Genomic DNA, 71,430 nt, shown 5'->3' on the forward strand with positions numbered 1-71,430 from the left:
TCAAAATATATTTTATTTTTATCTTAACTTATTAAATATATTTTATTATATATTTTTAGTATAATCATTTATGTATTTTAGTATATTTTATTATCAAATTAAATTAAAATTAATTTAATCTTCGAATTTAATCAATTTGGTCACTTTTTTATAATACTTGTCAAGGTGGAATGATAATGTCGATGCAAACGTCTAATGTCGAGGCAAAATTAAAATTAAAATTTAGATATTTTTATACAAATAACAATTGAGTTTATAATTCTTGTCGATGTTTGGGTGTTGTGGAATTATAATGTCGAGGTAGACGTGTAATGCGTTGTAGCCGTTGCGGTTGCTCAGGAGTATAATACTCATCCTCCCATTCATTGGGGGCATATCAGCTGGTGTTGTAAATATATGCCCACTACTATGCTCTCCCATTCTACCACTTTGCTCTTTCATCCCTCCTGGAAACGTAGACTTTCATTTGCTCAAAGTCATACGTCGATTCAAACATGAGAGAGTTGATGGGTGCATGATGATACATCAACTCCGGTATGTATGCCGAAAGACAAGAATCATCAAACGTTTATGTTGCTTCCTCTTTATGTTGTTGAGATGAGCTCTCACTTCCACTCGATATAAATTTATCAACTATACCAAATTTTTTTCTTATATTTTTTAAATTGTTGCCTTCCTCCCAACGTCGTCAGGTACGACTTTCCATGATCCCAATAATATTGAAGGTAAGCCAAAGTCTCAAAATTAAATTCATCATCTTGCATTGGATCAAGAGGTGGCATGTATGAAACTATGTTGTTCCAAGCATTAATGTAGTCTGCATGCTTCGCAACCTAATTCAAGTTGTGCTTACCCTGTCCATCTAATCTGTGCAAGGGGTAATGATCCCGTGAAATGGATAAAATAGGTTGGTCGCACTCGAACTGCCTCAACACTCGATCTGCAAACAATATCTCAACAAAAGAAAAATGAATCAATGGTGTAACAACACCCCAATTTTGACAACCCTCCAAATGCTCTGGCGACACACACGCTAAAACTTTTAGCTCCATGTACGGCCTCCAATTAAACTGTAAAATTAACATTTATAAAAATTAATTAGACGTGAAATTATAAAATTATAAATAAATAAATAAATATTATTTTATATTTATATTATAAAATTAAGCATCCTAAAATTAATTCATTAGGCAAACTTATAAAATTATAAATAAAGAAATAATTATAAATAAATAACTTAATTTAAATAAATTTAATTTAATTTAATAGTAGTATTATTATATTATATTATATTATATATTATAAAATATACTTTCTTTTTGCTATAAATATCAATCTTCAACCGAAACTCTTTAACATTATCATTCACTAGCCCCGTCCTTTCTATTTCATGCCTCCATCTGCAAATCAAAAAAATATTTGTTACTTCTTTTTAATCACAATAAATAAATTCTAATTAAAATAGAGAAAAGAAATATTACCTTCCGACAAGAGGAAAGTCAATCGTTGTTCGACAAATCAGTGTTAAAAATGGAAGTCTGTGCCAAGCCCAAGATTGTAGCAACATCAGACATCCAACAATTTCTGATGTATTAATATTATTGACGATTTCTGACGCCTTGCACATCTCACGGTACAAGAACGCCAATATTACAGATCCCCAACTATACTGGCGTGTATACTCAAAATTTCTCAAAAACGGGAGATACTACGTGTGAACCACATTACCTGATTTATCCGGCATCAAAACTCCCCCAATCAACTGCAAGATATATGCTCGAGTTGCATATACAATTTCTTCTTGGGTTTTATTTTCTTGGAGTTTAAATTGATTCTCCAACCATGACAGCCTCAAACGCCACCCTTTTAAATTTAGGCTTACTGTCTGCCCAAGAAACTCATTGCAAAGTGCTTCCACGATATTATAATCATTTCTCATCACCACCGACATTCCATTTGTTGGAAACCCGAGTTGGAAGGATACATCTTTTAGGGTTATCGTGCATTCTTCGCATGAAAAATAAAATGTATGTGTTTATGGCCTCCAACGTTTAATTAATGCACTTATCAAACCCGGGACCAACTTATACTCTTGAACAAATGTAACATAATAAAATCCAGCCTCTTCCAGGTGATCTTCAATCAAAGGGTGTGGCTTAGCGGGAATATTGATCCGATTACGGAGGACTCACTGCTCATCTTCCTACAATTATAATATTCATGAAATTAATCAATTAATCATAAAACAAACATTAATATTTATGATATTTAATAGACAATTATAATATTTTATTAAATAATAATAATATCATCGCTCCTAAATGACTAGAAATATGTTGAGCGTCAAGATGGAGTAGTTGATTTATTCTGTCATTTGAATTAATCTGTAGAAAAAATTTAATAACATTAATAATTTAATAACACATAAAGTTGATGCTGCTTGGAGGGAAATGCTACATAAAAAAACAAATACTACTAACTACATCTAAGTATTCAACACAAATAAGAAACACATACAAGTTACATACAAAAGCAATATTTATCCATGCATCTAATTTAAAAGAATTGGTTTAGTAAAAAACAACAACGACGACTACAAAAAATTACCTTGTTTGAATCTTCTCCTTCAAACCTAATCTGCATTATATTTTTAAGTTAAATTCAAGATAATTTATTTTTTTAAACTAAATTCCATTCGAACTCAAAAATATTAATTAATTAAATAATCAATTTAATAAATCGAACAAATTAAAATTTATCGTCTATATTATTCATATTATTTTATAAATAATGTAAATTTTATAAAAGAAAAGTAACATAGTTAAATTTGTCGAATAATGTAACACGGACCGACTTTAACTGTCTTCTCTTCTTCTTCTTTCTTTCTCTTTTCTCTTCTTTCTTCACCCCTTATTTATTTCACTCCCGATGTAACCCTCCCTCCCTGCACCAAATATATATATTTAAGACTCAACCTCAATGGCCCCAACCCCAACCCCCAACTGTCCCTCCCTTCCTCCCACCATTATTGCTCCATTATTGTTGTCCCATGCAAGACCTAGTTTGCATGCATGGCAGCCTTCACGCGGTTCGTTCACGGGCGTATGCATGGTTCACAGGTGTAGGGAGAGTCGCATGGTTCATAGGTGTAGGGAGAGTCGCATGGATTTCCATGCTTCTTCGGGGAGTGGGGTGAGTCACATGGATTTCCATGCGTCTTCCAGGGGTTTTTGCTCAACGTGACAGTAGCGCATGGGGTGGCAGCAGTTACATGGGGGAGACGCCGGGAAGGCACGGCGACTCCGGCGAGGGAGATGCTGGAAAGGCATGGCCTCCAATTAAATTGTTCGGGGGGAGACGCGTCGACCACAGTGCTTCTCCGCTCAACACTGTAGCATTCACCACATTCGAGCAAATAAGATCTCAAGTACATTATTCAAACAATTATTTTCCTCCACCGCATTATTTGAAAATTTGAGCCTCTTGAATATGTTGCGACGGGTTGAGAGGAAGAGTTGGACCGGTACTGTTTTCGTTTACAAACTGATGGTATGATGTGATGTATATATAATTTTATACTGTTATCTGTTTTCGTTTAATTGTTTATTAATGCACTTTGAATGTTTGCATCAATAATAATAGTAACGGTGTTAACAGTTAAAAAGATTTTTTTTTTAAAAAAAATGTTTGATTTTGAATAATTATATTTATAAAGTATGTATTATCAACAAATACAAATACAAAAATATAAATATATATATATATATTATTTAATGATTATCGCAAACTATTCAACAACAATAATAATAAATAAAAGTTAATTATTCAATATATTATTTTTTTCATTAATTGTTTAACCTTAAATTTGGAGATTTAAGGGTAATTTGCATGTACAACCTTAAATTGCAACCTTGTTCATCGTCGAAATCCATTGTCATTTGCCTTCACCAACCAAATTTATTTAATCCAATCATCAACTAGTTTACCAGCAACACAAACCCCGCTGTCAAACATTCCTAAAAACATTGTATACATTTTATTTTAAAAAAGAATCGATTGAGACCTGAAAATGGTGGAATATATTTGACTAAATAGAAAGATTGTCTTGAGTAATATCGAATATAGACGAGAGGAGAAATCTTTAAAGCCTGGTGGTAGTTATTTAGTGTTGTTATAGAAATTGTCCTTTGTTTGACATAGGATCGTTGGCAGCTTCAATTTATAGTTTTATTTGTGAAAATGTTGGATGTTGTTTTGATTTTGTAATGTTTCGATGTACTAGTTGTGATGTACTCTTTTCCTTTATTTAGGCTTAGAATTTTTTTTAACAATGATCACAATTCATGAATTGGTCGTTATTATTAAATAAGTCTTTGTTTAAAAAGAAGAATTTAAATAATAATTTTATTCTCATGATTATTCTAAATGAATATTGTGCCATTCTATTTTAATTGTATTTTTTTATACAATTTTATTTTAATTGTATTAATTTAATCTTTAAACATTATGAATCGTGTTAATGTTATCTTTTAATTGATAAAATTGTTGACTATTACATTATTAATATAACAATTTATTATATTGATATGGTGATATATAATAACGATGTGAGAGAAAATTTTAATTGATTTTTAACTGAATCTGAAAATATAATAAAAATTTTAAAACTTATTTAATATTCAAACAACTTAAATAAAAAAAACATTGAAATTTGATGAATAAAATTCCAGTGAATCTACTTTTACACCACGCTATAACATTCAGGCTTGGTAGCACAGCAAAATGCCTATACAAACACTAGTTTTAGATCATCATTTGCATTTTATATTTTTTTTTCTTAAAGGAGAAAAATATATATGTTTTTTAAAAAAGTACAAGGAGAAAATTCTTAACAAATTAACAAACATTTTCCCATTAAATAAAAAAATTGTCATAAAAAGGGAGACCAGGCTGGCTTTATAGAAAGGTTGGGCATAAGGTTCTGTCCACCTCTAGCTTTATTTCTTTCGAAACTCTCACGTGCGACAACCTTAATATACAGTTAAGGAAAAATGTTATCGGTTTTTTTATTATATTTTTTAATAAAATCGATAAAAAAATTACCTGAAACATTATTATTTCTACCGGTTTTGTTATTATTTGGCGTTTTACCGATTTTGTTAACATATCCGGTAAAACTATACCGGTTTTGTTATTATTGAACATTTTACCGGAAATGTTAAAAAATATTAATATTTTTTACTCTTATTTACTCTTATCCCCGTAGAGAGTTTATATTGAAGGTAACTATTTCTTCTTGGAAGATCACAACCAAAGAAAATCTTAAAGGTTTTATCAATTAATTTAGGTATGTTTTCATAAATCTAATATTTATAGTTCTTGATGATTTGATCTTAATTTGTTTGCATGATTATTATGGTTTGGTTCTAACATAAAAAAATAAAAAAATAAATTCATAAGTTTTGTTATTAAAATTATCAGACTACAAAATTAATATATAGAAAAGAAATTCAAAGACTAAATTGAAATGATTATAAAATTTATATATTAAATATGGTTTTATCTCGTTCTATTTTCTAGTTATTTTAGTTTAATCTTAGCACAACAAGGACCAACCATTTTCTTCCGATTCCCACTTGCTTGCACCGAAAGATCAAAAAAGGACATCAATGAAAAATAGCCACTTACTTGCTTTATAAATTCACTTTTTTTTGTGTAAAAAATTATAGTTTGTTAATGGATTCTTTAAAATAACAATATTATAGTTTATAAATTCAATTTTTTGTGTAAAAAATTATTTTTTTTGTGTAAAAAAATATAGTTTGTTAATGGATTCTTTAAAATAGCCTCTTACTTGCTTTATAAATTCACTTACATTACATGTGCGAAAAACATTTCTTATAGGATAAATTATAACATGTGTCGTTGAATTATGTTCAAATGTTCATTTTTATTGGACTTTTAAAAGTTATTAAATGATTACTACAATATGATAATATATTTATGAAATTTTGATAAATTTATTGATCATTTTATAATATTTTAATAAAAATAAATGGTTATTTATAACACTTTAATCAATTTATTGTTCTTTAAATAACAATTCAAATAAAATTTTGATGATCAAAATAATTATTGAAACATAATTCTATAATCTCTTATATTTTTTTTTATCTCTTATTATAATAGTTCAAACAAATCTAAACTTATTTTTCTCATAATATGTGTTTAATACAATGTTTTATCGAACTTCTCATAACCCTATAAAACACATATTCTTGACTTAGATTCCATAATAATTATCTTTTTAAAAAAATTAAAGATGCAAACTTGCTTTGTATATATAAAATTTTATCACTTAATCACCGAAAAATAATTTTCTCCAGCATTTCTCGTCTATTACCAATATACATTTAAAAGCTTAATCACAAAGTTTAAACCAAAATAAATATCCATATTAATGTTATTTATTATAAATTTATTTAATGATTAAAATAGAATAACAATGATTATTTTAATTGATTTTAAAATCCTCTATTCAGAAAAATAATAATTTTGAAACCCCAATCAAGCTTTCCTTATACTTTATACCGATCAACTCTTAGCCGTTACTCAATTTTATTCACCAATTATATAATTTATCTTCTTGGAATTAAACTTACTTTGTAACTAAACTTGTAATTAATAAAATAAATTCTCATATTTAATATTTTTATTTGTTACTTTTGACATTTTTGATTAATTACTCAAATTAGTAACTTTATTATTCCGATAATTAAGTGACATTGATAATCTTTCGTCTAAAGTTCAAATCTTGTTTTCTTTCCTAATTATTAAGAAAATCACTAAAGGATTCATTACTTATGTCCCCTTCGTGCTTAATGCTTAAGTTTCATCTAAGATCAAAGGACAAAGTGCATCTCAATTATTCAAAAGATTAGAATATATGTGTGTGTCTTGAAAATCTATGGGTCGTGGATGAAAATCTTTCCTACCCTACTACAGAAAAGACTATATAGATTTGGTCATAAAGACTGTATAAATTTTAATTAACTTTAAATTTAAAAATTTATTTAAAATAATATATTATCCTTTCTTCTATCTTAAAAAATTATCACTAAATTTCGTCACCGATAACAAGTGAGGTCAAATTGAGTTGGATTTATATTAAAGGTAAAAGAATCTTTGACCATATTCAATTTGATTTGAGAAATAATATAATTTTATTTTTTGTATATAAAAGTAATTACTATAATACTTATATATATATATATATATTGAAAAATTATCAGATCAAATTTAATATTCGTGTATATTTCCATGGGAGAGAAAAGATTTTTCCCAACATGAGTGACTTCCAATATGGTGCCAAAACCCAAAAGGAGAGGAAAAAACGAAAAAAAGTATATATGGCTGCCTTTGCCTTTTGGCTTTTTGCCTTTGCAATTTGCATGCATGGCTTTCCACTTCCTGCAATGATACTGGGAAGCCCAATTCTACGAATGATAAACTGCCACGTTTTCGCACTTAAGAGGGACACGTAAATGGTTGGGTTTATCGTCTGTTGGCCTGAGCGGCTGAGCCAGGGGTTTCGTTCTTGTTCTCTAGGTTCGTGGTCCAATCCTAAGACCCCCTTTTTGGAGCTTAATCTAAGTCGTAAATATAATTCTTTTAGTTTAATTTATTAAATTAAAAACAATGATATTTAAATTCACAATATCATTTAATATTATATTTTTGAAAGTGAGCCATCTTTGTTTAGCCCATCCCTACCTTGGATTTGGTTTGTTTGATGATGAGAGTTGAGACCAGCGTTGGCTATGCCTTTGCCTTTTCTTAATCATGGGTAACGAACCAGAGTAATTGGTGGCCAGCCTAGCAGAATTCCCATCAAATCGTATATTCCAAATAAACCTCAGTATTTTTTATATTATAATTAGATGTAAAAAAATGGTGTTCATATCAAAATTAAATAATATTTACTATACGATAGTATTAAATTTTCAACAGTACCGATAAAATTATATAATATTAAATATTAATATATATCACTTATAAATATGATAATAATATGTAAGAGAAAAATGAACTGTGATTGGATCGATTGTTTGTAATTGTATTACTAGTTCTGTCACTTCCGAGATGCTCTTTTATAATTGTTCTTTTAGAGTTTGGTTATATGTGTCGAACATAGGTAACAGTAGGTACACATGTAATTGTTCTTTGGTCATGCATGAACTTAATCAAAGTGGAATATTCTTGCTTGTTTGTCTAAGAATATCTCTGTTGCTAAGTATATTATACTTAAAATAATTATAATTTTAATTTTAGTAACCAAATCATCATTAGTTTTTTAGACTCATCTTATCCAAACGTAGCATGATTTGACCCTTCGATGGCTCAATTCCAAACCACTCATTAGTTAATGGCGAACTTTATACCAACAAAGCAAGTTTCCGGAATTCGATTTCCAGAACAATGAAAGGCGTAGTAAGCACGAGTGGAAAAAAAAAAAAAAGCCACAGCCTTTGTCCGTTCGACAAGAATCTTTTAGTGCGATCATAAAAATGAGTATCAAAAGAATCAAATAAAATTAATCAGTCGTATATCATTATTATATATTAAATACTTTTTGCCTAGCATCCATGATTACAAAATTCATTGCGTTTGCATTACTATTGTGTATTAGCTTTATCAACAACAACAAAATTATGAACCCTTATCTCTATTATACACAAAAATAAATATTTCAGTATTTAGGATAAATATGGTATTGCTACTACGAATATATAATATATAAATGAAAACATGTCACTGTCAAATCTATGAGAAATCTTTCCAAATATCCCTAACCCATGGCCAGAATGAAAACGTACGTTATCCAAAAGTGCAAAAGACCTGTGGATACAATGATCGAAATGTAGGATTCTTTTTCAGGCTATAGGCGTTATGGATTGTATACACGACCTGAGTTTTTGGGTGGGGATGGTAAGCAGCCGAGGCCGGGTTGGATTCTTGTCCACTCGCCGGCCGGTCATTTTGTACAACTATGAGATTCATTACAAGACATCGTCTGCTCTTTTTGTTGTCGTGTACGGATCGTGTCTTGCATATCAAGTATGTTTGGTGAAAAATTATGTCCCCATGTTCCATTCCTAGATACCTATAATTTGTTTTTAATAAAATGATGCGGCTAAGTGAAAATTTATGCGGTGTATTTTTTCTTTTGGTTTAATATACAAATGTTTAAATTATACTTAAAATTAATTTTTGGCCTCTAGTTTGTTAAAAGTAGATGTCTAATGTTTTATGTATTATACTTTTAGGGTCTAACGTAAAAAAAACTATTAAGTGACACATGTCATATTCAAATTAAAAAACATTTTAAATAGTATTTTATTAAAAAAGTAAAAAAAAATATAAACGTGAAACATGTCATTTAATGAATTTTTTAACGGTATGTACCTAAAAATATAACGGGAAACCATTAGACACATATTTTGTATCAAGCCTTTTCTTTTTGATGTAACAGATCAATTTAATTGGTGGCCCGTTATGGTTAATCTGCATATTGGGTCTAGCACAACCATGGTGCATATATTGGCCCAATTTTATTACTGGCCCAATTTTATTACTGGCATGCAAATACGCCTATTATTGTCTCGTGGCAATCATTCTTTAGGATAAAGAAAATGAAATTTTTATTACAAAAAAAAAGCACATGCATCTATTTGGCGTTGCCATTTTTTTCAATTGAAAAAAAGATAGATTAACATAGACGTGTTTGAATAATCCATTTACGTGTATATGCAAACTCGAACAAATTTGAATTATAGATGGAACTAAACCATAATTAAACCGTAAGTTAAGTCAGAAAAAAAATTAAATCATATAGAGAAAAGTCAGATATCTTACCTTTAATATTAATGAAAGACGGTCTGGCACTTGCATAAAGCCATGAATAAATGATAATAAATAATAATCATGTTGTTACGGTATCAACTCCCAGTGAGCTGGGTAGCCCAAACTTTAAAGTTATTGTTTGATGAAATTTAATGCTATCGAAGAATACAATTACTTCAATTCGTGATATTTGTTATTGGTGGTTTGGACAATAAATAGCAAAAACTAATGTTTGGTATTATAATGGTTTACTGCAAGAAAACCCCTAAAAGCTGATGAAATATTCAAACATACCCTTTTATTTCAATATCATACAAAACTATCTCTACAATATAACAAAAAAAAAAATACAATGATTCAAAAAGTTATTATATCTCTCCAAAATATATAATTCTCTCTCATGTTACCCTAAACGTCGTATATATAACATAATATTTATTTGTATAACTAAATACTTGATTACTAACCATTTTTATTCCACAAGAATTATTGCCTAACATAAATATTTACTTTAGACAACGGAGTTACAATAAAGTCTAACTTAATTATCATTTATAAGTTATATCAAAATATAATAAATTATAATATTTATAAATTTGATTTGTTTGTCTATATTCATCATATAAGTAACCAGATTTAAAAAATAAATAATGGTAAAATATATTGCGTATATTCGTATGGGAATTTATTTAGTGATCAGTGTTGAAAAAATCAACTCGGTTGAACTGAAAACTACAATTTGCATTTGCACTTGTATCGGATTCAATAGAACTTAAAAAAATACAAAAGAAAATTATTCGATTCTTAAAGAATAAAAAGTGCATTAAACTATGCTTGATTATTTAGTGTGTACACATATGACTTTGATTCTTTGGATATAAATGCACATTTATAAATAAATAAAAAGTGCATTAAACCGGAAAAAGTAAATTTTAATTAATATTATTTCTATATAAAATTACTTTGATTAGAAATAAGATTTGAACATTTTGTTAAATAATAAAACTAATGAGCTAATAATTTGAAGATTTCATGTGTTTGACTATGACTTTGTGCTCATTATTTAGAGATGAATGGGAAATCAACAAGATTTATTCCCCTTGTGTTTTGTTTAATTATTTTCATCAACGTGGATTGAAGCAATTGGCTGGAACATAAAGGCACTAAATTGATTAAGGCAGCAAGATTTAGTCAAAACACAGAGCTAAGATGGAGAAAGTCAAAGTCGCATGGATGACCGACGCCTAATTTATCTCTGGGTTTTGTACTCCATGTCGGAGCCTCGGAAATGGTCTTGAGTTAGTTCTTCTCTCTCTTAGCAGTCTGTTGTGTTTTGACATTTTGTTTTCTTTGACTTGAAAGTCGAACAAATTGCCCTTTTTATCATCTCAAGTATATAAGCGTATGTTTCATCACTCAATTGCATTGCATATTCCAGTTTCCGGAAGAGGAAAGAAAAAAGATGGATGGAATTGAGATTTCTACACATTTCCTTTGTCCAATTTCTCTTCAGCCCATGAGAGATCCTGTTACCATCTCAACAGGAATAACATACGATCGAGATAGTATAGAGCAATGGCTATTTTCATGCAAGAATAAGGCGTGTCCGGTTACCAAACAAGCCTTGCAAGATGCTCATCTTACTCCAAATCACACTCTCCGTCGGTTGATCCAAGCGTGGTGCACTCTGAATGCTTCCCATGGAATCGAAAGAATCCCAACACCTAAGTCTCCTGTTGAAAAAACCCAGATCGCCAAGCTCATTAAGGAAGCCAGAAAGCTGCCTGAGATGCGACTCAAGTGCCTTGCAACCCTCAGATCAATCATGCTGGGAGGTGAAAGGAACAGAAGCTGCCTGGAAACGTCTGGCGCTGTTGAATTCTTGGTATCGATCGTCAACAGCTGTGATTGTTCGTTGCTTGAAGTGGAGAGCGAAGAAGGGCCGGGTTTTATAACTGCTAGCGACGAAGCATTGAATATTCTTTACCATATCAAGGTCTCCGGAAGCAGTCTAAAGAGTATTATTAGCAAAGATCTGGCATTTGTAGAGTCTCTATCGCGAGTACTGGAAAATGGTATACACAAATCTCGAGAATACGCGGCGGTGATATTGAAAGATATTTTCCAAGTGGCTGATCCGATCCAATTGATCAACGTTTCATCCGAATTCATTTCGCAACTCGTACGAGCTTTGAGTGATGACATGTCGCAGCAAGCCAAAAAGACCACTTTGAAACTCCTCGCAGAGCTTTGTCCGTGGGGAAGGAACAAGATCAAGGCCGTCGAAGGCTGTGCAGTGTTCGTGTTGATTGAGCTTCTTCTCGGGACCTCGGAAGGGAGAACATCGGAGCTGGCTTTGTTCGTGTTGTGTCATCTTTGTGGTTGTGCCGAAGGGAGAGCCGAGCTTTTGAAGCACGGAGCAGGGCTAGCCATAGTGTCGAAGAAAATATTTACGGTTTCACATGCGGCAAGTGTGACGGCAGTGAGGATTATATCCTCGATTTCTAAGTTCTCGGCAACGTGTAGGGTTCTTCAAGAGATGTTGCAAGTTGGAGTGGTGAAGGAGCTGATAATGGTGGTTCAACTTGATTGCAATAACAAGAGCAAGGAGAAAGCAAGTGAGATATTGAGATTGCACTCTAGGGTTTGGAGGAACCCTTCTTGTTTACCTTCTCATTTGTTGTCTTCTTATCCATCTTGAGATTTATGCCCCTTTTTACATGGATAAGACGATGGAGGCTGTTGATGTTCAAACAAGATGAGATTCATCCCTGCGTGTCTCCGGCGGTGACCTTAGCAAATCGCTTCTGCCCTTTCCATTTGTTGCTGTGGTTATTTGATATGGTAGTTTCATGCCCCTTCAAACTTCACGGTTCAGAAATATGGGGTTTTGTTTTGTTCATTATTATTATTTTTGCTTAGGCTTCTGGTCTTGAAGCCCAACTTCTTGCAATTGATTTTATGAAAAAGATTATAAACCCATACTCATGTTCTAAAAGGACCAAATATTTTGGGTCAAAACAATAAAATGACCCACCAAGCCATCTTTTATTTTTTTATTAATTATTTTAATTACAACTATAATTAAAATTAATGCATTCTCCTTCCAAAAAATAATACATTCCTAACAGTTATAATTACAACCGAATAATGTACGGATCAAGTGGTCTCTATGGTAAAGGAATTGTTGTTATTCATTGAGGATCTGGGTTCAAGCACCATAAATATCATAGGTGTGAGCGTTTAATGTCAAAAAGTTGAAAATATATCTTTAAACATATACTAGCTGATACTTACCTTTAATTAATAAATTAAAAAAGCTACAATCAAACAATATATAGAGGGTGTTAAATGCCGGAAAATTTTATTCAACTAACAGCTAAACTGGTTAAATGATTAATAAAGCGTCCAACAATTGAAATTTAATTATCTTTTTAATAATAAAGATGAAACTTATTTAACCATCAATATTTAACTATCGTTTTAATAAGCAACAACAGTTTTTGTTTATTGAAAATTCATTTTTTCCTACGACTATCCATTTGAAAAATTAAGGGGTTTAGAGTAATTGGACTCCAAGTTTGTATTTTTTTAACTACAATAACTACAACGACGATAAAACGAATAAAAATTTTAATAAGTATAATGTAAATTTTAAATGTTCAATGATCAAATTAGAAGTATCATACAAATTTAGTGACTAAATGTATAATTTATCATAACTTGATTGTCACAAGTGCATGTACATATATATATATATTTCAAAAAGTATTTCGCACGATAAAAAGAGAAACCAAGCTTGGGAAGGTTATTTTCCAAGGTCTTGCACTTTTGTTGATGCATGTTGTCGAGTCTTGAGTTTGATCAGGCCACAAAATCAGGCAACAGTGGCGCCTCAAAACGTTTCCTGTTTTGCACCTCAATACCACTGGGATGAGAAGCTCGCTGTTATGTGTTGATCCCATCGATATCAGATTCGCTCGCTCCTAATTCTAACCTTCTTCCTACCTGGTTAATGTTGTGGTTCGACACTAGGTTTCGTGAGAGCGAAATTTTCTCGCAATGGGGAAGGCCAAGGGTCAGGGACACACCACTGTTTCCATTAAATCCGGCTGCCACCTGTTGCTGGTCACCATCAAACCTCTCAATCTCTCGCATGGAACCGTAAACTCTCTCACACGAGTAACCATCTTTGAATAGCCTTTCGTCACCATCGGCAGGATCCCGATAGGAGAATTCTGCTAGTATTTTCTCGGCCTTTTCAGGCTTGTGTGAGCTGCACCTTCGAGACTGGATAGTCCGAAGAGATTGAATGATGATGCTTGTTGCACAAGGGACCCTCCCATGGGAGAGGTTGAGATTGTGGAGTTGGGGAATGGATCAGTTGGGGAAGTATTATTATTATTATTCTGGTGGAAGGATTTAGGCTTTGAATTTGATTTAGCTTTAACTTGATCCATTGTCTGGACACTAGAACTAGACCCTGATTCCTTTTGCTGATCGCTTTTGTTTGCATTGATGATCTCTAGACTGCCATTAGTCCTCTCTTGTTGTTCCTGCACTTCTTCATTGTACATTTCTTCCACCATCGGCTTCCATAGCCGAACTCGAGCATTTATAAACCAGTTTGACAGCTACATTTCAAGGCAAGCAAGTTCATACATCAATTACATTATCTTTTCTTTTCTTCCATGTGAATAGAATATGAAGAAGAAAGCATTGCAATGGAAGTGAGACCTGGCTTCTTGTAAGCCCTGTTTGTTTAGCAAGCATGTGCTTGTCTGAATCTTGAGGATACCTGATGCCAAAAGGTTAAGGCATTTGGAATGAGATAATTAATATATCTATCATATAGTGTAAGAAGTTAGTGAAAAGAAGCGCTTACTGATGAAGGAAATGTTCGAACAGCCAAGCACGAAGTACGCAAACAGCTCGTTCGGGTAATCCTCTTTGAGGTTTCAAAGCATTGTTGTGTTGGGCCATTCCCAACTGTTGCAGCACCCGCTGTTGTCGAAGCTGATGATCCACATATCGTAGTCTTGAACCCTCTATTTTAGCACCCAAGCAATCCACTTCTCCTAAACTCTTGCTTGTAGCTTTGATTTGCTTAGACATTGCGTCTTCAAGACACCGGAAATGCTTTGAAATGGTCCTCCGCCTGCTCGAATGAAACGACCACCGCATGCATTTGGTGATGGTACTGCCTGTATCTTTGCTCCACTTTAAAGGTCATAATCAAAGGGAAATCAGTACAAATATGCATAAAAGTTCATGTTTACGGTCCCAAACTATAGTGGAAACTTTCAACTGGAGACACCCAAGTTTGTCCCAAGTGAAATATAAATTTTGCAACTAATGGACGCGGTCTACCCGCAGTCATCTGATGTCTTGACCGACCATGCAGGCCTAACGAATGAAAGCAATAGAAACCATGAGATAAAAGGAAAGAGAAAGTGTTTTGGAATGGTTTGATCAGAGGGTCCCAAACTTACCAAATTCGTCATGTATTTATTATGTCAAACATTATATTGTCTGGTGAATGTCAATTACTGTAAGAGTTCCAAATGATCAAATTATTATAATATTTAGTAAAAGATATTTCCATTAGACTAGAGCTAACTAATAATGTAACAGAATGAAAATTCTTTCTCTGCGTGTATTATGAGATTATAATGAATGCATTTTCTCTTTGAATTGAATTAAGAAAAAGTAAACCTCATCAATCATGCTGACAAGTTTCGCCTTCTTCAGCTGAAGTTCTTGTTTATGTACGGTTGTTAGCCATAGTATCAAATTATGGTTGTAGATTTTGTTGCGGATGTGGTTGTGGTGTTGTGATTGTGGATGCTGCGGATATTACGTAACGTGTTGCGGCTGTCGCGGGTGTAATCTTTTTCTAAAAAATCACAATACGTCTAAAATATTATATTTATACATTTTACAGTTATCTTTTAATATACTAATATTAATATATTCTTTTAATATTTTATTTTGAAAATAAAAAAATAATTTCATAAATAAAAATTTATTAAAAACAAATATAAACCATAGAAGTGCTATCATACTGGATAATGGGTAATAAAAATTATAATGTTAATGAATAAAATATAAACAATATCACTAAAATCGTATCAATTTTTTTATATTTTAACATAAAAATGTTCATTTTACATTACTTAGAAAGAAAAAAAAAATACATAACTACACATATAAAATTTTTATATCTTACAATTCACCACCAAAATGAATGACGTGACGAATCTAAATCATTTCTATCTTCATTGTCTTGATTTTGATTCCTTCCTATTCTATGTGAAGAAGACATCACATTATGTGCATCATTGGAAGGAAACATGTTGTATGATAAATGATGACAAAAAAATCCATAACTTGGATTTTGTTCAAGATAACGTGGATAACATGAATTTGGTTGGTAAGAATGAGAACCATGAGATAGTTCACTAATTTCATTATCATTTGTAGCTGAACTATATTATGATGAAACTACAAATGAATCATAAAAGTATTCTCCTATCCTCCTATGAGTTCTATCATCATCATCTCTTCTATTTTGTGATGCATTTGTTCTATACAAACTTAAATTATTATCGTAAGGATATCTGAACATACCTTGATCTCCATGAAAAGTAGTAGAATAAATGTGTCCATATTCTGATTGGTATGTACCTTAATTATCACCACTATGATTATCACAACCACCATCATCATCATCTTCATCATCATCATCATAACTTGATGTCGATAGTTAAACATTTTTTTCATTAGATGGAGTAGGTGAATTGTCCATATTTTCAACTTGAGTTTTTTCATCAGTTTCATTAAGTATCTCCTCCGGCAACCATGAGAAATTTTGTTCACTATTAAGTGTAGCATTCTCTCTTTCTTTAATCCATGCATTTAGTAGGTCATATTCTTCAAAAATATTTTCAAGAATAATTGGATTAAAACCTATTTCAAAAAATATATATATATTCCTTTTTCATTTTTATTTATAATATTATTTATTTATTTGTTCTTTATATTATATATTAGATAAAATTTTATAGTTTCATAATAAATAGATAAAATACATAATATTATTATAGTATTATAAAGTGAATTCCTCTCTTATACAGAATTTATATAATAATAAATAAACATATAATTATAATACTTAATGTTAATATAACAATTTAGTTTAAAATTAATCACACCAATTTTAGATATGAGAAAATTCAATTTAAATTTAAATTAATTTAATTTTAAAATAACATTAATAAATAATTTAATTAATTCAAGTTTAAGTATCTAATTTTAAACATAACTATTACGATATTATTAATTATATATATTTATAATCTACTTTTAAGAATTAAATTAGAATAATTAATCTATGTAATATTATATTTCAGATAATTTAAAATTTGTTGCGACACAATTTATAGCGTGTTGCGGTGTTACGTAACGGTTTTTTATCGCAACAATCGTGATAGGGTTCTCTTATCGCGTTAAGTCGATATTACGTCAAAAAATATTACGATGCGGGCATTGCGGCTGTAATTTAATACTATGCTCTGAACCCTGGAAATCCAATTCGGAACAGCGGTAACCGTCAACGTTGAGCTGCCAGGTTTCTTCGTTTCATCAGCAACCAGTGAAATTGTTGGAACTTCAGGTTGTCCATGGATAATTGTTTCGACGTTACTTAACCTATACGATACCTGTTGAGATGATAGACTCAGGGACAAGCCTTGCCTCGGTGACACCCCGGACCGACGTAACCCCAACTGCGATGCGACATCATGGGGTCTACCAAAGGCATCTCCGACGGACGCCACAGACACTAGATGAGGATTGCTGCTCCTTTCTAGTGGTGAATTCTGTTGATCAATACTCGAGCCCCATAAATTATGGCATACACCAGAGAGTAGGGATAACGGGCAGTTAGAACCATCCAAACTTGAAGGTCCGGTGGAAGGAGTCAGTGATGGGAGAGGCAGACTGAGGAACTGGTCATGGTTAGATGGTGGAGCGTGGGGCAAACCGATGGGGTTCAACGTGCCACCGTGATACATGCACCAGAGTCCATAATGATAGTACATGCTTCTTTGGACTAATGTTTCTACTTGAACCTATTAGAAGAACAAAGTCTCGAAGATTCAAAGTATATATATTAGGCAAGCGTAATGTGAATGAATCATTAAACGATTCTGATGTTGCTCCTTTTAATGTTTTAGATTTGAGGTCTAATTTTTTAAAAGAAAGGGATGATGATACATGCATCACAATGCTCACATCAAAAGAAGAAGTAATAACTCTTCCAAATGATCCACTCATCTAAGTCTTGGAAAAGAAGACCAGAACAACAACAGACTTGCGACGACTTTTTGAATGATATACTGGTCTTATTTAGTCAACATCTCTTCTGGAGATACGATTTTCTTTCTCTTATATTTCCAACGGTTCTTGAATTGCGTCAATCCGATATCGGGAACTCAAGATATGATCATTTTAGTGAAAAAGTGCATGCAGAAAATCCTATACGAGATTAATACAAGATTTTGTAAATATTACGATTTTTTAATATTTTTATTGATTATTTGTAATATAATTTAATATAGGATGATGTATTATCTTTTAGGATTAGATTTATTATTTTATTAGGAATTAAGGTTGAGTTAAAACATTATTCTTAGTTTATTATTATTTTATTAGAAATTAGAGTTTAGACATGTTTAGTTTGTTAATATTTTATTCATTAGTTATTTAGGACCTTTAGAACTCATCCCCTATATAAAGGAGATTTCATTCAACTTTGTAAGACACATTTCTTTGATTAATAATACAACGATAATTCGTTTTTGCAAGTGTTGATTGTTTTGTGCCTTTGAAGCTTCTTCTCATGGAGTTCTTTCAAGTTTTTGTGAGGAAGATTAATCTTCACACTCCAATTTTTTTTTCATCGTGACTAGGAGGGTTGGTTAGAGCAATATTATCGAGTTTGACTTTTCATTGCGACTATGAGGGTTCAATAGGACACTTATCCATCTATTTTCCACAAATCCATCCTAACCATCATCATCTTTACCGTTCACCTTCATAAGGGAGATCTTTTTTATTTCTTGGTTATCATACTTTATTTTTAATTTCTTTATCTTTTGTTTATCTTGTTCTAATCTTGTTTCTTACCTTGTTTCCAGCACTTAAAAGAAACTCTAAAAGACCCTAGCCGCTATCGCCATCTTCCCCTATTCATCCTCCTTTGTTCATAATCGAGTCTATATTCATCCTTCGTTGTTCTTCATCGAGTCTAGAGTTTTCTAAGTTTGATTCGTCAATAAGAGCAACGTTCATTAATCTGGCACCGCTTATTGGTATGTTTGATTACAATTTCCTAATAAATTTAAAATTTGAAACCAACTAAAGTGATAGTCTCCAACTGACCGAATTTGTTGATAATGTCTTTTTTTATGAATATATTTAAATTTTTGAAAAACTTGATTTAGAATATCTTTTAGAAATATATTCTAATAAATTTTATTTTTTTAAAAAAGAGTCTTTTTATAAATAAACTTCGTTAATAATATCTTTCATGGATATATTCAAATTTGAAATCAACTAAAATTCAAGTCTTCAATTTGATTAAGATTTATAAAAAAAATCACTCAAATTTTGATTTAAATTAGATCAAATACCTAAAATAATCTTCTTTGAATTTCTATTGTTTCTCACACTGAGCCGTCGAAACAAAAATTTATAGTATCAGTAGATTGAGGAGTCTCGATTACTTATTCCAGAAATCGAGTGTTCCTTGTTAGGAAAAATAAACCGAGTATAAGTAATTTCCCTATAACCAGATTAGTGAGAATGCGAAATAAAAGCGGAAAAATAATACCCAAAAATTGATAACGGAATTCAGCCAATTGTGCTTACGTCTCCAGGCTGCTGCAGATCTTTTACTAAGAGAGAAAATTTACAGGTGTTTACAAAACACTCACTACTCACAAGAAAGCTCTCTAGTATAGGAAGAAAGAAATGTTTTGGGATGATTTTGAAGCTAAATGGGTAAGGGTATTTATAGTAGAAACTTAGGGACTAATCTTTGAAAATACCCTAAAGTGCAATGACTAAAGCGAATTTACCCATTCCTATTTTCAACAAACATCTACCAAAATTTTACCAAACTTTGAAAAACATTTTTCAAAGAAACATTTACCAAACTTTGAAAAAACATTTTCCAAAGTTGGTTGCCAAACTTTGAAACTTTTAACAATCTCCCACTTGAAGACTGATTTTAATATGTCTTCACACCTCAATCAATGCAGCAGCATGTCTGGTCTTGTTATTCTAGCATGCCAACTGAAGCTGAACACAACTTCAGTTTGTCCGTAGTCACCGTCTTTGTCAACATGTCTACCGGATTTTGAGCTCCACTAATCTTTTCAAGTTTCAAAATCCCATCTTCCAGAAGAGACCAGATAAAATGATATCTCAATTGTATGTGCTTTGTCCTGGAATGAAAAGAAGGATTCTTTGCTAGATGGATAGCACTTTGACTGTCGCAATACAAGATATTATTTTCTTGTTTCTTGCCTAACTCTTCCAAAAAACTTTGGAGCCAAACCATCTCCTTGCTGGCTTCCGTAACAGCGACATATTCTGCTTCAGTTGTGGAGAGAGCAACTATCTTCTGTAGTTGAGAAACCCAACTCACTGCAGTTCCTCCTAGAGTATAGACATACCCTGTAGTGCTCCTTCTGATGTCGACATTTCTGGCTAAGTCAGCATCTACATAGCCTGTCAGTATCATATCTCCACCTTTGAAACAAAGTGCTTTGTTTGTGGTACCCCGAAGATATCTGAGGATCCATTTAACTGCTTCCCAGTGTACCTTGCCCGGATTATTCATGTACCTGCTAACAGCTCCCACTGCATGAGCAATATCTGGTCTGGTACAAACCATGGCATACATCAGACTTCCAATTGCTGAGGCATACGACACCTTCACCATGTGTGCACGTTCTTCCTCCGTCTTTGGTGATTGGTCTTTGGAGAGTTTGAAATGAACACCTAAAGGTGTACTTACTGGTTTAGCATCTTGCATGTTGAACCTGGAGAGTACTTTGTTGATGTACTCAGCCTGTGATAACATCAAAGTCCCTGACTTTGTGTCTCTCTTGATCCTCATCCCAAGAATCTGCTTTGCAGCGCCCAGATCCTTCATAGCAAACTGCTTCGACAATTTTTGCTTCAAGTGTATAATCTCTTGCATGTCTGAGCCTGCAACGAGCATGTCATCAACGTACAATAATAAAATAATGAAGCTGTTGTCGAACCTCTTGATGTAGCAACAATGATCTGCTTGGCATCTGATAAAACCACTGCTACTCATGAAGCTATCGAACTTCTTGTACCATTGTCTAGGAGCTTGTTTTAAACCATACAAGCTCTTCTTCAACCTGCATACCAGGTTTTTCTTGTCTGCCTCTATGAAGCCTTCTGGCTGCCTCATATAGATTTCTTCCTCCAAATCACCACGAAGGAAAGCTGTCTTTATATCTAACTGCTCAAAATGTAAATTCTCTGCAGCTACAATTTTCAACACCAGTCTGATTGTAGACAATTTTACGACTGGAGAGAAAATTTCATTGTACTCAATACCTTCTTTTTGCTGAAAGCCTTTGACAACCAATCTTGCTTTGTAGCGTTTGCTCCCATCGTGCTCTTCTTTGATCCTGTAAATCCACTTGTTGTGGAGCGCTTTCTTGCCTGGTGGTAATTCAGCTAATTCCCATGTCTGATTTGACATAAGCGAGTCCATCTCATCTTTCATGGAAGACTCCCACTTGACTGAATCCTCCACTTGCATTGCTTCATCATAGAACTCTGGTTCACCATTCTCAGTCAACAACAAGTAGTGTAAAGAAGGAGAATACCGTTGGGTTGGTTTAGGAATTCTGGAGGAGCGTCTCAGTTCTGGTGTGCCTGGTTCTTCCTCTTGAACTGTTTCAGGACTGATCTGAACATCATTTCTAGAAATCTCCTCGAACTCAGCAAATTCCTTTGTTTCAGCTTCGGTATTACTTGATTCTGCGGTTGACCTGTCTTTGTACATCACATTTTCATTGAAAATTACGTCTCTGCTTCTGATGATCTTTCGATTTTTGTAGTCCCAAAACCGGTAACCGAACTCATCACCACCGTAACCAACAAAGACGCATTTGTTGGACTTGGCATCGAGTTTACTTCTTTCAGTAGAGTTTATGTGTACATAAGAAATACAACCAAACACTCTTAAGTGTGAAAGGTTTATTTCTTTCTTGCTCCAAGATTCCTCTGGTATTCCGCCATCCAAAGGAACTGAGGGCCCACGGTTGATCAGGTAAGCTGCAGTGTTGATAGCTTCAGCCCATAGAAATTTGGGCAATCCGGCATGTATCCTCATGCTTCTGGCATGTTCATTCAGAGTTTTGTTCATGCGCTCTGCTACGCCATTCTACTGCGGTGTTATGGGAACTGTTGTCTCCATCTTGATCCCATTGTTTGCGCAGAAATCTCTGAAACTATTGTCTCTGTACTCTCCTCCATTGTAAGACCTCAACCGCTTGACTTTCAAACCAGTCTCATTTTCCACCATGGCCTTCCATTTTCTGAAGGTATCAAAGACTTCTGATTTCTTCTTCAGAAAATAAACTCACACCTTCCTTGTTGAATCATCGATGAAGGTGACATAATATAGTGAGCCTGCAAGAGATGGAACTGGGGATGGTCCCCATACATCAGTATGAACCAACTCTAACCTTTCTGCCTTGGGTGTCTTGCCAATCTTTGCAAAACTGACTTTCTTTTGTTTGCCAAAGATGCAATCCTCGCATAGTCCGACATCTACATTCTTTAGATCCGGCAGCTTTCCTTTTGACAGAAGTATCTTCATTCCTTTCTCGCTCATATGGCCAAGCCTTTGGTGCCATAGGTTTGATTTTCCATCAGCATCTGCTATTGCAATGATATTCTCTAAATTTGAGGTTATATAGAGAGTACCAGTCTTCTTACCACGAGCAATGACGAGTGCTCCTTTGGTAATCTTCCATTCACAGCCTGAAAAGGTTGTGCTATATCCTTCTCCATCAAGCTGTCCAACAGAAATCAGATTTCTTTTGAGGCCAGGAATATGTCTCACTCCTGTCAGCTTCCAGGTGGTCTGGTTTGGCAACTTTAGTCGGATGTCTCCTTTTCCGACGATCTTTAAGGTTTCATCATCAGCAAGATGAACCTTCCCAAAATCACCATTGACATAGTTCTCCATGATTTCTTGGTATGGGGTAGAGTGGAAAGATGCCCCTGAATCCAAGATCCATGATTCAATCGGACTGTTGACGCTTAGAATCATGGTATCACCTGTCTCCTCTGTCACGTTGGCAGATTCCTGTGCACCGGTATCTTTCTTCAGTGCTCGGCAATCTCTTTTGAAGTGACCCTTCTTGCCGCAATTATAACAGGTAAAATCTTTATTTCCTGTTCTTGATTTGCCCCTTTTGGATTTTGATCTGCCACGATTTGAATTTCTTTCTGAAGTTCTCCCTCTAGACTCCGTGTGCAAGGCTGAGGAGGTTGATGCTTCACCCGATTCTCTTCGTCGAATTTCTTCACTCAATACCAGATCCCGAACATCGTCGAATTTTAATTTGCTGTTTCCCGACGAACTGCTGACTGTTGTAACAGTAGCATTCCAACTGTCTGGTAGAGATGATAAGAGAATTAAAGCTCGAACTTTATCATCGAACTCAATTTCCACTGAACTCAACTGGGTTGTGATTGTGTTGAGTTCATTTAGGTGTTGTGCCACCGATGCCCCTTCCGCCATCCGCAAATTGAATAATCGCCTCATCAAATGAACTTTGTTTGAGGCCGATGGCTTCTCGTACATACTGGAGAGAGCCGCCATAAGACCCGCCGTGATCTTTTCCTTTGCTATATTAAAAGCAACATTGCGGGATAACGTCAGGCGGATAACTCCGAGGGCTTGTCTGTCGAGAAGAGCCCAATCTTCATCCTTCATGCCCTTTGGTTGTTTTCCTGAGAGAGGTTGATATAGATTTTTCTGGTACAAAAAATCTTAAATCTGCATCTTCCAAAAGCCAAAGTCCGCACCATCGAACTTTTCAATTTTCACCTTCCCTTCGTCTGCAGCCATCGCTCCCACTCGAATCTGGCTTCGTTTGGATCGTTTCTGACAATTCTTGCGAATCACCGTGTATTAGAACACCACCGTCGACAAACTCGTATTGCCGACCGAATTTCACTATTCATGAAATTCACTATTCACGTGAATAGTAATGAATAGTAACCTCACAGAAAATTTGACAAAATTCACAACCAAAAGCTCTGATACCAGTTGTTAGGAAAAATAAACCGAGTATAAGTAATTTCCCTATAACCAGATTAGTGAGAATGCGAAATAAAAGCGGAAAAATAATACCCGGAAATTGATAACGGAATTCAGCCAATTGTGCTTACGTCTCCGGGCTGCTGCAGATCTTTTACTAAGAGAGAAAATTTACAGGTGTTTACAAAACACTCACTACTCACAAGAAAGCTCTCTAGTATAGGAAGAAAGAAATGTTTTGGGATGATTTTGAAGCTAAATGGGTAAGGGTATTTATAGTAGAAACTTAGGGACTAATCTTTGAAAATACCCTAAAGTGCAATGACTAAAGTGAATTTACACATTCCTATTTTCAACAAACAATTACCAAAATTTTACCAAACTTTGAAAAACATTTTTCAAAGAAACATTTACCAAACTTTAAAAAAACATTTTCCAAAGTTGGTTGCCAAACTTTGAAACTTTTAACATTCCTCAATGCAGCAATCAGATGATAGCCTCAATCTCCCATCGGAATTGGATTCCGGAGTTCCACTTGTTATACACATCATTGAAAGATTTGATGCCGCCAAAGTCCACGAATTCTTTTTCTTTTTCGTTGTTCAAAGATTTGATTCCATCGAGATCGAAGAATTCCAATCCTTATTCAAAAGGATTAACGATTAGATCTTCTTGTGAAGTTCCGATTACCAATTTGTTGTTGAAGAAGACTACTTGGGTTTATTTGCAGCCAGTTGAATCAAATTCCGGACAAAGCAACTCCTTTTGCCTTCCTTGGATTAATGATTGTTTCAGGTTTATTGAAAGCAATTTAATTAACAAGATTGTTGCTGCTCTTGACAAGTTGGTGGGTGAAATTCATGTTGCTTCTAGGTTAGATACTTAATTCTTTTTAATAATAGTGTATATTCTTCCGCTACGGGCATATGTCCGTCTTAAAATTCAATTTTTTAAATTAAATATTTATTTTATTGATAATATTTATTTGATATTTTATATATATGTTATTACCTTCAAGATAATTTCTGAATTTGCCTCAAGATGATAAACCTAGGCCGAATAAAATCAAAGGTAAATCTCTCCCATAAAAGGGCATTAAGGTAACTAATTTTTAATCGATGGTGTCATAATGCACGTATTATTTCTCTTAAAAAAAACCTTCAAAATAAACTAACTATAAATGGGAGAAGCCCTCAAAAGCAAAGAAAAAAACAAGAAAAATAGCTTAAGATGCTTATTTTTTTGAGTAGTCCTGGTTAAGAAAATCAAGCAAGACGGTGCTTTTGCATTTGGGGCACTTGGGATCCACCTCCGATAGCATGACATACATGAGGCACCGTGGACATCCCACCAACATCATCGGCGTTCCTTCATAACTATTCGGTCCACCGGGCGGCTCGGAAGACATGCACGAGCCTCCCGAAGACATTTCTGAGGAGGAGACCGATGCATTAGGCGACAGGACAGCTGCCGGTTGGTTAGCTGCCCCTGGAGTAGGTGGTGATAACTCGAGCTTCAGTTCCACCTTCGGACTGCTGGCTTTTCCACTCATCATCACACCTGCTTTGATAATATGAATCATATAGAAACAGATAACATCAGCTGGAGAAACAGACGGCTATAAAAAAAAATCAATCGATGAAACATAAATAAAAATTTGGAGTTGTGTAAAGTGTATGTACCAAATTGAAAAATGAGATCTGTAGAAAGGTGCAGGCCAAAAGAGGTTGATTGGATTATATAAGCAATGATTCTGGGGCAAAAAGTATGATGACCGGAGGGGTTGGTACCTGTAATTGTCATCATTTCCAACTGCTGGGTTTAATTAAAACATAACTTAATGCTCAAATCTCATCTAATTATGCTTTCATTTCACGTGAAAAACTAAATTAAAGTGATGAGTATTTCATATAATATTAGATTGGTTTTTATATTTTAAATCGAATCAAATAAATTACTATTATTCATAGATAAAAGTAGATTTTATTTTTTAATATTATTTTAAACCGAATTGCTATTAGATGGATTTTTATACGCTTGTGCACAAAGCCAATCCGAAAGCTGAAAAATCAACGTTATAAAATTTGACCAGCTTTATGAGGTCAAATATTGCAATTAATTATAATTAATGTACATCTTGCCTTCTTCACAATCCAACTCTCAACCCAGAGGAAACGTCTACAAGCTAAGAAAACCAAAACATTAAATGTTTTGACTCTATGCCATTGCCAGCCACAGTCTTAACAATATTTGAATTATAAAGAAGAAAACCACCTAAAAAAGGTTATATTTAGGTTTAGATTTCCATGTGCATGTAATGAATTGTAGCTAAAAATGTGACAAGAATTAAGACAGTCCGGTTATGGGTGAAAGTAGTAAGATGTGTTACCAATCATGTTTCTCTTCCGGTTCGAGCCTACAAGAAATGTTTAAAATACAAGAATAAAAGTTCCATCTAACATACCTTGTATGATAGATTCATTGGCACAAGTTGCTCAACAAAGTAGCACATATCTGGAGTTTTTAACAGGCTTGGAACCTCCAAAAAATGTCACAAACAAAGCTAGCAAAGTGAGGATGACAAAAGCAGCATAAATGAGCCGGAGATTGGCGGTCGACCACGAAAACAAGTACAGCAGTCGTTTTGACGAGTCCCTCGACTTCGGACAACTTAGTTTCTCGATAGAGATCTCGCCAACACTGCATTCCAACTCCGTTGATGCTTTGGCAGCCAGAAAATCACGTGCTTTAGGCTTCCTCAATTTGATTCTCCGGTTTGCCGTGCCCTGCAAATGGGATGCACGGGGTTCGTTCTCTTGCCTCGGCTGCTGACTTCTCCTCTGATAGCCATTGGAAGTGCTCGCAATCGTAAGTGAGGCATTCGGTCGTGCTGACAATGGTGCTTCATCGAGCTCGATTATATCATCTTTCAGTATCTCAGCAAAGAAATCTTCTTCGGCATCGGAATCCTGGAATTTGAAGCCAAAACATATCAGAATGCCAGGTTTTTAGGCAATCAAAAATACAAATTCAGTTAAACTGCATGAATAATATGTGATACTAGGATAGATTCTTATGAACAAACCTTCTGAGGTGTAGAAGATTCTGTTGGTCCAACATCGTTGGAATGTTTTTGCTCTGATTCAGATGCGGAATCGAATTGCTCAATAGAATGAGAATCATAACTACTAGTACCCTTCTTCAAATAGGCTTTGTCCAGTTCGGAAGCGCCAGTATGGTCAGTAGCACCATCTGAGGTAGCACAGTTGCTGTCATGCATAAATGGTGGAGTCCGAGGAGTCCGGTTTGATGTGTTATTCAGACGAAACTCGTTATTCTTCCTAAGGCGGCAAACAACTAGGGAATCCTACAAATTCAGAAAGCAAATGAAACATGAATAATTCCAATTGAATAGCAATCAAAATAACTCCGGAACTAACCGGATGAATCAGCCTACAACCATTCATCAGGGAAAAAACGGCAGGAAAATATATCAGAATCATTTATTCAAATATTGAGCCCAAATCAGTGAACCGCATCTATTGATATGGCTTGACTACAAACGTGAACAGGCACTGTATATCTCTCTAATAAGAAGCAGGGCAACCAGTCTTCGGATTAATTTAACTTGTATGTTCAATAGTTATGAAGATTTATCACCTGGGACTTTCCGTCCATGCAGTATTCGTGCATGATCCATTCTGTTCTTTCCCCTCTCGGTGCACGACCTGTGTGAAACACAAGAGTCCTCTTGGTACCAATCATATTAGAACCCGACTTGACATTGCGCTCTTTCCCTGTGGCTTTCCAGTAACCCTGTTCAGTTGCACGTCTACTTTGTGAACCATTCGGGTACTTTCTCCCACGAGAGCAGAAGAAGAACCACTCATTATCCGACTTTACAACAGATTTGTCTGGGAAATCAGTGGCAAACACCCAAGAAAAAAAGCATTCGTGAATCAATAACATAACTCTACTGGAACATAAACAATTATCTGCAGCATCAAAAGGAAAATCCAGGTGCTACTTGCAAATTAAGGTTTCATTCTTCCTGCTACATCAATTTTATTTGTGTTTTAATTAATTTGAGAAAATTCGGCATGAAAATATAAAACATAAAAAGAAGAAAATATATTGTGGGGAAGTTAAATGAAAAGTTTGAACTTCTCTGCAGGAAGTGACACAACCTGCGGCAAACAATACAAGTTTTGAACAGATTTATACATGATGATGCCAGCCAAGCATCGATAAATTTCTCAGATCGGAACAACTTGAGATAATTGTTGGGGACAGCTTGCAATTCTACCATTGAAAACATCGATTTCTACATCGAGGGAAGATAAGGCTCATAGTCACAGATTCCATTGCAAATTCTAAACATGTTAACAGTTTTGCAAAGGTTAAATTGCTTGCACACTAGCTTTTTACCTTCTAGATTCCATCAAGCTCATGCATAGTCATAACTTCTAATGGAATAAAACTGAAAGCAAAACTAGAGTAATTGTGGTGCATGTATCAGTAACCCTTAAAACCCACAGAATCCAAGATTTACACTTTTGCTTCTTTTGCATTCTGTTCTGAAAGAAAGTGACAAGTAGCAAAATGACAACAGCCCAAGTATTTCAACATCATCATCATATTTCATATCCAAATTAGAATACCGTAGTTTTCAAACATCCTCGTCATTATCAACATACAAACTCCACCCCAAGTTTTTTACACTTTAAGAGACAAAGCACCGTGTAACACACATAGATGGATGTAAAATAAATAAATAAGCAAACCTGGTAAGTCCCAAGGCTCATATCTACAAATTTCAACCTCGGGAATGACCTCAACACACTTCTCATATCCGTCCATCTTCTTTTTCAAGTAATAAGAAATCAGTTCAACATCAGTTGGAGAAAATCTAAACCCAGGAAACATTGAAGAAGCTTCTATGGTCATCTGGGTTTCTCTTGAAACTCCTTCCCCTGCCATCACCACACCACCAATACAAAACTTGCCCTTCTCCTTTTCTTTTCTTCTCTCCTCTTCTCTTCTCTGTTCTTCGTGTTTGTTGTTATGTTAAAAATAATAATAAAATTTTCTTTTTCCCCCCTCTAAGACTAGTAACTCTTGTTTAGTACGGTACAGGATCTTTTGCTTTTTGCTTTTGGTTAACTTTCGGCTTGGCGGAAACGGGGAAAAAGGAGGGTAAGTTTGAGGTCGTGTGTGCTCTGTTTTGCTCTTTTGAGGTTTGGGTTCGTCTGTCAGAAATGAAAGAGATGTGTCTGAATGTTACGGACCGCGGTTGTCACATGGCGTCCCACGTGGTTTTGGGACTCTCTCGTTTTATAATATTTTTTATATCTTAATCTCAATCAAAAACCAAGTTTAATTACAAGACAGCAAATAAAGCACTTTAATGAATCTAGTGGTTTTGGACGTACATTCTTTTTACTATTTTCCTCGTCACCCAAACCTTAACAATTAAGTAGTAACTTTTATTCTTTTTACATTCTTTTTTTAATTAAAAGAAAAAGAAAATCATATTTTCATGATAAAATGACAATGTAGAGTTATTGTACAACCCACGTGAGTGGTTGGATTTGTTGTCAAATGTATGGTCCGAGACGATTTGATGGGGATTAACTCACATGGATGATGCTGACTCACTACGTATGCATATATAAGAACAAGTAACATGTTGGAAATTATTGGATTTTGATGGTCTGAATTTGACTCTTAGCGCAAATTTGTATCCATAAATTAGAGCAGATTCATACAGCCTAAGAGTTGATTCACTGTCTGGTTTTTTGAAGTTTGGGAATTAATGAACATTAGCCAACAAAACAGATGACGAAACATTAACCAAAAAAGGTTCTATCTTTTCCTTATCTCGTTGAAGTTCGCCCTTCACGTCTCTGGCGCCAACTACCTTAGGCTGCTGCTTCGAATCGTCCCCATTCAAAGCCGGTGAGCCGTTGCTCCATTGCCGGGTCGGACTTGAAAAGCTTCCGATGGGTGCTCTTTTGTTACTAGATAATATGTGTTCTCTAAGACTCTTCACTGACCTGTATCTTCTTATTTCATCTTCATGATCCCAATCTGTGGAGTCCGAACTTCCTCTTTCTAAGCAAATGCTTCCCCATGAAAGCTCCTCCGACCGAGATTTCATCCCATTATTCTCTTTTCCGATCGGAATCCTCTTAGATTCACCATCAACATGATTTCCACAAGCATAACTCCAGTTGTAGCTCTTGTCATAGTTGTCCATGTTTAATTCATTGAAGTGAAGATAACTATCAGCTGAATCATCTGCTTCACACTCTTCTTCACCATTCACCATGACTTCACCTTTATCGACATATTTCTTGACTGCTTGACACATTCCAAAATCTATATTCTTCGAATACGCTTCTAGCTCTTTGATCTTCTGCAAGTTCGGAGAACCATCGCCATTTTTTTCATTGATTTTGGTTCCTAGGTACGCCTCAAGTTCATTCCTCAACTTTTGGACAACTGCAGTCTTCTCCTCAAAACTGATGTTTAGCCTCCGAAAGCTTCATTTGAAGTCGCTCCTCGCGTAAGACATCGGCAAACTGAAGCATTTCCCTTTCCTTCTCCACTTCTTCCCTCACTATAGCCGTCTCTCTTTTCAGTTCTTCTGTCAGGGCTCGATCTTCTCCGATTCCTTTAGCAAACTCGTCAGAGACTTGCTCCAATATTTCCTTTGCCCTCTTCTCACCCTCAAGCTCCTTTGTCGCCTTCGACTGAGATGCCTTTGTATCGGCCAATTCTTTTCCGAGCTTCTTGTTCAATCTCTCTGTTTGCCTCCGTAGTTTCTTCTCCACCTCAAGCTCATCCGCTACACATGCTATGGCATCTCGGATTCTCTCGCGCCCCTTTCTCTTCCAAGCTGCCTTTTCTTCTGCAAAGTGCCTCATGAAGTGCTCCATTTCATCACAATAAGAACGTGGCTCACGGATCAAATGATCAACTCCGGTGCGAGCTCGATCGAGTTCAATGCGCAGGGAAGATATAAGGGACGTGGTCGATGAATGTCGCTCTTGGAGACCACATACATGATTCAAAACTTTTAAGAGTTCTTTCGAAGTGGTAAGGCTATTCCGGATGTCCTTTAAACGAGTTTCGGTCCCAGTTATGCATCCAGCATGATTTTTACCTTTGGAATGAGTTTCAGTCTGCAGCATCATGACGATTATAAATATAAAACAACACAGATGGAAACCGTTTGATCTGGAATAAATTATAAACATACAGATTTGAAGCACAAACAAACCGTTGGTTAGCAATTGAAAAAACTCTGGAAAATTTTCATAATTGTTTCATCACCTCTATTAGACAGGCATTGCCAACGAAGTCCGAACTCCCCAACTTATAGTCAGTTAATTCAAGCTTATGATAAACAACCAAAGATCTTCTCTTATGAGATTTGATTCTGGATCGATCCATTTTTTGTACAATTCAAAAACTTCTAGTAATTGTTTATTTTAATCCAAATCTTCAATAAAATAAAACAGAAAACAAACGAATCCCATCTCTGAAATAGGGCTATAAGACGGATCAGACAAACTAGGTGGCAAGGTGTGAGCCATTTTCAAAACTCTGGGAGCTTTTCTCCTCCTATCATTCTTCTCCAGCTCTTCCTTAGCTGGCGGTGAAGAGATTTTATTGATCTCCCACAACGTGGCGGCAGTTTTCTAGCAGAAACTGAAGTTTCTTTGGTGAACCTGTGGTGGGAAATTCAGCTCTCGGGATTGCTAAAGAAGGTGACTTTGTTGAAGCTGCCAAAATCGCACGCTTGAATCTGTATTTTTGGATCAAAGATGAAGAAGAAGATGATGAACAAGCACGTTTCCTTCCCCATTTTGTTGTGGTTGCCATGACATTGTAAGTTTTATATATAAATCTATATTTATTTTTTTCTGACAACAATTTCGCCTTAAAGTCTGAAACTTGATGACCCAATATCAAGACTTTGAAGTATTTTTAAGCAAAACTATCAAGATTTGAATTGAAGATCTCCTTTTCAAAAATAAATGGAAAGTTTTTTAAATGAGAAGTGGAGGGAGGAAAAGATGATGAAAGAAACAAACGAGCATGTTTTCTTTGTTGGCAAGTCCCTAACTTATTGCCTTGAATTCATCAAAGAAAAGAAAGGGAAGTGGACAATCAAAGATTCTTCTTAAGGATTTTTTTTTACAGAATAAAAGAAAGATCAGAAGAAAAAAAAATAAACAAAACCGAAATGGGATTTGAGAGAGAGAAAGAAAGTGAGAGATTTTGATTCAGAAAACTAGAGAGGGAAAGAAAGTGAGAAAGGGGAGACGACGTGGCTTAAGGTGATGAACAGTCCAAGGTGCCATAATACCAACCACAACCTGCTCATTTTATCCAAAAAAACACAAAACTAAATTCAATTAAACTGTTAATACCGAAATTAGACAAGTAATAGTTATGGTATTATATTCATACTTTGTTCTTAAACCCAACAGTTGCAATTCTTACCAGAACTGGGCAGTAAGAGCCGGAGGTGTAGGGAAGTGAGCGAGCTCAGTTCCAATGCTATCAAAGAAAAGGCCAGTGAAGCTCTTCCCATCGATCGCCGGTATGCTGGATGGAGCTAGCCACCCAATCAGCCCAAATCCTATCACGTTCAAGTCCCTACGCAGCCAGTCTCTCTCGAAGCTTCCCCATGTTTTTAAAACCAATGTAATTAATCACTGTTCACAACTAATACGTTTCATTAAATCATCCATTGATCCAGACTTACCAAGTAAACCTGCCCCCTAAAGCACCAGCTAACCTCAAAGAGTTCCTAGCAGTCGCCCCGCATCTCAAAAACCCTGCAATTATACACCCACCAAATGCTAATTTTACTCTAGGAATGCCAAATGGCAAACAATGTGCTTTTTATCCCCTAAAGGACGTATCTGAAGAGAGGGGTGTTTTCTTTGATGGGGATAACAGCGAGGTGGCGGAGCCGCCGAGGCCGAAGACGGATGATGGGGTTGCAAATGCGGCTGCCATTTTTGGCGTATGGTTGATGTGCCGTCACAGATTTAGTACCTAAGCTTGTGTGCTTGAAATGAGAGGAGGATTTTTTCTTTATGGACTACCCAAGACTGCGTGGATGAGTGATTGCTCAATGGTTCTGAGACACGTCGAAATTCAGTGGATAAAGTGGACCTTCTCTTTGCTTTGTTGGGTGATGATACTACCAGTAAATGATATTCCTATCAATTTTTCTGTTTGCAGATATTGTATTCATTAGATTTGGAATTTTGCTTAGGAATTTGTCATTTATGCTATAAAATTAAAACGTTTAAATATATTTGTTATTTTAACTACTCATCTTCTTATAAATTAGTATAAAAATAATTTTTATTTCCAATTTGATATTTGAATTAGATATATATTTTTAAAGTTGATACATAAAAACTTTTGCTTTAACATTAATATCGGAATTCTAATTTCATCTATCATATTACTGTTTTTAATATATTTTTATAAAAAAAAATCGTTGTCTTCTCAGTCCCAAGGTTTCATCCTAACTAATTTGTACCAACCTGCGTCGTACACAAGGATTCGCATTCTAGATCTTACTTCAGCAATATCAAACTGTTTATCAGTTGAATCAATCATCGTTGATTTTTATAAATTTATTTAATTTATAAATATAATGATATCATCGTTGACATGCCATACAAATATGTTATATAATCTTTATGTTATCACGTCATAAATTATTTTTAATAAAATATAAAAAATATAAATGAAATTGATGTTTAAGTACCAACTTAAAAAAATTATATACAAATTAAGCGATCTCATTAGTAAAAAGATTATTGTTATTTCTTGAGGTCTCAAGTTTAAGCACCAGGAATGTCACTGGTGTAAGCGTTCAATGTCAAATGGTAGAGAGTTATCTACGAACAGAAATTGTTCTGTACTTATCTTAAATTAATTAAAAAAAACTTAAAAAATTATATATATGTTTATCAATTTACAATGGGTAAATTACGTGTTTAATATCCAAACAATCAGTTTTGGTCCGTTTTAATACTTTTATTTTTTATTTTTTAAATCATACATAATGTTTAGTTATTGTTTCATTTTAGTATCCCACCATTATAACGTGTTTAGTACATAAACTATCAGTTTCGGTCTATTTTAATACCTAAGTTTTCATTTTTCTTCGCAAAACTTAACGTCAAATATTAGTCGGTATTGAAATGAAATAAAAAATAAACGTTAGGTATAGTTTTTTTTAAATCAAACTTTTAAATAATTTTATTTAAACAAATAATCATAATTTTTTTTATTAATCAAAGATAATTACAAGTGATAGTATATGTTCAAAAGACTTCAATTATTTGACAATATACATTTAAATATAATGTAGTCGTTGATAATATATATTTTTTAGCTTATTTCTTTTATTTATATATTTTTTTGAGCAAAGTTACTGGTAGTTTTGATGACCTCGATACAATGGAGCCTCAATCAGTTTCAGCAACTTCAACAAATGATAATTGGAAAAAGGAAATGCAAACTGAGTATCAAGCTCTAGTTCGGAACAAAACGTGGCACTTAGTCCCCCGTCTTCAAAGCATTCTTTGGTTGAAAGCAAGTGGGTTTTCAAGCTCAAATATAGTCCAAATGGAAGCATTGATCGTTACAAAATGAAATTGGTTGCTAAGGGATTTCACCAAACTCCTGGAGTTGATTTTTTTTTAGATATTCAACCTTGTTATCAAGCCTGCTACGATAAGGATTGTTTAACTCTTGCTGTGTCAAAAAGATGAGAGGTTCGACAACTAGATATTAATAATGCCTTTTTGAATGGATTGTTGGCAGAAGATGTGTATATGGTGCAATCAGATGGGTTTGTTGATCCTGAAAAATCAGATTTTGTGTGCAAACTTGATAAGGCTATCTATGGCCTTAAATAAGCTCATCGTGCTTGGTTTGACAGGCTGAAAAATACATTAGTTGATTGGGGTTTCAGTCATTCTTAGTGTGATACATCTCTCTTCTTTTTCAAGTCTCACAACAAAATCTTATTTATACTTGCTTATGTTGACGACATTTTGATCACAGGCAATGACAAAGAACTTATACAAGCTTTCATTCACAAGTTAAACAAGATTTTTGCTCTAAAAGACATGGGGTCTCTACACAATTTTCTGGGCATTAAAGTTCACAGAGATGAGACTGGTATGTTTTTTATGCAAACCAAATATATTAAAGATTTGTTACACAAAGCTGATATGGAATGTGCTAAAGCTTGTTCAAAGCCTCTTGCTGTTGGAAAAAAATAATCTAAAAAAGAAGAAGTCATGAGGAATCCAACTTCTTATAGATATATTATAGGTGTTCTTCAGTATCTCACGCGTACTCGGCCAAACATAGCATACACTATCAACAAGCGGAGGCAGTTTCTTCAACAACCAACTATGGTTTATTGGCAAGCAATAAAAAGGGTTTTTCGTTACTTGAGTGGAACTGCTCATGTTGGGTTGCACATCAAATACAATGAGAGACTCCATTCAAGTGGTTTTTCAGATGTTGATTGGGATAGTTGCCCAGATGATCGTCGTTCAATTATAGGATCTCGTGTTTACTTTGGTGACACTTTGATTTCTTGGTCTTCTAAGATGTTGTAGCTCAGTCGAGCATGGATGTCTTTAGCAAATCTTGCCACAGAGTTATCGTGGATTACTTACACTCCTCAAAGAATTTTCATTCTCTCTACCTTCCATACCCATAGTGTGGGTTATATCGTAAGTGCAGTTGCTCCCGCTTCCAATCCTGTGCACCATACTCGAACAAAACATATTGAAATATATGTTCACTTTGTTAGAGATATGGTTTTGAGGAAAGATCTTGAAATTCGATATGTTCTGCCACATGATCAGATAGAAGACTGCCTTTCAAAGGCGCTAACAAGTTCTCGTTTTCAGTTCTTGCGTGACAAAATTGGTGTGATTGAATCATCCTATCGTGTGAGGGGAGAGTTAAAATAGTAACGTGATCAAACATAGTGCCTAGTTTTCAACCTCAAATCACGTTAGTTTCTTCAGTAATGTATTTGTTAGTTGTTCCTATTTTATTGCCTAAAAGTCCTTAAGTCCTTCAAGTAATTCCTATATTTTCTATCAAGTAGGTTATATTTTATTTTATAAATATGAATGAAATATCTGTGCAGTAGGTGTGTTGAATTTTTTCAATTACTCTAGTCATAACTTTACATTTTTTCTCATTGAGAATCAGACTAAAATAGAGCTTCCCGAATGGTTCTTAGGTGTTGTACGGTTCTCTGAACTGAAACCCGATTTTGCTGAGTTTATCGAACTGTCATCTTATGGGAGCAACGGTAATTTGCAAGTATCGCTGCCAACACGGTTATGGAAGTCACTTGGACTGATTTTCTCAGCTTATTCATATATGACCTCAAGAAAGTGGATCGATCTCTGCTTCAACAACCCTAGTTAATGGTGCTGCTGTTCATTTTTCTTGTTTTTTATGGCATGTTCATTTCATTTTTTATACCTTCTCATTTCAGTTGGTCAAATATGGTTTGTACTATGTTTCGATTGGTATAATCGTGGGATTTTGTTTAGTATATTATTAGAGCAGGAAGAGGAGGAGGAGGAAGAAGAAGTTAAGTGCCATGTTAGATAAAATTAACAGAAGGTAATGTCGGAAACTTTACTGAAAATGAACAAAAATTCGATGATTGTATTACAAGTCTTATACGCTGGGTGACTAAAAAGCAAGTGGACTAAAAGTTCGATGACTATTTATATATTTTACCTGTTTAATTATAATTATAATTTCATTAGTAATATTTTGAAAGTGAGAGAAAAGGATACTCATTTTCCAGATGTAAATACACTTGGCGGCAGTGTATAGATATTTATGCGTTCGCCACCAATTTCACAGGAAGAAAGCCATTGCCAATGGACACTCTTTCAGGGTTAGCTTTCATCACCAACTGCAATAGTTCTCCATATACGAGATTCTGTCCCCATCCTCGTCCTCAAAGTCCTCCATTTTCTAGATCCCAAACTGTACATGTCTTGAAAACAAGCTCTACTCCAGGTGACATCTTCACACACTCCTTACACTTCGTATTAACCCATTGGATTTTGAGTTTTATGGTTATTTGGGGTCATATTTTGTGAGGGTTTCTTTTCAAATCTAAGTTTTTTAGGGGATTATCATTGAATTAACTTTTTGTCGAGTAGATTTTTTCGTCTCGTGGGAAATTAAGGACGGATGTTTTCTTGGATCTACTTCCTTTTACTTTCTGATGAATTTTACTGTTTGATCATGATAATCATGGCTACTAGTTGCATGAAATTGTATTCAATTTCGCATGCTGCAATTTCTTTATCATACTATCCATGAACCATTCATGCAAATAAGTGAAATTTTCCACCCACCATTTTCGGCTTAGATGTTGATCAGATTTAGTGTATGAGTTATATATGATTGATTACATTTATTTGACATTATAATTGCTGACTATATGTGGTAATTTTTCACTTCTCTCTTATGTTTTAATAAAAATTTCAGTGAGTGAATCTGTAGTAGAGAATGTTCTGGAGATGTTCTTCAAGGATAGAGAAGTAAATGGAGATTTTATTTCAAAAGTTTCAGACAAGCTATGACAGAGGGACGTACAAATATAGTATTTCTTCACTTTATTTTGCTGATACGATTTTAGTTTAACATGTCGGTTTGCCGTGTGCAATAATACTAAATCCTCAACTCCCTTAGCCTAACCTCTTATGTATTCCTGTTTGTCATTATAATAATATAAGAGGGATGACTTGCTTTTTATTGGGAGGAGGAGAGGGGTGGGGGTTCTTTTCCTTGTGTATATTCTCTCCATGTTTGCATATTTTTCTACATATTATTTTGTTTATGAAGCCGAATAGCTGATTCAATTCACTTGTGCTATTGATTATAAATATGTGTAGGTCATTGGAAGTGATGATGGTAGTGGGTTATTGAAGCTGTTAGCTACTCAAGAATGGTTATCAGGTGACAATTCTGCACCAAGGAATAAGAAAGCCATTGCCAAGGTTTACTTTTATCATAATCCTCCCTCATTCCCCCATCTCTGGTTATCATTTTATTATCATTTTACAGTCAAAGTGACGCACATGTGTTTGTGAGACTAGTGCTTGCTAAACATAATCTGGCTGTCCTTGGTTATCTCAGATAGAGCAGAATCCAATGGATAAAGGCCTATATGTCTGTTAGATTTGGCCAAAATTTAAAATTAAAACGATGAAATTCTCTGCATTTATTAACTTCGGAAAATCCTTGTCAACCATATGAACAGGTGTATGAACAGGTGTTGCGGGATGATAGCGAACGAAGGAAGAAACTGAATCTTCTAAAATATGAAGATGTATGCTACTCGTCACTAAAATATGAAGATGTATGCTACTCGTCAGATTTCTCAGTTAGTTGTAGGGGATATTTTATATCTTAAGTTATTTATGTAATGTATATCAACCTTTTAAGGAAAACATAACCAAAATGGAGAGTGTTAGAGAGAGAGTGGGAGAGAGAGAGAGTGTGTAATAGGTTTTTAGTCCTCCGGCGAGGATTGGACGGTGTTTATGGACAATCTGAGTAAGAGAGTCACTTAGAGAACAGTTAAGGAAATTTTTCAACAACAGGGTAGTGTACTGCGAGTCTACATTCCGAGTAGCTCTAACAAGCCGAATTATAGAAACCATACTTTTGCTTTCGTTCTGTTTGCGAAGGAGGAAGGTTTGAAGAAGGCGGTAGCAAATGTTAATGGTATTTGGATAGATGGAAAGAAAGTATCGATCGGGGTAGCTAAGTATCAGAAGCAGAGGTCTAGGCAAGCTGCTAGTAGAAATTCCATAAGGGAAGAAGATTTGTTGAATAAGGGAGTGAACTGGAGAAGAAGAGTTAGAAATGAGTCTTTATGTCATTTGAGGGATGAAAGATCATATAAGGATGCGTTAGTCTCCTATGGTGGGCTGAGGGAAGTTTCGGTGAGTAAAGAGAATAGGGGCGGGCTTCTTAGAAAGGACGCAGGGTTGAAGAACTTGTGGGAGATGCATATCCCCTATGATGAATCGGATTGGGTGAAAAGTTCATTGACAGGGATTATTAAAACCCATTTCGACTTGGAACTAGTGCTGAAGGGGCTGGCTAGTGACGGGATCAAGGTCAAGTTAGCTAAATGGAGTTATGCATGGAACTCATGCATTTTAACCTTTGGTTCGGTGGAAGAATTAAAGGAGGCGTGGTCGAGCATAATGGAGGAATTGTCATTTTGGTTTGATAGGCTTCATTCGCTTCTGAATGAGGAAGGTTTACCGATGGCCTATTGTTCGGTTGAATTAGTTGGAATCCCCTTATTATGTTGGAATGTTTCCTTTCTGGAAAAACTTGTTACAAGGTAGGGGAAGCTAATTTGTATTCACGATTCGACGGTCAGAAGAGAGGACATGGCGATTGCAAGGGCACTGTTGAGGGTGGCCAGTCCTTTTGATATACCAAAAACAGTTACATTGGGATCGTATGGGATATCTTTTAAGGTTAAAATTAATGTGGGGTCGGTTTGTATTAAACATAAAGGTTTTTCAGTAGAGAATTCAGCGGTGGCCGACGATGGTGTGTATAGAGATGTTGCATCATCAGAGGAGGAAGAAGATCGGTGTTCAGGAGAGGTAGGTAGATCCGACATGTTAGCTGAGGACACTAGAGGTAGAGTGGACACGTGGTTGGAAGGGGATGATTGTACAGCTGTAGCTGGCGGCAATGGGAGTCAGCAATTAATGTGGCAGGTAGGAGAAGGTCAACCTAGTGGAGAAAGGGTGTCAGAATTTCCAGAAGAAGGTTTGAATTATAGAAGGGATTACCAGGGCCTTGGGTTAAGGAATAATTATTTTAATGGTAGTGAAAAAGCCCAGTCAGATGACTTGTGTGAGCCCATCTCAAACAATCCAAGAATCTCACCAACTGGGTCAGCTGTTAATTTAATTAAATTGGGTTATGGTAAACAAAAAGAATCTCGAGTGGAAATACAAGGAGATCTGCAGTAGACAGTTTTGGTTGAATCAAATTTGCAGAATTTGGTCAATGCTAGGCCTGACTACAACTCAAATGGATTGCTGGAGGGTCCAATGACAGATTACAGTCTCAATTTAGAGGGATTTTAAAAAAGTCAAATGAGAAAATGTTAGAGGAAATAGTGGACTTGGATAAGGAATATAGAAGTGTGAAAGAAACCGAGGTGGATAGGGAAGTCATACCAGTTCAACCGGTTAGTAATCAGGTGTTGGGATTCAATAAGGAGTCATTTTCAAATGGTCTAAAGAGTTGGAGTCCTTTGGATCATTTGTCTAGAAGTTTGTACTTTAGAAATGCCCCGGTTGGAAGGTGGAATAGAGGAACTTGTTCTAGAGTGTATAGAAGATCTATAGAAAGAAAGGTTTGGTTCGGTGGAAGAATTAAAGGAGGTGTGGTCGAGCATAATGGAGGAATTGTCATTTTGGTTTGATAGGCTTCATTCGCTTCTGAATGAGGAAGGTTTACCGATGGCCTATTGTTCGGTTGAATTAGTTGGAATCCCCTTATTATGTTGGAATGTTTCCTTTCTGGAAAAACTTGTTACAAGGTAGGGGAAGCTAATTTGTATTCACGATTCGACGGTCAGAACAGAGGACATGGCGATTGCAAGGGCACTGTTGAGGGTGGCCAGTCCTTTTGATATACAAAAAACAGTTACATTGGGATCGTATGGGATATCTTTTAAGGTTAAAATTAATGTGGGGTCGGTTTGTATTAAACATAAAGGTTTTTCAGTAGAGAATTCAGCGGTGGCCGACGATGGTGTGTATAGAGATGTTGCATCATCAGAGGAGGAAGAAGATCGGTGTTCAGGAGAGGTAGGTAGATCCGACATGTTAGCTGAGGACACTAGAGGTAGAGTGGACACGTGGTTGGAAGGGGATGATTGTACAGCTGTAGCTGGCGGTAATGGGAGTCAGCAATTAATGTGGCAGGTAGGAGAAGGTCAACCTAGTGGAGAAAGGGTGTCAGAATTTCCAGAAGAAGGTTTGAATTATAGAAGGGATTACCAGGGCCTTGGGTTAAGGAATAATTATTTTAATGGTAGTGAAAAAGCCCAGTCAGATGACTTGTGTGAGCCCATCTCAAACAATCCAAGAATCTCACCAACTGGGTCAGCTGTTAATTTAATTAAATTGGGTTATGGTAAACAAAAAGAATCTCGGGTGGAAATACAAGGAGATCTGTAGTAGACAGTTTTGGTTGAATCAAATTTGCAGAATTTGGTCAATGTTAGGCCTGACTACAACTCAAATGGATTGCTGGAGGGTCCAATGACAGATTACAGTCTCAATTTAGAGGGATTTTAAAAAAGTCAAATGAGAAAATGTTAGAGGAAATAGTGGACTTGGATAAGGAATATAGAAGTGTGAAAGAAACCGAGGTGGATAGGGAAGTCATACCAGTTCAACCGGTTAGTAATCAGGTGTTGGGATTCAATAAGGAGTCATTTTCAAATGGTCTAAATAGTTGGAGTCCTTTGGATCATTTGTCTAGAAGTTTGTACTTTAGAAATGCCCCGGTTGGAAGGTGGAATAGAGGAACTTGTTCTAGAGTGTATAGAAGATCTATAGAAAGAAAGGTTTGGTTTAATCCGAGCAGAGAAGAAGGGGTATTGCAAACTATGGAGTTGATTGATCAAAACAGTAAAATACTCAATCCTATTTCGAGTAGCCAATATTTTCCAACTATCTTGGAGGAATGATCCACTTGTATTGATGAGGAAGATGGTTTTCTTCAAAATCCAGCAGTGGATCAATTACAGATTTCAGGGAGTGTAGAAGAGTTTTTATCAGGAGGTCAGTCTGAATCAGTGGCAGGGAACGAGAGTAGAAGAAAGAGAAGGTTTTTGATTAGGGAAGCTCTGGATGTGGTTAGTTGCCTTACTATCTCTTTTTCATCTTTCTCGATGTTCTTGGAGGAGGCTTTGGCTACATGGGAAGTCAGTAAAATACTGGGGATTTCATTTAAAGAGGGGAAGAAGGCCTCTTTGGAAAACATTATAAAGCTTGAGGAGGGTTTGGCTGAAAGTAGGGAAGAGATAGAATCGGGGGAATATGTTTCCTTTGTTTATTTGCTTTGAGGCTTTTGGTTTTAAATTTTTCTTTATGATAAATATTAATATTATTTCGTGGAACGTAAGGGGTATTGGAAAGAAGGAAAAATCCAAAGCTATAGCTAATTTGGTCAAGAAAAACAAGCCATGCATTATTCTCATTCAAGAAACTAAGCTTGAAAACTGTACTTTTCCTCTTAGGAGAAGGATAGGGGGTAGATTTCTTAAAGGAGGAATTTTTGTTCCAGCTGTGGGGTCTGCAGGTGGATTAATGGTTATGTGGAATGATAATGAATTTGAAGTTTTCAATAGCCACTTAACATGCATATTCATAGCAATTTTTGGGAAGTTTAAGAATTCAAGTGAAGAGTGTGTGATTATTAATGTTTATGGTCCATCCATTGAATCTAAAAATGATGAATTTTTTAGGGAGTTGATGGAGTTTGTTGCTGCTCAAACTTTGTAAGTTTGCATTGGGGGGATTTTAATGTGTACCTTGATCCAACAGAGAAGTTAGGCAAGTTTCAAAACTGGCATTCTATTGATATCCTTAGAAATTTCCTGAACCAAAATAATTTAATTGATCTTCCTCTGGTGGGAGGAATGTTTACATGGTGTAATAATAGAGAAGCTTCTACTTGGGTCAGACTCGATAGGTTCTTAATTTCTGGGAAGTTTCTGATCTGTTATTCGAATATAGTGCAAAGACTACTACATAGGTCCTTATCTGATCATAATCCCGTTTCATTGGAAGAAAAATCTGTAGATTAGGGTCCTAACCTTTCAGATTTTTTAATTATCTCTTAGAGGAGGAAGGCTTTGAGGACTTGGTTAAATCTTCATTGGATGATTTGAGGGGGAGAAAGAAGAGAAGCGATATCTTCAGTATTTTACAAGGAACAAAAAAATCAATCAGGAACTTGTCTGGCAGAAAACTTTATGGGATTTCTGAGTCTATTTCAGAACTGGAAATGAAAATTAATGATCTCGAATTCAAGGCACAATGTGGTAATCTTTCTCATCAGGAGTGGGACCAGATGATGCAGTTCAGATCGAATCTTTGGAGGCTGTATAGGATTGAAGAAAGTATTTGGTTTCAGAAATCAAGAACGAGATTAATTAAAGATGGGGACAAAAATACAAGATTTTTTCATCTGTCTGCATTGAACAGAAGCAAAAGAAATGAAATTTCAAGCTTGAAGATTAATGGGTATGTTGTCTCAGATCCTCATTCTATTAAGTTACATATTTCGAATTTTTTTAAGACAACCTACAATTCCAAATCAACAATGGAAGTGGAGGATTTATTACTGGATTTTGCAAAGCTGTCAGGGGATCAGTCTTCAAAGCTAGAGGAGCACTTTTTTGAACAGAAAATATGGCAAGCTATAGCATCATCAGACAGCTCTAAAGCTCCAGGTCCGAATGGTTTCACCATGGGTTTTTTCAAGAGATGTTGGCCCAGTTTAAAGGAGTTTGTAATGATTTTTTTTAAAGATTTATGCTTTGGAAGGAAATGGGAGCATGGGGTAAACCATGCTTTTATCACGCTTATTCCGAAGAAGCTTAATCTGGATAGTGTAGAGGACTTTAGACCAATTAGCCTTGTAGGCAGTTTATATAAGATCATCTCTAAAGTTTTATCTAAGAGACTGAGTTGTTGTGTTGGGGATATCATCAGTCAGTCCCAGTTTGCTTTTATACCTAGGAGACAGTTGTTAGATTGTGCTTTTATTGCAAATGAAGGGATTGATTATTGGAGAAAACAAATGTTAGAAGGGGTTGTTCTAAAAGTGGATTTTCATAGAGCTTATGACTCTGTTGAATGGCCAATTTTATTCAGAGCAATGTCAGAGATGGGCTTTGGTAATAGATGGTCCTCGTGGATTTTACAGTGCCTTTCTTCAGCCTCAATTTCGGTCCTTGTAAATGGGTCACCTTCGGAAGAGTTTCCTATGGCCAAAGGACTTAGACAAGGTTGTAGTCTCTCTCCGCTTCTGTTTAACATAGTAGGTGAGCTGCTTCATTTGATGTTGTCTAAAGCAGTAGACATGGGTCTTTTCCAAGGCTTTATTATTGGGAAATCTGAAAATTCTGTTCGGTTGTCTCATCTTCAGTTTACCGATGACCTAATCATTTTTTGCCAAGCCTCTCTTACCCAGATTAAAAATGTGAAAAGAGTGTTAAGGATTTTCAGTATTATGGCAGGGTGCATCTAAACCTAGTGAAGAGCAAACTGTTTGGTATTAATGTGGATGACGCAGTTTTAACAAATTGGGCATTAGCAGTGGGTTGTTCAGTTGGTTCCTTTCCCACAAATTATTTGGGACTTCCCCTAGGTGCTAAGAAAAATTCAGAAGTCTTATGGGATCCAGTCTTTAAGAACTTTAGTTCCAAACTTGCTGGGTGGAAAGCCTATTCTCTTTCATTGGTTGACAGGACAATCTTATTAAAGTCGGTGTTAACTTCCTTATCAATCTTTTTCTTATCACTTTTTAAAATGACTTGTAAAATTGGTAAGAAGTTAAATTCATTAATGGCCAATTTTCTATGGGGTGATTAGGAGGAAAAGAGGAGGATACACTGGGTGAATTGGAGTACAGTTTGCAGGACCTTGAATTGTGGTGGTCTCGGTGTTCTTAACTTGAATCTTATTAATCGGACTCTACTGGGAAAATGGGTGTGGAAGTTTTCCAATGAAAAAAATTCCTTATGGAAAAGTGTGTAGTGTGGCAAACACAAGGTTAATTGCAATACTATGTCTATTAGGAAGGTTACTTCTCCCCAATCTTCTTGGATTTTGAGAGGTATTGCCAATAATTTCTTAAAGAACGATTTGGAGGGTGATTGTCTCAGATCATTTTCGAAGTTGCAAGTGGGCAATGGAAAGTCCATTTCTTTTCAGATTGATGCTTCGGTATGAGTTTCCTTTAAAAAATCTATTCCCTATAATCTTTGTGCTATATCCTAACAAATGGGGAAATGTAGCTCAGTTTGGCAGCTTTGAATCGAACGGTTGGGTGTAGAATATTAAAACCAGAAGGAATTTGTGTGATTGGGAATTGGATCAATAGATGGTTTTGATGCCAAAACTGAAGGATATAAAACTGTCAGATTCAGTAGAAGACTTTCTAACTTGGTCTGCAAGTGGTGATGGATTGTTCTCGGTTTTGTAGAAGTGCACTTGGTAATATGTCTGGGGGTAGTGATCTGTGGTTAAAAGGGGTATGGTTGGGATTGTCTCCACCTCGTGTGGAAACTTTCCCTTGGCAGCTAGCTCATCAGAAAGTAGCAGTCAGAGCAGAGTTGGTTAAGAGAGGATTGTCCATAGGTGATGATATTATTTGTCCATTTTGTAAGAAACATGAGGAATCAACGCAACACTTATTTATTTCATGTTATGTAGTCTGGGAATTATGGAATAAAATAGTAAGCTTTTGGGATTTATCCGTAGTTTTACCCCAAGACCCTCATTCTTTAGTTAGCTCCTGGGGTAAGTTGAGGGTGAACTCGTTGATTTGGAAGTTTATTCTGGGAGTCGTATTTTGGTCTATTTGGAAAGTTAGGAATGCAATAGTGTTTGAAGGATCACCTCTTGACAGGCTGTCTCTGTTCTTCATTGTTAGATTCAGGTTATCTAAATGGTTCCTAGCCAAGTTCCCTAAGTTCCCTATTCAGGAGGATATCCTAATTGGTGACCCATCTCTTGCAGACGGTATTTCAGTTCCTAAATCTAAAGATTGTCCTGTGATTCGATGGCTTCCCCCTGTAGACGTTTTGAAGATGTATGTTGATGGAGCAATAAAGCTAGATGGCTCGGATGGAGGTATTGGAGGTATTTTAAGAGATTGGAATAGTTGTACTCTTCTGACTTTTTCAGAGAATGTTGGTCAAGGTCCCCCTCCAGTTGCTGAATTAAAGGCTAAGGCTATAAAAAGAGGCATTGAAATCTTTTTGTCATCACGTTGGGTTTCTGTTGGTAGGTTGATTGTGGAGAGTGACTGTAAGTCTGCAGTGGAATGGATTCAGTCCCCGTCTTTGGCTCCTATTTTTTTCTCGCCTTTAGTTAAACAGATTTCGACACTCATCTCTGAAAGGGTGCAATCAGTTAGGTTGATTCCAAGGGCGTGTAATGGGGAGGCTGACAGTTTAGCAAAGAAAGGGATTGGTTGATTGTAAGGTTACATCTGTGGATTTTTCTGTTCCAGTGAGCAGGTTTCTGTTGTTGGTGGAGTTTTTAAGTTTTATGTAATTCAGTTTGGTGTAATTGTTAAATCTTTTGTAATTTCTTAATATTAATAAAATTGTAAAGACACTCTTTTCCTCCTTTCGCTGATTAAGGAGCTCCCATTCAAACTCCATTAATCAAGAAAGGGGTTTTTAACGAGGCCTACGTTCCTATAAAAAAAAGTTATTTATGTAATGTATAAGGACTGGAAAACTGGAAAGATGTTTTAGTTGCATAATGTGACTATATCTTGCATCAGACAGTAATTAAATTGCTTTGAAAGGTACTAAACTGCTAATTGTTTGTCATTTGATCCCCCAGCTCAAGAGGGAATTGACACTTTTATCTGTTGGAATTGGAGCGGCATGCAGCGAGCACTGTTTGGTAGTGTTATCACTTCAGGTAAAGTATTGACCAGGTGCAGTGGGTGGTGACGTATAAATTTCAATGATATGTATATTTGATCAGTTGTGCCCTGTTTGAAACCTGGAAATGGATCTGGAATCTTTCCTAGATTCGTAACTCTAAAGCTTTGGCCATACTGCCTTTCCTTGTATGTTTAAGGAGATATTGCTTCAAAATGGGAAATATTAGATTTTTAGAAATTGTTACATTTATTATCTTTGACTTCCATGGAACTAACTTCTTTTTTTGTTTGAACATAGAACTGACTGATAATATTGTGCAGGCTGCTGTTAGTTATGCAATTGGGGTTCTTTTTAGGTTAGTTGCTACATTTCTAATTAGGTAATTTCTGTTGAATCAACCTTGATGTCATGAGTGTAGCAAGCATTTGTTTGTAGTGAATTTCTAGAACCAAAGAGGTAATTGTCGAGGTTTAAGCCCGCTTCTTTCCACATGTTTACGTTGTTGGGGAAAACCGGGTTATTTCCTACACGAACTTAGTTTTAAAATTGACCTAAAATGTCAAGATCAAAACCACCAAAGGTTGCAGAACAGACAAACCCGTCAAACTATTGAATATTGAAACACAATGGAAAAACCGAATAAAGAACAATAAAGGATAGAACACACCAAATTTACGAGGTAGGCACCAAACCGGATGATAACTTCACTATCAACAAATATTACAACAAATGAAATTCTTTAGAATTCTTAAAGTGAGAGAATGAAGAAAACAAATGGAAGAGATAACTTGTTTTGGGATGATTTCTAATGAAATACTTTGGCCTATTTATAGTTGAGTTTTAAAGACTAAACTTATAAATAACATAATATTTTAGGAACCAAAGATGAAATTCCCATATGCATAAGTTTGGCCAACTATACCAAAGATGAATTTTCCAATATGTACAAATTAGCCACCAACCAAAGATGTCAACTTTGCCAACTTTCAACTTTGCCGTTTAAATTATTAATCCTTTAAAATTATTTCTGCACGGTGTTTGAATTGGAAAACCCGATTACAATCTTAGTTGATGACATCTTTTAACTAATCAGCATTCTTGCAAGCCCAACTTAGGGACAAATGGTTCTCATATGCTAATTGCTTGAGGGAAGGATTAGGAGAGAAATCAATTTATTATTGTTTTTTCCACCATGTTAATCATCTTAGCCGAATGCTTTAACCTAATACATGTTCTGGGCAGTTGCTTATACCTCCAGCTCTTATATCAACATGCGGACAACCTATCTCAGGAAATGGTTCCTCAGATTTTCAAGCAGAAGAAAACTAAAATGTACCTCTAATAACTTGTTTTTGTGATCACTTGTTTCATAATAGTCGTATGTGAATCCTTGTTCTCTTCGATTGAATTTAACAATATTCGTTTTCTTATTTCAGAATAGGAATATGAAGCCAGGACTTGCAAGACTTCTTTGAGAGAACGATTAAGGGTAGCGGCTTTGCTCTTTCTTCTCCCAGACTAGTGATCCCAGCTGCTGTATATGGATTGAGGATCATGTCCCATAAATTTTTGGCCAAATGATTTCTTTGATTTCCTGGTAGGTTTTAGACACTTTTTCCTTCTTCCACCCCCAACCTGTTGAGCAATATCCTGCATACAATTATTGATTATGTTACTCCGACTTTTTATTTCTCTTGACTCATATTTGGATATAGATTCGAGGATAAGACTCTCCAAGGATATTCCAAATACATGGAAAAAGAAAAATTAAACATACCATATCCGACACTTACAATCGAGTTGCGGTAACATAGAAAAGGATGAGCTGTTTGTGAAATTTGAAAAACAGTATTGAAGTTTGAAATATTGCAAAATGTACTTTGTGTCGTCATTAATAGTTTTTGGTGTTTACTCTTCATAGCTTGTGCCTGCAATGCTTGGGATGTTTGCATACAAAGCAGCTGCTCTTTTTCAAGTATACAGGGACAATGAAAACCTGCAGTTTATCTTTCCGGAAAACGAATAACAATCAAGTAACTGAGTTTCCAATTAATGGAACACTTCCAACACTGAACTGATCACTCCAATTTATAACGGGTCGGAAATTGAGCTGCCTTTGATGATTCCGGCAAGTCAACCATCCAAACAACATAGTAATTGAGTTTCCACTTTCATTGGCTGGTTCGAGTAGGATTGCAGTTGCATACATTAGCTTGCAAGAACGGATGAATGCCGAATGCGGAATTGCTACATAAGTCTTGAAGAAGCTCCATTTGACGGTTTTTAGGTTTTGGTGGATATTAGCCATTGATAATCCATTGGCGTTTGGTCGAATAAAAAAAAGAGAAAATAATCTCAGTGACCGAAAATGCCTTGTAATATACGATTTTGACCAACTTTTTTTGGATTTGCCAAAATGACCAAGTAAATCGCAATGCGATCGATAATTCGCAACGCGATCTCCGGTATCGCAAATCAGTTTCCAGATTCGCATGCGATAGTCGAAGTTCGCATTGCGATTTATTCCAAATTCGTTGCGATAGTCCAAATTCGTTGCGATTCATTCTAAATCGTTGCGATAGTCGAAGTTCGCGTTGCGATTCATTCCAAATCATTGCGATAGTCGAAGTTTGTGTTGCGATTCATTCCAAATCGTTGCGATAGTCCAAATATTGCATTTGTTTCTTAAGAATTTTCTCTAAAAAGATAGAATTCGCGCGGACGTATCGAAGACATGTATTACCACAACCACGACCACGACCCGAGACGGGACGGCGGCGGCGCGCGAGAGTCCCCCTTGTTCTCTATCACTCAACAAGGAAGTGGGAAAGTCAAGCCTTAAATACCATTCCCAATAGTGTTTCCAATACTATGGGATTGAGCATTACCAACACTTGTTTCCAATACCATTACCTTCATTGTCTGTAAGAGTTTAATTTTGAAACTAAAAAAATATTTATTCGAATAAATAACTTACCCTTTGAGGACTTTGATGGAAGAAAAATATTAACCAAACAAATGTAAAGGAGACAATGATGGAAGTTTTCAACTGAGGATGCTACGAAAACTAACTGATAATGACACAAAGGAAACATATCGAGTTGTTTGGTCATCATCTACTCTTTGCAAGTAAGTCATTTGAACACTATAAGAACCCGAATCAGAGTTAGTTTTAGCAATTACTTCATTTATGATCAAAGTCCTCAAAGGGTAAGTTATTTATTCGAATAAATATTTTTTTAGTTTCAAAATTAAACTCTTACAACAATGAAGGTAATAGTATTGGAAACAAGTGTTGGTAATGTTCAATCCCACATAGTATTGGAAATACTATTGGGAATGGTATTTAAGGCTTGGCTTTCCCACTTCCTTGTTGAGTGATAGAGAACAAGGGGGACTCTCGCGCGTCGCCGCCGCCGTCCCGTCCCGTCCCGTCGTGGTCGTGGTCGTGGTAATACGTGTCTTCGACACGTCCGCGCGAATTCTATCTTTTTAGAGAAAATTCTTAAGAAACAAATGCAATATTTGGACTATCGCAACGAATTTGGAATGAATCGCAACGCGAACTTCGCCTATCGCAACGAATTGGAATGAATCGCAACGCGAACTTCGCCTGTCGCAACGAATTGGAATGAATCGTAACGCGAACTTCGACTATCGCAACGATTTGGAATGAATTGCAACGCGAACTTCGCCTATCGCAACGAATTTGGAATAAATCGCAATGCGAACTTCGACTATCGCGTTGCGAATCTGGAAACTGATTTGCGATACCGGAGATCGCGTTGCGAATTATCGATCGCATTGCGATTTACTTGGTCATTTTGGCAAATTCAAAAAAAATTTGTCAAAATCGTATATTACAAGGCATTTTCGATAAAAAAAAATGGATGTGGCAAAGCCATCCTTGGCCCAACTTCATCTACCTTAATTCGGATTTTTAAATATTCATATGAATTTTATTTTGAAATAAGCTCAAATACGAAATATAATCTTATATATATATATATATATATATATGAATCTTTTAAATAATTTAAATTTATATCTTACCTTAGATAAATATTATATATTTATTTTTTAGAATAATTTAATATTAATTTTATAAAATAAAGTAAAAAAAATTAATAATATTTTATTCCCAAATAACATGGGAAATTTTATTTTTCAATTTTAATAACAATTTAGCTTAAACACTACTTTGTTTTTGTACAATTTTAACGCATTTATTGTACTGCTCATTAGTCATTACCTAGGCATGGAGTATTGTGTTTAATTCCTCTTGACAGTAACAAATTTTGAATATTTTTGAGATGGCAAGGAAGTTAAGTTAAAAGGTTAAAATGATTACTTGAAAAAAGGAAAACTAATGTTGGTGATTAAAATGAAAAACTATAATTTACCCTACAAATTATTTGTTAAAAGGTTAATTATTTTATATTTTTATTGTTCTCCCGATTCAAATGCTATATCAAGTTATATCAAAGGTTATATTAATTTTTTTTAATTGTCCTCCCGATTTAAAGGCTATATTAAAATCTAATTTAGATTGAACAACGTCGTACATTTAATTTTGATGAGTATATCTTTAGATAAAAAATTTCTACATAAACTCAAACACAATTGATATTAAATTGTTTATCATTTAAATCAATCCGGTTGATTTTTTTATACCTCAAATAATATTCGCATAAAAGTCAAGGAAACCTGACAAACGGCAGCTTGGGAATGGAATCAACTCTGCTCCTTTAAACATTTACTTAATCCAACTCCCTCCCTCTCTCTTACCCTAGATCCAATCTTTCTTCCCATGGTGCTCTCTAAGAACTTCGGCGGCGGTCACCGGGGATTGCAAGAATCGATGTACTCAGTGATCTCTCTACTCTTCATTTTAGTTGCTTGCGTCGAATTTTGCGATGCCGCCGCCGCCATCGACGTCTACCGTCTAATCCAATACGACATGTCTGGTTCCGCTTTCGGATCTCGCTTCGCTGCCCTCAACCACCATGCTGCCTCCTTGCATTTCCCTCTTGGCACTGATCTTTCCAGAACCGTTCTCATCATTCCTCTACGTGAACTAAACATCACTTTCGTCCGAGGTTCACTTTCATCTCAACAATTTGAGTTCTTAGCTTTTTTTTTCTTTTTATTTAGAAAACAATTAGTTAAAACTTTTCTTTTGGCGATTGGCAGAATATATTAACCAGAAAAAGCCGTTAGGAGGATTGCTATTTTTGCTTCCTGAAATATTTAACCCTGGAAATGGAGGGAACAAGCAAGTTCATGAAAGAGAGAAACTGAAAAACGTGTTGGCAGAGCTCGAACGGTTACTGATACATGCAAATTTACCTGTGAGTATAATAGAGATTATAGTTCTTATGGTTAAATTTTACCTCTATGCAAAAGTAATGCGTCTATATCCCTACGTAAGTTTCCATGTTAATTTGGTTTCTTGGTAACTGAAGCTTCCTCATTTGTTAAACTAATTTTCATTAACATCTGGGTTCTGTAAACTTGACACTTTAAAAGGATTAGATTTTGTTGTTTGGAGCTTTATTTTGTCTCGGTTGAATGAGACTGAATCAAGTTTAATGTTTTTCCATATCTAGTCATATATGTTAAGTGGATAACTGTTATTGTCATATCAATAAATTGTTTGATTGGAAAATAGCATAAACCTTGAAATTTCTGAAACATACCAGAAATATGTAATTCAACACCAGTGCATATAAACAGGATTTGAGCTAACCTTTTTCTATATCTTCACTTGCATCTCCGGTAAGCTGTTTCTAAAAATTAATTATACAAGCATAGATAATTAGATTTCATACATGTTAGCGTCCAATAGGGTACTATCCTCCTATGTTCCACTAGTGTTACTGTTATCAGCTATTGAAGATATCTGTCCTTTCTCAGTTTTCAGATTCTTGACATTGTGTGAAAATGGCTTTTGGAATTTAAATCCAAGTTAATAGTGTTCTGGTGACTCCAAATGAAGTCTCTGTCACATAATCATTTTAAGGGAGAAAAATTACAGGAGAACTTTGCTACTTCTCAACTCTTGATTTATTTTCTTTATTTATTTATTTGTTCGATTTTTTTTATCTTCTTTATGCTAGACGGCCTTAACTTTATTGTGGGGATTTTGTGCTGCAGTATGCTGTCTATTTCGCGTTTGAGAACGATGAAATTGATATTGTATTGGCGGATATCAAGAAGAATGATGCAACTGGTCAACCTGCTACTGCAACTACAGGAGGGTCAGTTTATAGTTTTTTTTTTAATTAAAAATAATACTTTCTATTCAAGTGTTCTGTATATTGTCGTTTGGTATTAGGAAACTGGCTTACCTCTTTTTTATGAGGTAGAAAACATATTACCTGGATACCTGTTTTATTTCTCAAAATATTGTAGAATGATCGTTTTCCAGCTAGACACCCAAATAAGTGGTGCCTATTTTTGTTCATTTTGATGTTGAATTGGTAATAAAATACCTTTTTCTGTCATTGTTCATGTTTAATCCATTGTTAAAAAATGCAGATACAAGCTTGTTATCCCAACACCTGAACCGAAGAAAGTTGCATCTCCTACCATCACTAATATTCAGGTTTGTGTCAATTTTTACATGGTAGAGAAAAATCACATAGCATTTATTCTAGCTGCTCTGCTTATATACAGTAAATCAGTAATAATGAGACATATTAGCATACAGAAGACAGTCACTTGGTTTCGCTTTTATCATATGAACGAATACTAGTTGTGGTTTAAAAGAAAGAACTATATTGTCTTCTGACTGGAGACAAAAGAAATATACGATTGCTTCTGGAAATTACATGGCATCATTTTCACTTGTTGCTTGCCCCATCTTCATATTATATTTTTGTCTTGGAAAGATATTTTGACTTCAGGTTTTGGTATGTTTAATTTTTCTTGCTCTAGTTTTATTGCATGTATTATCTGTGGAATTTTGAATATGCTATTAATGGAGTTTTCCAGGAGAAGTTTTCACTCTGCTAATTCTGATTTGATAACAGGGGTGGTTGTCTGGATTGAAAGCTGATGGAGATATGAATCAACTTCCAACCATTGCTATTGTGGCATCTTATGATACTTTCGGGGCTGCTCCTGTGCGTATTTTATTATTTTTCAGTAAAGAAAATCAGCTTCAATTATCCAAATGAAGGTGAAATAAATTATTTTAAATGTGTAGGCATTATCAGTGGGAAGTGACAGCAATGGCAGTGGAATTGTGGCGCTTCTTGAAATAGCTAGGTTATTCTCTCTCCTGTATTCAAATCCTAAGACAAGAGGAAGGTACAATTTACTTTTCGGCCTGACATCTGGTGGGCCATATAACTACAACGGAACTCAGAAGGTGATTCATTTTCCTCTATGAACTGAAATTTTATCATCTCTTTCAGTGGCTTGGATATCTTTCTAGTTACTTTTGCTGTCATTTTTGTTGCTCGGGTCATGTGAATATCATATCTGTGCAGTGGCTTCGGAGTTTTGATCAACGTTTACGCGAGAGTATTGACTATGCTATTTGCTTAAATAGTATTGGTTCTTGGGATAATGAATTGTGGATTCATGTTTCTAAACCTCCAGAAAATGCCTACATCAAGCAGATTTTCGAGGTAAGCTGATATGTTACCTGGACTCTTCATTTTTTATGAAGTCCCCGTGTCTGGCACTTTTGTCTGACACTTGGATATGGGGATATGAAAAATCTAGCCAGACCCTTGTCCGACACTGACATCTGAGTCAGAGTAACACATGTAAGCTGGCAGCATCTTGAATGATAGGTGTTGAGTGCATCATATTATATTTTCTTTCCATTGTTCGGAATCTGATACATGGTGTTATTGAAGGGTTTCTCTAAAGTGGCAGAGGAGTTGGATATCAAAGTTGGCTTGAAGCACAAGAAAATAAACATCTCCAATCCTCGAGTGAGTTGATATATGTATAAGTTTCAATGTTTTAAGCATTTTCTGTCACCATTTTCTGAAAATAAGAATATTATTATAATCGACTTCATCTATGAGAGACCTATTAAACTTTAATTTGATGTATCTATGAATTAATTGTTTTCGTTGTTTTCCAAAATTCAGCTATAACCCCTTTGCCCTTTATGATCCTATGGTCTGTCTTGTTCTGAACATCTTTTCTGGCAATGGTTAACTTATTCTTGAAATAAATCTGTTAAATCTGAACTTTTTGCTATTGTTGGTAACATATGAATTTACCAATTGAAGGAGCAGTACATCTATTTATCTGAACTTTCTGTGGATAGATGTAAGAATGCTATGTTCATGCAATTCTGCTGTTTAGATCTGGTACTAGAACTGTTGATTTGCTGTAGGTAGCTTGGGAGCATGAACAGTTCTCAAGACTGAGAGTTACCGGAGCCACTCTATCTCAAATTCCTGTTGCTCCTGAACTCCTAGAAAGCACTGGAGGTCTGTTTGATAGCAGGTAATATTTTCAGACTCGAGCCCTTATTATCAAATTGCCATAGTGTCTTTGTGTTTGAGATTAGTTGTTCTGAGAGCTTTGACTATTTGCAGACAATTTGTGAATGAAACTGCAATCACTAGAGGTGTGAAGTTAGTTGCTGAAAGTCTTGTGGTAAGATAAAATGACCTACCTGTATATATTGATTTAATTTTATGAACGCCATTCTTGTGATAAAATGAGTTTGTGCTTGCAAGAGAGAACCCTCAGCCCCTCCCATTTTTATCAGTAAGCATAAAAAATTGAAGAACTTCTGGAAGGGAATGTGTGGACTGTGGGCCAATTACATCTGTGTCTGATCTCTACCAAAGCAGTGTCAAATGACTCAGTGACATGACTAACTTATCATGTGATGCTCGTGTGTGGAATGTAATGGATTTACACGTGTAAGCATAGAAGTGAAAATTTCTCCTGTTGCATATTAACCTAGGAAAAATTAATTACAATTCTCACCGGAGGAAAAATTTTAGCATCACATGTATGCTGGTTCTTGATGCAATTTAGTCTTTTGAGTTTTCTAGGCAAAGTGGAAAGTGTCATTTAGACCATATTTTTGCTGGTCAATTTCTAGATAAAGTACACTGATATATGACCTATGCAAGCCAACCAACTACTTTGCAAAGGCTTTATCTTGGTGATTGTTTTTTCTATTTTTATTTAATACGCATAGTAAAGAGTATTTGGATAGTTGCTTATTCAAAGGCATTAAGGTTTAATCATTGCTTGTGCATGACCATGTGCTATTTTAAAATTGTCACTACTTTGTGCAGAGGCATATTTACGGGCACCAGGGAAAAAATGTCCAAATTTTTGCAGATGGTGGTAGTTTGGCTGTCAATCCTGCTTATGTGCAATCTTGGCTGGATCTTTTATCACGAACACCTCGCGTGGCTCCATTTCTTTCAAAGAATGACCCCTTTGTCATGGCATTAAAGAAGGTTTGTCTTCTAACGTGACGATGATGTACACTTGAAGAATTGAATTGCTTTCCATAGAGTTGAACTATGTTTAAAGAATCAAATATACGATATTTAAGATATGGGGGATGCCAAATGTTTTGGATAACTCCTTTCCTAATTGGGAGTTGGAATAAAGAAATACTTTGCTTTTATGAATAAAAGTTGCATGCACCATTCAGAAGCAAAACTAAATAGGAAAAAAAGTTATCTCTATTTCATCCCAGGCTGCTTCACTTCAAAACTTCTATTCTTGTATCAGTGGAACAAACTTTTGGATACAGATTTATGGTAAATGGTGAAAACACTAGAATTACTTGATATGCACTTTCTTTAACTTTCAATTCTGATTGCTATCTGTTTCACTCTTTGGCAGGAATTAGCTGATCACACTGATGAAGTAAATTTGCAGCATGAGATTCTTGAAGGGATGTTCACTTTCTATGATTCAACTAGCACAACGCTTAACATCTATCAGGTATTTACCATTCGTTGAATTATCTCTTATCATCTTTTCTCTCTCTCTATGATTCATGAGATTGGTTGGGACTCTAGGGATATATAGACATAATTAATTTCTGTCATTCGTTTCTCATTGTTTTCTACGTCATAAAATGACCAGTTTGATTGTATTATCACAGGTCGCTAGTGTAACATTCGACTTGGTGTTACTTCTCGTGTTGGGATCATATTTGATAGTGCTCTTTTGTTTTCTTGTCATCACAACTAGGGTAAGACACTATTTAACTTATTAAGCAGATCTTAAACCACTGAATATTCACCTTTTATTTCTGTATTTAAACTCAGTTTTTTTTTAAATTTTATAAAATGCTAATTTAATGACAATTCATTGCCACAGGGTCTTGATGATCTAATCAGTTTATTTCGTCGCCCCCCTTCTCGAAAGGTTAAAACAGCTTGATCACTTAAGTAGAACACTGTATGCGATTGCATTTGTACTAAATTAAATGTTTTAGACAAAAGAAAATCCCAGGACGTTCCTTAGCTGTTTTCACTATTTTGTGTGTTCTAGTTTTAGAATCAGGGGCTTCATTTTAAATGAGATCAATTTTAGGTGCGAGAAAATTTTTGCTCAAATATTTTGTATTCTATTGTTATTGGCAATGCTTCTTCTTTTGGCTAGAATAATACAGAGGGGATCCGCATGTGACATATATGTTTAGTGTTAAACATATGTTTGACTTAGATTCATTTTTTCCCTACGTTTTTTCATATATTTGAAAGATTATATTTTTATACTCGTGCGAATGTATGTTGAGAATATGTCAGGTAGAGTTACAGATGCTTTAAGGGAAAATAAAGAGTTTGAACAGTATAGGTAATATAAATAATAACAGTAAGTAAATAAATAAATTGAGAATTTTCTCCATCAGCCTTGTAAAAAATATGGATATGATCATATTTATGGATTTATACGTTGATTTGCTTTGCTAGTTGCAGTTTAGCTGTAGTTAAGAAAGTCTCCATCTCTCACTTCTAACAGCCAGCCATAGAGCAATTTTGAGTTTTTCTTGGTTGCGGCCTTAAATAAGCAATGAATATGAGCAAAACCCCTTCATATCTGCAATTAATTTATAGCCCTGTATTCAAATCCTCCAAAAAGAGGGGAAATGCCATGTGAGATTTACTTGCTCGGCTTTGGAAGCAACTATTATCCCCATAAATGAAAGGTAGTTGATCGGGAAAAAGGAAAAATAGTGCAAGAAACTTGTGAGAATGGGACTGAATGTATCATGAGAAAGTTTGTGAAATGACATTCTTTATCAGATCCAAGTACACTCAAGGTGGATTCGGTTTAATCTGAATTGTATCTGTGAGACTTTTTTATTCTATATTTAAAGATATTATGGATTTTAGTCCACATAATTAACAAATATATTGAAAAAACTGAACCAATAAAATGATATTACGTGACATTCTATCATGAAAAATTCCAAGTTTTTCTTGAAAATTTTCAATCATTATTTCAATCTATGAAGTTGATTTTGAGATGGGACCAATTTAGTAAAAAATATGTTTTATACAGGGTGTCTCTGTCAGAATAAGTGCAGTAAGTCGAGAAAAGAGAGAAGAAAAATAGAATGGGAAAGAAGAGAAACAATTTGGGGAGGAATAGGATAGCAAATGAAGAAGGAAAGCGGCAGGATGTTAGGATAGAAAGTGCATTTTATCTTTATTTTTTATTTTATGACTGTCGGAAGTCTTCCACGGAAGCTACTCTCATCCTGACGTTGGGGCAGCCTACTACCCTACTTTCCTTTTACCTCATTGTTTATGGAAGTATGATTTTGTTGTTGTTGTTTTAAAGGATCAATGAGCTGTCTAATAAAATTCTAAAAAAATAAATTTCAAAATGAGTGAAAAAAGCCACGAATTTATACTATAAACTGGCTATATGCTAGCATTAAACAAGGAGCAAAGATTACACCAAGCTCTCCACTCTTAAATACACATAATTAATAGAAATTACTTAATATCTTACAACAGTCTGCTCTCATAAACTATATATGGAAACACGCAAGTGTTTCTCCCAAGTACTTATTAATGAAGAACCCACCGAGATGCATGCAGCATCAAGGTATACCGATGATGGGGATGAAAGGAACGTAATAGCTGGACGGTGCAAGCCCCCACTCCGGGGGAAGTGGCAGATCAACGGTCTTGGATGAACCCACTCCACAAGATTTAGCAACAACCGAAGCCAAAGGGCATGAAGTTGTGAAAGCTAGTGGAGTGGAAATGGTGTAAGAGTTCACGTCATGCCTCACCTTCACAACCTTGGACACCAGGTCCTTGTTCTCGCCGTACAGCTGCTCCGGTCCACCCAGGAGCTTGGCCAGGCAGTCCGTAGATGTTGCTGGAAGCTCTACTTTGAAAACTCCGTTTTCTTGGGTGGTAGCAGTGGCTAGTTTCTTCACTTTATCACACTTCACTGCAACTTTGATGCCTGCAAGTAAATGTAAGTAGGAGAAATGGACGGATTCCAAACAAGTCAAAAAGAGTTGGAATTGAAGAGACAACCTGACAAGTCATAATTATGTTTGCAGTCGAGGCAAGAAACTTTGGCGATGACAACATGGCAAGTTGAGAGTTGAACCCTAGCAAAAGCCAACACGACGAGCACGAGTGCTGCAGTTGAACCAAGTGCCATTTTCGGTAAGCAAAAAGTTTGAAGTTTTTTTGGTTCGAGGATGGGAGGAAGAAGGCTTATAAATGCAAAGGGGGTGGGATCAGCTATTAATGAAGGGAAACAAAGGCTGAATTGGTAGTTGGTGTTGATTTACTGCTGTAACGAACTAACACGAGAGCCCCCTTATCTTCTTTCTTTCTGGTTCGGGTTACAGCAACCTATGTAAATTTGTACAACTTCCTGTAACATCAATACTTTAAGCCTATACCTATTCTCTTGGAACAACCACATTAATAATTTTGACAAACTACAATCTCTCAATACTCACTAATGTTTCTTGTGAATACCCTGGTTGATGAATACTCCATTTTTTTCAAACATTTTTCATTCCTCTATTAAGGTGATTTGACAATTTTTATTACTTTATAATATAGTATTTCCCAACTATATTTCAATAGATCTAAGATCATCATATAAAATCATGTGATGATGATTGGAGTGTTTGTTGATACTTCAAATTTTGTATAAAATTTGTCAATGAGTATTGACACAAGTGGTTGAGATTCAGGAATTTGAGCTTGTAAGGTTAAGTTCGAATCTCATTTCTATCACTCTTGGTGGGCAATCTGTAAAATCATATGTAACTCCTAATTGGGTCTTAGGTATGCCCTGGCCCTGGACTGGGAGAGCTACCCCTGACCTAAACTTTTGTGTACCATTTTTTTGTATAGAATATATTAAACATAAATTTAACACTAATCTAAAAATATATTGACACCGTCTTACTGAATTCTAATACCGCGACTTATTTTTTTTTATTCCACAATCATCTAAACGTGTATATAGCCACTGTGTTATCTGTGAAATAGAAGGTTATGATAATGTGTTTTGTATAGGATATAATTGCAACCATTTTCTAAAGCTATCACGAATCAGATATGGACACAAACGCTACTTATTAATTGAATTATGTTTTCTCTTTCGGTGACCTAAGCAACTGTCATCATCCACGTCAACTGGGGTGAGCAAAATTCGACTTAACTGAAAAAAATCATTTTTTTCGACTTGATTCTAATTGATTGCAAATTGATTACAAATTGTAATTTTATAAACTCGAATCGACTCGAAAAAATTTCAAATTCAAATCAAGTTGTAAAATACAACTCAAATAGATCGGAATTTTTAGTAATTAGTAGATTGAATTTCACATAATATATATATGAAATTTTTTAAAGATATATATATATATATATATATATATATATATATATGTATTGTATATGGTTATAAAAATCATTTAAATTTGAATAAAATAATATCATAATATTATAAATATTTACAATTAAATTTAAACGGAAACTCAAAAATTTGACTCGACTAGACTCGAAAAAAATTCAAGTCAATTTTGAGTTATAAATATGACTCATGAACTCAGATAACTTAAAATTTTTTTAACTCGACTCAACTTGATCAAACGTTCACCCCACCGTCAACTATTTAATTTAGGAGTTGAAAACTTTTAAATTTAGCATTAGAATCAATGATCATGATTTACTACCAAGTGGAAGTGGAATCACAAATGTCCAATAGTCTATTTTTATCATTTAAGATAAATTTTAAGCATGATTTTATGAATTTAATTTGACCCTCAATGAAAATATTGATTTGGTCTCTATTATTTAAACCCCATATTTATTTTAATCCTTAGAGCCCGCCATGTAACATCAAACAACCAAAATTAAGCATTTAAGAGAGCCGCAACCAAGAACATTGCCGTTTTTGTCGCTCAACTTGCCATCCAAATTGTTTTTTCGCTATGAATGTGATTGAAAAATAGAGATGAGAGAGCAACATGCAAGTGTAATAAAGTTTTATGTTATGTCCTTACAATAGTAGGTTGGGTTTTTGTGTAGCAACCTAATTTCCAATAAATGGAAAAGGTGGAAGAAATGTAAAACCCCAAACTTAGTTTTGTTTTTAGCTTAGCAGGAGGAGGAAGAGAGATTCAACGTTCATTAAATATATATTCATTCTGAAATTTGATATTAAACATGATAAGAGAATATGTTGTCTTAGACATGTATGGTATCTAATACTAACCTATTAAATTATAATTTACAAGGAAGGATGGAGGATGGGCAATTGGGGAACCCTATTGACAAGGTGGGGTGTTAGAATAAATAGAGTAGGGCCTCGGCCTCCCATTCCATTAAATACCCATTTATTGATTGATTTATTTATTTATTTCTACTGTTGGATTCAGTTGGACCCATTCATCTCTCTGCCAATATGGTTAACCATTTCTATCTGCCCAATAAATGATCCAATATATATATATATATGCTCTTTGCTAAGAGAAAGGAACAACAGTAGGCACATATAGTGTTAGCTATTGACAGGCTAATTAATAATTTGTTAATGTGGTTGATAGGATTGGGATGCCAACATGGCTAGGCTAGCATAATCGTATGGAAGATACTAGCAGGTTTTGCAAAACCATATATATATATATGCTCTTTGCTAATGAAAAAAATCAAGGCATTTGTTATAATCAAATCTAATGAAAAATCTAATATAGTGTCAGTAGTCTTGGGTTCTGAAGGGTTTCGTCTTTTTCTACCTTAGGTGTTTTCTTTTGTGCTTCTTTGTGCCATAGATGATCAGGAGACTTCCTCGGTGGTTCTGCAGAAGACGTTCACCAACAAAAGACTCAATGTAGTCTTAGATGATCATAACTTCTGTTGCGGAAGACGGCTATCGGATAGAGCAAAATCGCAATTGATAATTTGAGAAAATAAAAATGAAAATAAAAGAGACACAAAATTTACTTGGAAAACCCCTAAATAATATAGGGTAAAAACCACGGCTAATGGTAGAAGAATTTCACTATTAGAAAATAGGAATTACAACTTCTCTCGATCTACCAAGGAGAAAACAATGATAATTCTCTCTTGATAAAAAGGAGAAAATAATTCTCAAGAAACTCTCTAAATTCTCTATTATTAGAAGAAAGCTAGACTGCTTTGGGATGATTTTGAAGCTAAATTGGGTTAGGGTATTTATAGTTGAAGTTTAAGGACTAATCTTGAAAATACCCTAAAGTAAAATGACTAAATGTGCGATTGTACCTTTACCATTTTTTTCAACAATTAACACTTCTTTTGACAATTCCACCATTCGGTGGAATTATATAATTTTTCCCCAACTTTCGGTGCAAGTTGGCACCGATTTTCAACAATCTCACACTTGAAGATTTGATTGGAACAATCATATCTTCACACCATTCTTTCTACCTTGTATCTTCATGTTGCTTACGTTTCTGACAGCCCACAAGAGGATCGACACCAGGTAAATTTATCAGCGTCGATCGCCTTAGTCATGAAATCTGCTATGTTGTCTTTGGTATGGATCTTCTGCATATCTATCGTCCCTTCTTCCACCTTTTAACGAATGAAATGGTATTGAACTCGTATGTTCTTTGTCCTTGAATGAAATGTTAGATTCCTTGCTAGTAGATGCAAGGCGCTTTGACTATCACAAAACAGAGAGACATAATCTTGATTGTGCCAAAGCTCCTCCAATAGCATCTTCAACCAAATTGCTTCTTTACTGGCTTGTGTAGCTGCTACATATTCTGCCTCTATTGTGGACGTAGCCACAACTTATTGCAATTTTGAAACCCAGCTTTCAGCTCCACCAGCAACTTTAAACACATATCCTGTAGTAGATTTGCTTTTATCCAAATCCCCTGCATAGTCAGAATCTACATACCTATTGATTAGTAAGTTTGATCCTCCGTAACATAATGCAAAATTTGAGGTCCCTTTGATGTATCTCAGGATCCTTTTTACTGTATTCCAATGCTCTTTGCCTGGATTCGCCATGTACCGACTAACCACTCCTATTGCTTGTGCAATGTCTGGTCTTGTGCATATCATAGCGAACATTAAACTTCCCACTGCTAATGCTTACGGTACTCGAGACATCTCCATCCTCTCTTTTTCACTGCTAGGACTCATACTGGAGGATAATTTGAAGTTAATAGGAAGAGGAATAGAAATTGGCTTACAATCTTGCATGTTGAATCGTGACAAGATCTTCTTCAAGTAATTTTTTTATGAAAGACAAATCTTCTTATTACTTCTGTCTCGGTGAATTTGCATCCCTAGAATCTTGTTTGTTGATCCCAAGTCCTTCATTTCAAATTCCCTAGCCAGTTGTTCCTTCAATTCTCCAATATGATCTTTGTTGGGTCCTGCAACCAACATGTCATCAACATACAACAGTAATATAACAAAATCGTTATCACCATGCCTTTTGAAATAAGCACAAGGGTCTGAACTAAGTCTGTTGTATCCAAGGAACATAATGAAGAAATCAAATATCTTATACCAACATCCCGACGCCTGTTTTAGACCGTACAGGGATTTGTTCAACCTGCAAACCAAGTTCTTATTTTCGCCTTCTTCAAAACCTTCAGGATGGAGCATATAAATCTCTTCTTCAATATTTCCATGAAGAAAAGTTGTTTTAACATCTAGCTGCTCTAGATGTAAGTTCAATGTAGCACACATTACCAAAACAACTCGAACTGTTGTTAGTTGAACCACAAGAGAAAAGTTTTCATTGAAATCAATACCTTCTTTCTAAGCATATCTTTTGACCACCAGTCTTGCACGATACCTCTTGTTGACGAAAACGGGTAAAGAAAACAAAAGAACACGAGAAATTTATGAGGTTCGGTAATGTGCTTACGTCCTCGGTGCCTAGGCGGCGCTAGAAGTTTTATTCAATGATATTTTAGGTCTAGGTTACATCTCTATTTATAATAGAAAACCCTGGTACATAATTACAAAATCAACCCTGTACCATACCGCAGGGGTGCACCCCCCGCACCCTCAACCCACATAATTCATAACCCCACAACGAGACTTTCTTTGTAAGGACAGTTGATGTTCGCTGCGTTCGCTTCGCTCACTCCGCTCCATCTCCTGTTCTCTTTACTGGTATATTTATGAGCCATACCTAACAAATCTCCACCTTGGCGAATATCCTGCCCCTTGAAAACTTCAATGTGGGTTGGGTTACCTTGCTTCTTTAACAACTCGAAACATTCAACAAGTCCAAGCAATGCTTGAACTTGTCTATCGTAACTAGCTTGGTGAACATATCAGCGGCATTCTCATCAGTATGTACCTTCTGAAATAAAACCTCTCCAGATGCAACCAACTCTCTGATCTTGTGGAACCTTACATCAATATGTTTAGTTCTAGCACGATACACCTGATTCTTAGCCAAGTGAATAGCACTTTGATTATCACAAAGCAACTGAACTCCACCTTGTTGAACACCCAACTCCTTCACTAAACCAGTAAGCCATAAAGCTTCTTTTGCAGCTTCAGCCGCTGCCATGTACTCAACTTCAGTTGTAGATAGAGCCACAACAGATTGAACAGTAGACTTCCAACAAATAGGCCCTCCACCAAGAGTAAAGACATACCATGTCGTAGATCTTCTATTATCCAAGTCACCTGCATAGTCTGAATCCACATATCCTACAACCAAAGGATTATCCCGCTGACTCCCAAAAATAATTCCATGTCCCACAGTACCCTTTAAGTACCGAAAGATCCACTTAACTGCTTCCCAATGTTGCTTACCAGGTTTAGACATGTACTTACAAACTTGACTAACAACATGAGCTAAATCAGGACGAGTACATACCATCGCATACATCAAGCAGCCAACAGCATTAGAATACGGAACCTTTGCCATATCTTCAGCTTCCTTATCTGTCTTAGGGCACTGTTCTGATGAGAGCTTAAAGTGATTCGCTAATGGAGTGCTAACTGGTTTCGCGCTGCTCATCGCAAACCTTTCTAGCATTTTCTCAACATAACCCCGTTGAGATAGCCGTAGTTTCCTTGAGTCTCTGTCCCTGCAAATTTCCATTCCAAGAATTTTCTTTGCAGCACCTAAATCTTTCATATCAAATTCTTGACTCAATAAAGTTTTCAAACCGATAACATCATCCATGTTCTTCGCAGCAATCAACATACAGTAATAGAAAAATAAAAGAACCATCATCAAGGCTCTTAACATAGACACAACAATCATACTCACATCGGTTGTAGCCAATCTTAATCATATAGGAGTCAAACCGTTTATACCACTGTCTCGGAGACTGTTTCAACCCGTACAAAGATTTCTTCAATCTGCAAACTAAATGCTCGTTTCCAGGTTGAGTGAAACCTTCAGGTTGCCGCATGTAGATCTGCTCCTCTAAATCACCATGCAAAAAAGCAGTTTTAACATCCATCTGCTCTAAATGCAAATCCCAACTAGCCACCAATGCAAGTACTGCTTGGATTGAAGTGTTCCTGACCACAGGAGAAAAGATTTCATCATAATCAACTCCTTTCTGCTATGAAAAACCCTTCGCTACCAAACAAGCCTTGAACTTCTCCCCCTCTTTTTCTGTTACTGTTGGTTTCTTCTTATACACCCATTTGCAACCAATCGGCTTCTTACCCTCAGGAAGGGGAACTAACTCCCATGTGCGATTGTGATTCAAAGACTCCATCTCCTCAACCATGGCTGCCATCCACTTGTCGTTTTCCTGACTAGTAACAGCATCATGAAAAGTAACCGGATCATCACTGCTAACAATAAGTGCAAAAGATACCAAGTCTTCAAAACCCAATCTGTTCGGAGGCTTTATATTCGTCCGTCTCACCCTATCTCTGGCGAGACTATAATCCTGCAAATCATCCGTAGTGGAACCACCAGAAGTCGGTTGAGAAGTTTCTGGTTTCTCAACTGGAAACTGCTCGAAATCCACCACTGTCGTGTCTTGCTTCTGCTGCAACATGGACTGTTCATCAAAAATGACATCTCTACTGATCACAACTTTCTTCGCAACTGGATCCCAGAACTTGAATCCTTTGACACCTTTCTTGTAACCCAGAAAAATGCACTCCTTCGATTTTGCATCAAGTTTGGATCTCTCATCAGCAGGTACATGCACATAAGCAGGACAACCAAAAATCCGTAAGTAATCAAAACTAACATCATGACCAGTCCATACCTCTTCTGCAACTTTCCCAGCCAGCGATGCCCTTGGCGATCTGTTGATAAGGTAACACGCCATGTTAACAGCCTCAGCCCAAAAGTGTTTGGGAAGCCCCACATTCAACCGCAAACATCTGGCTCTTTCATTCAATGACCTGTTCATTCGTTCCGCAACACCATTCTGTTGTGGTGTCTTGCGCACTGTAAAATGCCTCTGAATCCCATGCTCCTTACAGAATTGTAGGAACTGTGAATCTGTGTACTCCGTACCATTGTCAGACCGCAAACACTTGATTTTTCGTCCTGTTTGGTTTTCTACCTCAGCTTTCCACAGCTTGAACTTCTCAAAAACTTCAGATTTCTGTTTCAAAAAAGTCACCCAAACTTTCCGTGAAAAGTCATCAATAAAAGTAACATAGTACCTAGATCCACCCAAAGACGATGTCGTGGAAGGCCCCTATACATCAGAATGCACATAATCAAGAATCCCTTGAGTTGTGTGCTTCGCAGTCTTAAAACGGACTTTAGTCTGTTTACCAAGAACACAATACTTGCAAAAATCGAGCTTACAGCTTTTGACACCATGCAACAAGTTTCTCTTGTGTAATTCTGCCATACCACGTTCACTAAGATGAGCAATGCGCATATGCCACAATTTTGTCGTGTCATCACAGGACTCAACAGAGTGAACTCCACCTACAACGGTACTCCCTAACAATCTGTAGATATTCCTTGCAGTCATCTTGCCTTTCATCACAGTCAATGCTCCTTTAACAATCCGAATGGTTTCCCTATCCTCGTCAGCCTTAGGGATAAAACCATTCTTGTGCAAAGTGCCCAGGGAAATCAAATTCTTCTTCAAGTTTGGGATATGTCGAACACCACTCAACGTCCGAACGGAGCCATCGCGCATCTTAATTCTGACATCACCAATACCAACAATATTGCAACATCGATCATCACCCAAATAAACCGAACCAGAATTAACTGGCCTGTATGTCGAAAACCATTCCCTATTTGGCGTGATGTGATAAGAACATCCAGAATCAAGAATCCAAGCATCCGTTAATTGTGTCGTTGAAATAGAAAGCATATCACCCTCACTGCAATCAGAATTATCATCCTCGACCACGTTCACAGACTTGGATGAGCCATCACGCTTCTCATCAGTCTGCTTTTTTAACTTTGGACAGTCTCGTTTCATATGTCCCGCCGCCTTGCACTTGTAACAGTGAATCGTCTTCTTATCCCTGGATTTGGATCTGGAATTCCGCTTCCCGGACCCTACCTTCTCTGGCTTCCGTCCACGATCCCGATCACCCTTGACATATAAGCTATCGGCTTGAGAGCTTTCCCCTGCATTCTGCTTCCGCTGGTTGTGAGCCAACAAGGCTGCAGTAATCTCCTCAACGTTGATAGTCTATTTCCCATATGTAAGAGTAGTCACCATGTGTTCGTAAGAGGGAGGCAACGAACACAACAGAATCATCGCTCTGTCTTCATCCTCAATTTTCACATCAAGCCGAGCCAGATCAGAAACGATTTGATTGAAGACATTCACGTGTTGCGCCAAATCGTGATCGTCCTGCATCTTCAGCCCATACAGCCGCTGCTTCAGATACAGTTTTGTCGTTAAGGATTTGGACATAAACTGACTTTCCAACTTCCTCCAAATTTCGTCTGGAGACGATAGATGCATGACGTGATACATGACCTCGTCCGCCAAGCATAATCGTATGGTTCCAGCCGCTCGTTGCTGCAATTCTTCCCAATCTTCCTCATCCATCGACGATGGCTTTGTAGGTCGCAAAGCCTTCAAGATCCCTTGCTGCGCTAATAGATCCTTTACCCTCGTTTGCCATAATCCGAAGTTACCATGACCATCGAATTTCGCGACTTCGAATTTTGCTCATGAGCTCTGATACCAATTTTTGACAAAAATGGATAAAGAAAACAAAAGAACACGAGAATTTTACGAGGTTCGGTAATGTGCTTACGTCCTCGGTGCCTAGGCGGCACTAGAAGTTTTATTCAATGATATTTTAGGTCTAGGTTACATCTCTATTTATAATAGAAAACCCTAGTACATAATTACAAAATCAACCCTGTACCGTACCGTAGGGGTGCAGCCCCCGCACCCCCAACCCACATAATTCGTAACCCCACAACGAGACTTTCTTTGTAAGGACAGTTGATGTTCGCTGCGTTCGCTTCGCTCACTCCGCTCCATCTCCTGTCCTCTTTACTGGTATATTTATGAGCCATACCTAACACCTCTCAACTTGATCGTCATCATTTCGCTTGATTTTGAAGACCCATTTGTTACCAATTGGCTTCCTTCCTTGTGGTAGTGGCACAAGATCCCATATATTATTTTTATGAAGGGCTTCAATTTCTTCTTGCATCGTCATCATCCACAGTGAAGTATCTGAGCTGTTTATTGCCTCCTGATATGTTGATGGCTCACCGTCCTCTGTTAAAAGGCAGTATGCAATATTTCCTTCTATAACATAATCTGAATGCAAACTGGGACGTCTTCTCACATGATCTGATTGACGAGTTGTTGGAGCTTCTGAATTCTCTAGTTCTTGTTCATCATGTGCTGGTTTTGATTTAGAAGAATCTCCTTGTTCAGACTCCTTTTCCATATGTATCTGAGTAGTCTCTGACTTTTCAGAGCTATCATCGTCTTCTTTTATTTGTAGTTTATCTTCTACAAAGATAACATCCCTGCTAATAATCACTTTGCGGGCAGTGGGATCCCACAAGCGATACCCCTTTACACCATCAGCATACCCCAAGAATTTGTATTTCATGGATTTTGGATCCAGCTTTGAAATTTCTTGGGAGTTGTATATAACGTACACAATACTTCCAAATACATGGAGGTTTGAATAATCAGCTGGTTTACCAGTTAACATCTCTATTGGTGTCTTCAGCTCTATTGCAGTTGATGGAGCTCGATTCACCAAATAACAGGCGTTATTGACTGCTTCTGCCCATAATGATTTTTCTAGGCCTGCATCCCTCAACATTGCTTTTGTTCTTTCTAACAAGGTTCTGTTCATCCTCTCTGCCACTCCATTTTGCTGAGTATAATGTAACTCGTTGAGTTGTTGACTTTGATTTGTAGTATAGGTGACTAGGTCACCCCTCTCATGATACGCTACTTAAAATATGTAAAGATTGTCATGTTGGTTTATCTTTGGCTAATGAAGAAGTTATCATTGCTTGTCAAGCTGGAAAAAGTCATTCCTTACCTTTCCTACTTCTCAAACCGTTTATCATAAGCAATTTCACTTGGTTTTTGTGGGCATATAGGGATAATCTCATGTAGTGTTTAATGAATATCGATATTATATATCTTTTGTTGATGCATTTTCAAGAAATATGTGGGTGTATTTGTTGAAGGAAAAATCTTAAGCCATGTATGCGTTTCGACTGTTTCAACGTATGGTTCATGTTTAGTTTGGTCGAGAAATTAAAGAAGTCCACAATGATTGAGGTGGTGAATTTCAGTCATTTACCAAGGTGCTTTAGGAAGAAGGAATTAAACACCGACTCACTTGTCCTCACACGTCTCAACAAAATGGTGTCGTTGAACGAAAACACTGACACATTGTTGATACTGCTCTCACGTTACTTGCCCAAGCTTCGTTACCTTTGAAGAATTGGTCTTATGTTGTGACTACACCCGTGTATTTATTTAATAGATTACCCACGAAGGTGCTACTTGGTTTATCTCCGTTCAGTAAACTGTTTGGTCGCAGTCCTCGGTACAAGCATTTACGTGTGTTTGGTTATAAATGTTTTCCTTGCCTTCGATCTTTTTCAGTCTCACAAGTTTGTTTATAACTCACAGGTATACACGTTCATTGGGTATAGTGTGCAGCATACGAGTTATCTATGTCTTGCACCTGGTGGCCGAATCTATATCTCTAGGCTTGTGAAGTTTGATGAGTGTTTTCCTCTCTGCAGGCCAGGTTGCAAATACAAATGCTTATAATCACTATGGATTGCAACCGTCTATTAGATTTGATGTGGTGTGTGGTATTGACACGCTGCTACGACCTCCTGAGCTCAGGTCTTGCCGTAATGAGACTGCATCTGATTCTATTGACGTTACGAGCGGTTTCAACAAAGGTGATTATACGCTGGTCACTCCGATGTCTTCCAGTCGTGTTGAATCTGATGATGTTGCTATCAGTCCCATGGAGCACATAACCCCTCTTGAAAGTAATGCCCACGATATCCTGCATGTCTCGTGTAGTCACATGTAATCCGTTGATGTTGGTTCTGCCCCTTGATTATCTTTGTTCGATGAATTTGATGTGACTGTTACTAGCGCTCCTCGTAGTAATACGTCCCTTCCATCTTCGAATGTCTATCCCATGATCACTAGAAGTAAGGTTGACATCTTTAAACCCAAAGCTTTCTTTGTACAAGATATAATAGATGATGATGAACCAATCTTCATTCAACAAGCTTTATTATCTCCCACCTGGAAAGCAGCTGTCATGACCGAGTATAATGTTCTAATTGAAAATGGCAATCGGATGTAAGTGATTATTCCAGGTTAAGAAAAATGTCGATGGGTCAATTGCGAGGTATAAAGCTCGGTTAGTGGCGAAAGGCTTTGCTCAGGTTCCAGGACATGAGT

The 71,430-nt window shown here is 35.8% G+C and overlaps 6 protein-coding genes and 2 pseudogenes across 7 annotated transcripts; 4 read left to right on the top strand and 4 right to left on the bottom strand.

The window, feature by feature from the left end:
* Positions 1-11,359: 11,359 nt before the first annotated feature.
* On the top strand, positions 11,360-12,743 carry LOC120179499 (E3 ubiquitin-protein ligase PUB23-like). The gene has a single exon (XM_039185082.1). The coding sequence runs from the start codon at positions 11,366-11,368 to the stop codon at positions 12,602-12,604; it is 1,239 nt and encodes a 412-aa protein (XP_039041013.1). The 5' UTR covers positions 11,360-11,365; the 3' UTR covers positions 12,605-12,743.
* Positions 12,744-14,143: 1,400 nt separating this feature from the next.
* On the bottom strand, positions 14,144-17,978 carry LOC120180908 (annotated as a pseudogene).
* Positions 17,979-26,763: 8,785 nt separating this feature from the next.
* Positions 26,764-29,365, bottom strand: LOC120179881 (NAC domain-containing protein 89-like). The gene is made up of 4 exons (XM_039185348.1): positions 29,074-29,365; positions 27,950-28,203; positions 27,375-27,656; positions 26,764-27,258 (listed from the first exon to the last, which is right to left on the bottom strand). The coding sequence occupies exons 1-4, from the start codon at positions 29,267-29,269 to the stop codon at positions 26,785-26,787; spliced, it is 1,206 nt and encodes a 401-aa protein (XP_039041279.1). The 5' UTR covers positions 29,270-29,365; the 3' UTR covers positions 26,764-26,784.
* A 1,427-nt stretch (positions 29,366-30,792) lies between these two features.
* On the bottom strand, positions 30,793-33,353 carry LOC120180918. The gene is made up of 7 exons (XM_039186193.1): positions 33,229-33,353; positions 33,069-33,141; positions 32,804-32,983; positions 32,625-32,676; positions 31,834-31,995; positions 31,628-31,750; positions 30,793-31,476 (listed from the first exon to the last, which is right to left on the bottom strand). Exons 1-7 carry the CDS (start codon positions 33,323-33,325, stop codon positions 30,808-30,810), a joined length of 1,356 nt encoding a protein of 451 aa, XP_039042124.1. The 5' UTR covers positions 33,326-33,353; the 3' UTR covers positions 30,793-30,807.
* Positions 33,354-34,789: 1,436 nt separating this feature from the next.
* LOC120180929 (uncharacterized mitochondrial protein AtMg00810-like) lies at positions 34,790-35,964 on the top strand. Its single transcript, XM_039186201.1, has 3 exons — positions 34,790-34,928; positions 35,399-35,515; positions 35,672-35,964. The coding sequence occupies exons 1-3, from the start codon at positions 34,790-34,792 to the stop codon at positions 35,962-35,964; spliced, it is 549 nt and encodes a 182-aa protein (XP_039042132.1).
* A 15-nt stretch (positions 35,965-35,979) lies between these two features.
* On the top strand, positions 35,980-49,104 carry LOC120180939 (annotated as a pseudogene).
* A 2,163-nt stretch (positions 49,105-51,267) lies between these two features.
* Positions 51,268-59,745, bottom strand: LOC120179903. 2 transcript variants are annotated; one of them, XM_039185364.1, is made up of 3 exons: positions 59,591-59,745; positions 59,108-59,516; positions 51,268-51,277 (listed from the first exon to the last, which is right to left on the bottom strand). In XM_039185364.1, the coding sequence occupies exons 1-2, from the start codon at positions 59,718-59,720 to the stop codon at positions 59,143-59,145; spliced, it is 504 nt and encodes a 167-aa protein (XP_039041295.1). In that variant the 5' UTR covers positions 59,721-59,745; the 3' UTR covers positions 51,268-51,277; positions 59,108-59,142. The 2 variants fall into 2 exon arrangements, with proteins under 2 accessions (XP_039041295.1, XP_039041293.1); XM_039185362.1 differs by lacking the exon at positions 51,268-51,277 and having other exon boundaries at positions 58,976-59,516.
* Positions 51,799-57,723, top strand: LOC120179892 (nicalin-1-like). Its single transcript, XM_039185355.1, has 14 exons — positions 51,799-52,177; positions 52,272-52,429; positions 53,235-53,338; positions 53,619-53,685; positions 54,113-54,205; positions 54,289-54,453; positions 54,575-54,715; positions 54,950-55,027; positions 55,441-55,553; positions 55,646-55,706; positions 56,363-56,530; positions 56,925-57,026; positions 57,190-57,279; positions 57,408-57,723. Exons 1-14 carry the CDS (start codon positions 51,889-51,891, stop codon positions 57,468-57,470), a joined length of 1,692 nt encoding a protein of 563 aa, XP_039041286.1. The 5' UTR covers positions 51,799-51,888; the 3' UTR covers positions 57,471-57,723.
* Positions 59,746-71,430: the final 11,685 nt, after the last annotated feature.

Source organism: Hibiscus syriacus, unplaced genomic scaffold (genome assembly GCF_006381635.1).
Source record: "Hibiscus syriacus cultivar Baekdansim isolate YM2019G1 unplaced genomic scaffold, ASM638163v2 tig00003715_pilon, whole genome shotgun sequence".
Lineage (NCBI taxonomy): Eukaryota > Viridiplantae > Streptophyta > Magnoliopsida > Malvales > Malvaceae > Hibiscus > Hibiscus syriacus.

Coding starts and splice junctions, on each gene's coding strand:
- LOC120179499 (XM_039185082.1), top strand. CDS start 11,366: ATGGATGGAATTGAGATTTCTACACATTTCCTTTGTCCAATTTCTCTT.
- LOC120179881 (XM_039185348.1), bottom strand. CDS start 29,269: ATGGCAGGGGAAGGAGTTTCAAGAGAAACCCAGATGACCATAGAAGCT. Junction 28,204..29,073: donor TGAGCCTTGGGACTTACCAG/GTTTGCTTATTT, acceptor CTGATTTCCCAG/ACAAATCTGTTGTAAAGTCG. Junction 27,657..27,949: donor GCATGGACGGAAAGTCCCAG/GTGATAAATCTT, acceptor CTGAATTTGTAG/GATTCCCTAGTTGTTTGCCG.
- LOC120180918 (XM_039186193.1), bottom strand. CDS start 33,325: ATGGCAGCCGCATTTGCAACCCCATCATCCGTCTTCGGCCTCGGCGGC. Junction 32,984..33,068: donor TTAGGGGGCAGGTTTACTTG/GTAAGTCTGGAT, acceptor AACATGGGGAAG/CTTCGAGAGAGACTGGCTGC. Junction 31,477..31,627: donor GCAATGCCTGTCTAATAGAG/GTGATGAAACAA, acceptor ATGATGCTGCAG/ACTGAAACTCATTCCAAAGG.
- LOC120180929 (XM_039186201.1), top strand. CDS start 34,790: ATGGAGCCTCAATCAGTTTCAGCAACTTCAACAAATGATAATTGGAAA. Junction 34,929..35,398: donor CATTCTTTGGTTGAAAGCAA/GTGGGTTTTCAA, acceptor TTTTGATCACAG/GCAATGACAAAGAACTTATA. Junction 35,516..35,671: donor AGTTCACAGAGATGAGACTG/GTATGTTTTTTA, acceptor GATATATTATAG/GTGTTCTTCAGTATCTCACG.
- LOC120179892 (XM_039185355.1), top strand. CDS start 51,889: ATGGTGCTCTCTAAGAACTTCGGCGGCGGTCACCGGGGATTGCAAGAA. Junction 54,206..54,288: donor ATACTTTCGGGGCTGCTCCT/GTGCGTATTTTA, acceptor TTAAATGTGTAG/GCATTATCAGTGGGAAGTGA. Junction 54,454..54,574: donor ACTACAACGGAACTCAGAAG/GTGATTCATTTT, acceptor ATATCTGTGCAG/TGGCTTCGGAGTTTTGATCA.
- LOC120179903 (XM_039185364.1), bottom strand. CDS start 59,720: ATGGCACTTGGTTCAACTGCAGCACTCGTGCTCGTCGTGTTGGCTTTT. Junction 59,517..59,590: donor ACATAATTATGACTTGTCAG/GTTGTCTCTTCA, acceptor ATTTACTTGCAG/GCATCAAAGTTGCAGTGAAG.